The sequence below is a fragment of the Helianthus annuus genome, chromosome 6, assembly GCF_002127325.2.
Source record: "Helianthus annuus cultivar XRQ/B chromosome 6, HanXRQr2.0-SUNRISE, whole genome shotgun sequence".
NCBI classification, from domain to species: domain Eukaryota; kingdom Viridiplantae; phylum Streptophyta; class Magnoliopsida; order Asterales; family Asteraceae; genus Helianthus; species Helianthus annuus.
The window spans coordinates 17,022,359-17,094,447 of NC_035438.2; the positions used below are offsets into that span (position 1 = coordinate 17,022,359).

The window sequence follows — 72,089 nt, forward strand, 5'->3', positions numbered from 1 at the left end:
AAGTGGATAGAGGCTGAAGCTTTTGCCCAAGTCAGAGAGAAAGAAGTTATATCCTTTATTAAGAGAAACATTATAACTAGATTTGGCATTCCTTCAGAAATTGTATGTGATAATGGTTCCCAATTTATTGGAAGCAGGACTACTAACTTTTGTGACAGTTGGAGGATTAAGATGATAACATCAACACCAGTTCACCCACAAGCCAATGGTCAAGCAGAATCATCCAACAAGATCATCATCAACAATCTGAAGAAGAAACTTGGATCCAAGAAGGGGAAATGGGCAGAGGAATTCCCTTATGTGCTTTGGGCTGATAGGACAACCCCCAAGAATGCTACTGGTCAAACACCCTTCTCTTTGGTGTTTGGGGCAGAATCAGTGATCCCAACAGAAATGGTGGTTCCAACTGCTAGAACAAGTACCCGTGATCCTGAGAAGAATGATGCAAACCTGGCTCAAGACTTGGATACTATTGAAGAAATCAGGGATCTGGCTAGGATAAGGATGGCTAGCTACCAACAAAAAATGGCTGGTGCTTACAACAAAAATGTCAGGATAAGGAAATTCCAAGTTGGGGATATGGTATTGAGAAAAGCATTCCAAAATACCACCAATCCTGCTGATGGGAAATTGGCACCAAAATGGGAAGGCCCTTATTTGATCGAAGCCGAAGCAGGAAAGGGGGCATATAGATTTCTTACCATGGAGGGTAATCTGTTACCAAGAGCCTGGAATGCTGTCCACTTGAAAAAATATTTCATGTAAACAGGATCCTTCTGGCATGAGTGATCCTTACATTGGAGGTATCCTTCAAGGATCCCTAAAGCATCAATGATCCTTACTCTGGTAATGTCCTAAGCTCGAACTCTTATTTACATATCTTCTTATTTAAGGATAAGGATCATGTATCCTTCATCCTTCTCTCACGAGATTTTGAGTTCTGATAAGTTCAGGTATCCTTAGCATAATGTCGACAACCTTCAGAAGCAACTCAGATCCTTGGGCTTGTCCCCAGTTATCCTTGGGCTTGTCCCCAGTTTTCGCCTGTAGCGCACGATGATCCTGGTATAGTTCACGTCTTTGGGACCAGTACTCGTTTTAGGGGCTGATAACCTCATCGTACTGGCTATATCCAGGATCCTACGTATAATGGTAGACGTACCATACATCCGTTCCTAAGGTTTCTAACGTTTTCACGTTAGCTAAGGTTTTGGCATTTTCATGTCACTAAGTTTGGATAGTCGCCAGTAAGGGCCATACTCCAGTTTGCATACGATCCTTGGGCTTGTCCCCAGTTATTCTTCGGGCTTGTCCCCAGTGATCCTTTGGGCATGTCCCCAGTTACTAACTTATCTTTTATATTGGCTTAGTCCCAAGTTATGTTCTATTTTTCAGGTTTTCGAAGTTAAACAATTAAGGATCCTTAATCCTTATTATCCATTAGAGTTTCATTTATGGTTATCCTGATTAGAAGTTAGGATCCTAACTTGGATCCTCAGGTATGATCCTTAATTATTTTTCAATTTCATTCATTACTTATTTGAATAACCCTTATGTTAGGGCCGGATTTTTACTATGAGTGATCCTTATACGTGATCCTAACCAGTGATCCTTGTTTCTTTGGCAGGCAGTGATCCTCAGCCGGACTTCAGGATCAGGATCATGGGACGTTATGGTGATCCTTATACTAACGGTCACCTTCGTTTACTACAATATTATTTTGCAGGAACATCTAGCAGGATATGCTCTAGGCATCATGATCAAGGAACGCGTTTTCACAATTATGGCAAGAGCTAAATTGAAGATAGACGTTGTACCGGATATGGAAACTTGGCTTGATCTAAGGGCAGCAATTTAGGCTAGATTATCTTTATTTCTAAAGGGGTAATGAGCTGATTAATAGTTTACCTACCTTAAATAGGTCACCTACACATGTATAAATACCACTCTTCTCCATTCGGAAGAACACACACGGCATACGACACAACTCTCAAACACTTAGACACTCAGTGATCCTTGTACTCAGCTCATTATCATCCAAAGTTGTAATCATATTTTTGTTATATTGAAGTTGGTGATCGGTAGTTGCCATCACCCGAGGTTTTTTATGCCGGAGATCATTCATTGATCAAGGGCTTTTTCCTCGTATAAATCATTGTGTCTTTGCATCTTTATCACAGAAGTGATCCTTTACTTTCATAATTAACCAAGCATCATACCCCGTTTTCATAAAGTTTGGTTACACTATCCTTGTGTGATTTTTGACCAAAACAGTTTGGCGCCCACCGTGGGGCAATTGGTGCTTCATTCATAAGAAAATCTTTTGTTCGAAATCATCTCAGAGAGTAACATGGCTTCATCATTGAAGAACACGTCCACAGCGATGTCTGCGGTCACTTCATCACAGATCACCTTGCCTCCTCCACCGGCAGGATCTCAGAGAAATACTGAGAAAAGATCAACTCCCACTTCCTCTAAACCTCTATCTTCTTCTGCTATGAATTCTTCTATTCCCAGTACTAGTGATGTATTTGCTTTAATTTTGCAGATGAAGGATCGTATGCAGCGGCAAGATGAAACTAACGAAAGGATCCTCAGGGAAATTGGAGATCTCAAAAGACAAAAGAAAGCGGCAGAGGATCATTCTCCACTGATGCCCAAATCCTTGAGCTTTGATACTCCAATGATCACTTCCCAGCCATCAGGGATCCCGGACGTGCAAATTACAGGGGAGTCAAGAGGATCACATCTCAACTCGGCAGCAATGACTCAGACATCAGGCTCACATTTTCAGCCCGTAGGATCCTATCCTCAATACATGGGATCCTTCAGGAATTCGGGAGCCTATCCGGAGACACAGCAGTTTCCAGGATCCTACTTTGTTCCAGGATCATTCCAGGGCCAAGGATCCTACTTTGTTCCAGGATCATCCCAGATACCAGGATCCCTACAGATGCCAGGATCCCTAAAAAGTTTGCAAACAGGAAGTCTAGATGTCCATCAAGGGGACTTCATTCCAATGCAGACCATTGCTTCCACTGGTCCCTCCGTTGTTCCAGAATCCCAGCAATATGGATTCCCTAACTTGAACCCAATGGGAGGTAACACTTTAAATAATTATCCTACCACTAACCTTGGATTCGTGCAGGATACAGGTACCAATCATGCTATGGCCAGGGAATTACAGAAACTAAAGGACATGATCTCAAGTGTTCCAGGGGTAGTCAAGCCTATCCCAGAGATTGCAGATGGAAGCCACAAGGTATCCCGTTTTGCACCACCAATTTGTGATGCAGAGGTACCCAAAAGGTTCCATATCCCTACCATGAAGCTGTATGATGGCACAACGGATCCAGAGGAGCATATAGCACAATACAGGGAGAGGATGGAAATCAACCCTATCCCAGAAAAGTTGAAGGAAGCATGCCTATGTAAAGGATTTGGATCTACTCTTACTGGATCAGCTCTTAAGTGGCTGCTAAGTCTTCCCCCTTACTCTATTACTTCATTTGCCAATTTAGTTAATTTATTCAATAACCAATTCTCTTGTAGTAGAAAATTTGAAAAATTAACTAGTGATTTGTACAGGATAACTCAAAATCATAACGAATCATTAAGGGATTATATAACTAAATTTAGTAAAGAATCCTTGGACATTCCCAACTTGGATATGGCTACGGCTGTTGAAGCCTTCAAAATGGGACTGCTTAAGGATTCATTATTCTATGATGATCTTGTTATGACACCATGCAGGAATTTAGATGAAGTAAGAACTCGAGCACTCAGGTTTATCCGGCTAGAGGACGACAAGAGGATCCAGGAAAGACAAGTAGGATCCTCAAAACAAGATAAGCAAGGATCCTCCTTCAAAAGCAACAAGTTCAAATCCTACCATAGAAACGAGAACAAGAATGTGCATGCTGTTGACCAAGAAGAGGATGATGAAGAATATCCTCCAATCTCAGAATATTGTTTTTCCGTTGATAATCATGAACTAATACTTGCAATGCAGAATCTAGGTGAAAAGGCTAGGTGGCCCAGGAAGAATGATAAACCATCCGGGACTAAAGACAAGTCCAAATGGTGTGCATACCATGAGGATTTCGGGCATCTAACTGAAGATTGCATAGCCTTAAGAAAAGAAATTGGATACCTGCTAAGCAAGGGGCATCTACAAGAATTGTTGGGGAGAAAAAAGCAAAGGACCCAGGATCCTGAAAGGATCCCTGAAAAGGCTCCAGCACCTCCGGCAAATGCACAAGTGATTAACTTTATATCCGGAGGATCAGACATTTGTGGTACATCCTTTTCAGCGGCCAAAAGACATGCAAAAGAATCAAAAATGGATAATGGAGAAAGGCCTATTAGAACCTCAAGTGTCTCAGAAGGGAAGATGATAACATTTGATGAGGATGATCGCATTAACATTCAGGATCCTCACCATGATAGTCTAGTTATCACTCTCTTTATCTCTAACCATTTTGTCCGCAGGATCCTTATTGACGGAGGGAGCTCAGTGAACATTATCCAGCTTGATGTCTTGAAGAAGATGGGAATCCCAGAATCAGACATCACACCAAGATCCTCCGTGCTTGTAGGATTCAGTGGGGAAACGAAGAAAACTCTGGGGGACATCAAACTCCCAATCTACGTGGAAGGATTACATAATTATCAAAAATTTTGTGTTATTGACTGTTTATCTTGTTGCAACGTTATCCTTGGCAGGCCTTGGATACATGATATGAAAGCAGTCCCATCTACCTACCATCAATGTGTGAAGCTCCCTAGCCCATGGGGAATAATCAAGATCGATAGTGACCAGCAAGAGGCTAAGGATTGCTATACCTCATCCATGAAGCCAACCTCGAAGCCAAGGGAGCAATAGCAATTACAGTATCCTCCAAGGAATGTCTTGGAGGCAAGGGAACAAGATGTAGATGAAATCCTCTTGGATCCTAGTGATCCTGAATCAAAAATCTATATTGGATCAGGGATCCTTGGCAAGATGAAAGAAGACATGATATCCTTCCTCAAAAGAAGAAAATCTACCTTTGCTTGGAAACATGAAGATATGACAGGTATATCTAAGGATATTATTACTCACAAGCTTGGCATTGACAGGTCTATCAAACCAATCCATCAAAAAAGGAGGAAGTTTGCACCAGAAAGGAATGCCATTATCCAAGAAGAAGTAGAGAGACTACTTCGAGCAGGTATGATCAGAGAGGTAAAGTATCCAAAATGGTTAGCCAATGTGGTCGTTGTCCAAAAGAAAAACGGAAAGTGGAGGGTATGTGTCGATTTCACTGATTTGAATAAGGCATGTCCCAAGGATCCTTTCCCATTACCCCACATTGACTCCATGGTGGATGCAACGGCGGGGCATGAACTGTTAACCTTTATGGATGCATCATCTGGATTCCAACAAATCCAGATGGAACCATCTGACCAAGAGGATACAGCCTTTATGACCCCAACCGGTTTATATTGTTATATTGCCATGCCTTTTGGACTAAGAAATGCAGGTGCAACATATCAAAGGCTGGTAAATATGATGTTCAAAGATCAAATTGGAAAAACTATGGAGGTGTACATAGATGATATGGTGGTCAAGTCGAAGAAAGCTGAGGATCACCTAAGGGACTTGGAAGAAGCATTCGATATCCTTGATAGTTACAACATGAAACTTAATCCTTCAAAATGCCATTTTGGTGTTAAGGCAGGAAAGTTCTTAGGATACATGGTAACCCAGAGGGGCATTGAAGCAAGCCCGGAACAAATCAAAGCATTAATAAGTATCAAATCTCCTGCCAATGCCAAGGATGTTCAAAGACTGACAGGCAGGATAGCAGCTTTGAACAGGTTCATATCGAAATCCTCAGAAAAGTGCAAAGAATTCTACGATATCCTAAGGAAGAATAAGAAGTTCGAATGGACTGAGAAGCATGAGAATGCTTTACAAGCCCTAAAAGAGTATATGTCCTCAGCACCAGCATTAGCAAAACCGGAAAAAGGAGATGTGTTATCCTTATATCTGGCGGTATCCTCAACCGCTGTAAGTGCTGTCCTTGTTAAGGATCACGAAGGTACACAATATCCTATCTACTATGTAAGTAAAAGTCTACTTGATGCCGAATCCAGGTACTCACACCTCGAAAAACTTATCCTTGCATTAATCATGGCATCGACTAAGTTAAGGCATTATTTTGAAACCCATACTATTGTTGTTAAAACTAATTTTCCAATTAAGAATGTCCTCAGGAAACCGGACATGTCAGGGAGAATGGCTAAGTGGGCAGTAAAGCTTAGTGCCCATGATATAAGATACGAACCAAGAACAGCCATTAAATCTCAAGCACTAGCTGACTTTGTGGCTGATTTCAGTAGTGATCTACAAAAGGAAGCAGAATCGGAGGTCCAGCAGCTGGATGAGACCAAGGATCCTTGGATCCTGCACACTGACGGATCCTCAAATATCAAAGGCACAGGGCTAGGGATCCTACTAAAATCGCCACAGGGGGACATAATACCCCACTCCATAGCCTGTGAGTTCCAAGCAACTAACAATGAGGCTGAGTATGAAGCCCTAATTGCTGGCTTACAAATCGCTAAGGATATGGGGGTAAAGTATCTTAACATATATGTAGATTCATTATTGATCACTAATCACTTTAACGGATCCTATGCTGTTAAAGGTGAAAAACTAACCAAATATTTAGAGATAGTCAAAGAATTGGCACTCTCTTTTGTCTCTTTTAGCTTGACACAGGTACCAAGGGAGGAGAACACAGGGGCTGATGCATTGGCCAACCTAGGATCATCCTTGAAGATCCCAGAAGATATAAGTATCCCTATCATCCATATCCTGGCTCCTGCTATTGAAAATCAGGTGGCCATGGAAATAGTAGAGGATACTGCAATGATCCCTAGTGGAGAAGCCCAATCTTATTCAGGATCATGGATCTCACCAATCTTGAGATACTTGCAACATGGGGAGATTCCGACGCGAGAAAATCCTAGAGCTTTCAGGATCAAGGTATCTTAATTTACAATCTTAAATAATATGCTATATAAACGATCCCTTGCAGGACCATATTTAAGATGTATTGAGGATCCTGAAATTGAAGAAGTGTTGAGAGACTTCCATGAAGGAGATTGTGGAAACCACACTGGGGGCAGGGCATTATTCTCAAGGATCCTTAGAACAGGATACTACTGGCCAACCATGAAAAGGGATGCAATAGAGTATGCTAAGAAATGTGATCCTTGCCAAAGGCATAGCAATATCCTTCACCAACCAGCTGAATTACTACACCCCATTCCATCCTCTTGGCCATTCATGAGATGGGGAATGGATATAGTTGGCAAGCTCCCTAAAGCACCTGGTGGAAAAGTATTTATGCTTGCCATGACTGACTACTTCTCTAAATGGATAGAAGCTGAAGCCTTTGCTCAAGTCAGAGAAAAAGAAGTTATATCCTTTATCAAAAGAAATATTATAACTAGATTTGGCATTCCCTCTGAAATTGTATGTGATAATGGTTCCCAATTCATTGGAAGCAGAACCACTAACTTTTGTAACAGTTGGGGAATCAAGATGATAACATCAACACCAGTTCATCCACAAGCCAATGGTCAAGCAGAATCATCCAACAAGATCATCATCAACAATCTGAAGAAGAAGCTAGGATCCAAGAAAGGAAAATGGGCAGAGGAGTTACCTTATGTGCTATGGGCTGATAGGACAACTCCCAAGAATGCCACTGGCCAAACACCTTTCTCTTTAGTATTTGGGGCAGAAGCAGTGATCCCAACAGAGATGGTGATCCCAACTGCTAGAACAATTGCTCGTGATCCTGAAGAAAATGCTGCAATCCTAGCTCAGGATTTGGATACTATTGAAGAAATCAGGGATCTAGCTAGAATAAGGATGGCAAGCTACCAACAAAGAATGGCTGGTATCTACAACAAAAATGTCAGGATAAGGAAGTTCCAAGTCGGAGATATGGTGTTGAGAAAAGCATTTCAAAATACTATCAATCCTGCTGACGGGAAGCTAGCACCAAAATGGGAAGGTCCCTACTTGATTGAAGCTGAAGCAGGAAAGGGGGCATACAGGTTGCTAACCATGGAAGGAAACTTGTTACCAAGAGCCTGGAATGCTGTTCACTTAAAGAAATATTTCATGTGAACATGATCCTCCCTGCATGTGATCCTTACATTGAAGTATCCTTGAAGGATCCTGGAGATATCGGTGATCCTTACTCTGGTAATATGCTTATCCTAAAACTATTGCATTTTCTTACTTTTTGCCTAAGGATAAGGATCATGTATCCTTCATCCTCTACTCACAAACCATTTGAGTTATGATAGTTCAGGTATCTTCAGCAAATCGTCAAAGATCTCCAAAAGCACCACAGATCCTTGGGTACAACCCCAGTTATCCTTGGGATTATCCCCAGTTTCCGCCAGCAGCGCACGATGATCCTGGTATAGTTCACGTCTTTGGGACCAGTACCCACTTTCGGGGCTGACAACCTCATTGTACTGGCTATATTTAGGATCCTACGTATAATGGTGGACGCACCATACATCCGTTCCTAAGGTTTCTAACGTTTTCACGTTAGCTAAGGTTTTGACATTTTCATGTCACTAAGTTTGGATAGTTGCCAGAAAGGGCCATACTCCAGTTTACATACGATCCTTTGGGCTTGTCCCCAGTTATCCTTTGGGCTTGTCCCCAGTGATCCTCTGGGATCATCCCCAGTTATCCTATGGGCTTGTCCCCAGTGATCCTCTGGGATCATTCTCAGTTATACTTTGGGCATGTCCCCAGTTACTAATTTATCTTTTACATTGGCTTAGTCCCAAGTTATATCTCACTTTTCAGGTTTTGGAAGTCTAAACATATAAGGGTCCTTAATCCTTATTCACTATCAAAGTCTTATCTATGATTGTCTTGATTGTAGGATAGGATCCTAACGTGGATCCTCAGGTATGATCCTTGACTATTTTTGATTATACTCTTTATCCTAACCAACCCTTATACTTTGACAACCGAACCCATGATCCTTGAACTAAAACACTTTGAGAATTTTCAATATGAGGATATTTGATCCAAGATCATATCCTAAGTTTATTAAACACTTTGTCAACTCTTGTTATTTTAACAAATATAGCAATTAAGAAATAAGAGGATTATTGAAGGATAACAACACAAGATAAGCCAGGAAGATTAAAAGTTATATTATTAAACAAAAGGATCATTAACCCTTTCAAAAAGTTGTCAAAATTGCCAACCCACATTTCTACCAGCAAAACGTGGCCCGTCCACATGGGTTGGCAAAGGGTGTCCATTGTCTATGCGGTCTTAGCATTTTTGCAGGAAAGTAAAAGCGGCAGGATCACAAAGGCTTCATCCCCCAAACAGAGGATCCCTCCACCTTTTGCAATCCTACCCATTGTTCAAAGGATCCAGGATCCTTAACCCTAAGAAACTATTGTTCAGAAATTACAAACCATAATTGTTTCAAACATCAACAACCACAAAAAACCACTACCAATCCTAAAAAATTGGGCTCCGGCTATGTCTAGAAGTTTCCATCATTGCCCAATCTTGCAGCTCAAACCTTCGCTGCATCATCACCACCAGCTCCACTCGCCTCCCCCTGATCCTTACCGGCATCTCCACCTTCAAGCATAGGGATATCCTCAACATCATCGTCATCCTCCAACTCTGCTAGCCTTGTCTTCCAGCCTTCAATATCCCATGTGCTCTTATCAAAGGAAGGATCCTGAGCCTCCGTGGCCATCTGCAGTTGTATCTTGTACATGGCTATCGCGGCAGAGACTTTAGCATCCTGAATAATGTCACGCTTCTCATAATCGAACTTGATCAATGCTTTGACAGCCTCATCCTTAACGGCCCGGATCTTCTTCTCAAGATCAGTGATCTTGAGATCCTTCAGCACACCCATTTGATGAAGGTCGGCAATCTGGCGATCCTGATCTTCAACGTGGCTAACATAAGATTCTATTTCGGTAAGTTTCTGCAAAAACAACAGGATGTAACGTCAGACACGGGTGATCCTCAAAAACCATCAGGATAACCAACAGGGGCAGTGATCCTGACCTCGTTGACAGAATCAAGAAGTTGCTGACGAAGGAGGGGGAATCCTTGAAGATCCTCAGAAACTTTCCTCTTCTTTCCCTTACCCCTAATGGGTAATTTAGGGGCTGAAGCAGAAGGACTAGCAACCGAAGTCTTCTTCTTCGAAGACGTGACCTTGGCAAGATCATCAATCCCAAACAAGGAGGCAGATTTGGCAGACTTGGCAGATTTTCCAGCACCTACACAATTCCAAAAACAAGATAAGTTCCCTTGTTAAATTAAATACTTTTACATAAAACTTACTTTCTGTGAGGATACTTACTTGACATGGTGGCAGATGCAGAGGATATCTCTTGAGAATCTTGAATAGTGACTTGGAAGCTTCTAACTTCAGGATCAAGCTTTTTAAAAGCTAGGACTCTCTCTTTTGCAGCGGGGCTTAACTTTAGATGAGTAATGGATATAGCTGCACAAGAAATAAAAAGAGATATTAGTGATCTTCATCAAATGAGACAGGACTGATAATGATCCTTCGAGGATCCTCTACCCTACCATGAGTAACCCACTCCTTGGGCAGATCATTCCCATTAGGGAGGGAATCCCTTCTCACGAAGAAGAAACGGCGCTTCCAATTTGTGTCATTTTTGGTAACTTTCAAAACAGGATGATCCTCCCCGGCCTTCCGTTTCAACAAATATCGATGAGAGCCAAACGTGGTAAGATCATAAAGTGCGGCCAGCTCTGCCATCCCTAAATCAATCCCCTTCTGCTCAATGATCCTCTCGAAGGTATACAAGACCCTCCAGATCATCGGCATGGCTTGGATATAAGATATGCCGGTCAGAGAAAAGAAAGATTCGGTGAAGGCCGGAAAAGGATACGAATATCCTATGATAAATGGAGTTGCAGGAAAGATCACCCAGGTATCTGAAGTAAAATCACTCAAGGCAGTGGGTGTGAAGGATTTGAAAACGGCATCCGCCGGAAAGCAATGTCGAATCCTATCTACATGAGCATCGGTAAAGCAACATCTCTCCGTAGGAGAATCCTTAATGATCCCTTGGCTTTTCAGGGGACTATCCTTCTTGGAATCCTTGTGTGGAGAATTCCGGAGCAACATGTTTGTGACGGAACAGAAACAGAGACGGAGTAGAAAAAACAGAGCAAAGAGAAGGAGGAAGGGAAAGAGAGAAGCAGAGGATACCTGATCAGTCTTCGGTAGCGGTTATAAAGGGAAGATATCTCGAATTTAAATGCAAAATGATCCTAACCCTATCTCCTATTTATAATGATGATTTGCAGGGATTGTCACCCCTATGACGTGATGATCACAACGGCTAGTCCATGTGTAACGGCTAGTTATTCGGAATCGCCCGTTAGAGATAAGATCGAAACAAAATATAACTCGTCTATTTACAATTAACTCCTTATATTTTGGGGGCAATTGTTAGGGCCGGATTTTTACTATGAGTGATCCTTATACGTGATCCTAACCAGTGATCCTTGTTTCTTTGGCAGGCAGTGATCCTCAGCCGGACTTCAGGATCAGGATCATGGGACGTTATGGTGATCCTTATACTAACGGTCACCTTCGTTTACTACAATATTATTTTGCAGGAACATCTAGCAGGATATGCTCTAGGCATCATGATCAAGGAACGCGTTTTCACAATTATGGCAAGAGCTAAATTGAAGATAGACGTTGTACCGGATATGGAAACTTGGCTTGATCTAAGGGCAGTGATAAGTGGTAAAATACACATATTTGTCCCATGTATATTGTATAATTTTTGTATATGTTTTATTTGTTTTTATTTAGTTTTAGTATTATATTATATTCTTTTGTGTTTTGCCAGGTCCTGGTGCAAATGGAGCGAAAATGATTAATAATTAAATAACCAGCCAGTTGGGCTGAGCGGGGTGCCAGAGACCGAATTAAAAGTGCCGCTATTTTCTGTGAGTGAGTCGGGGCCGCTATCTCTATTTTATAAGTTAGAGGGCTATTACAAAATATATATACTTGGATCGAGAAAAAGGATCAGGCCCACATTAATATATTAATATATAGTGTTATAATTTGAGTCCGTTGGTGTTGGATCGTATGACGTTTGGGCTGCTGAATACCCATTAGGCGAGAGTTGGCATTTCATTATTTATTTTGTGAAGTGGGCCGATGGAAAAGGCTGTTGGGCTAGATGATTTTAACGGAAAGAAAGTCAACAGCAACATTGGGGGAAGAATTAATACAACTCTTTTTGGTGGCCAATTAAGAATACGGAGGGAAGCCCTTATTGGTTAGAAAGGGTGGCAAGCACCTTTGATTGGTTTAGGAGGAGGCAACATTGATTGGTTTTTAGTGGGCGGCATTTGTGAGTGGTTTAGTGGGCCAAGCCCATTTGTGAACAAAAGGAGGCGGCACATTAACTGTTGACGGCAACAAGGAGATACGATTTTAGACGAAAAAAGGAGGGCCGCATACAGAACATCATCTTGGGAGGCACGAGATCAGACGGCTGCGACAAGCAGGAGCATCTGTGGACGAACGTGAAGCTTCTTTTGCAAGGAACAAAGCTTTTGAATCATTGGAATTGGAGTGGAAGCTTAGAGAGCAAGGGATATTACGGTTTTTGCTTACCGGGTTCTTTTGTTTCCTATTTTTCTTATTTTAATTCGATGAATTCAGATTTTAAACTTTGTGTTTTTGTTTTTGAGACCATGTTTCTTGGCTAGATTTTCTTAACTACCTAGGTTATGACAATAGCATAAATAAAGTTTGGATTTTTATTTGATTATTGATGTGGTTGTGGATCTTTCTTGTATTGTAAACGCTATGGTAGTTTGTCTTGGTGCGTATGTGTGCTTGTGATTATTTTATTATTGTCTATTGTTTCATTCGATTCTTGGTGACGGTCTTTATCACGGAATAGAGTCGGATTAGGGTTCTTGATTTAGGTGAGTGTCTATATCACATAATAGGTCATTAATCCTTTAGGGTCAAAACGCGTAAGTAACCTTAGAAACAATATTCGGTAATTAATTAAAATCAAGTGTGCTGCTAGACTCGTCGCGGAAAGGCTCGAGGATATTAATAGGTCTCGGTGTAGTTATAAGGAATTAACAACCCATTGTCTATTAAGCCAAGATTAAACCCATAGTTGCTTTAGACGTTCGCGCGGCAAAGTAGAGCGTCTTACATAGGCACTTTCAAGAAACTAGAGGACGGAAAAGAAATCTAGAAAACCGGTGAGCGTAACAGCCTAGGTAGTGCCATAAGAATCGCCTTGAGAGTGTTTGAGGGGCTTAGTGGTGTCTTAATAGGTTTAGTATCCAAAGATCCCGGTTCCACACCACAAAATCATCGAATAGAGATCCATTCTGAGTTTAGCTTGCGTCTAGCCTAGGTAGTCTTCATCGCCTTTGGTCAAAGTCTTCGTCCACATTCGTGTTTAGTCTTTTCTTTGATTTTTCTAGTTTAATATTTTATTATATTTTTTTAGGATATTTAGAAACCCCCCCAATCAATAAACAAATTAGTTGAGTCGTGTCAGTTTAAGTCTAGATCGAGTCATTAGCGTAATTTAGTAGAGTCTCTTGGGTTCGATACTCGGACTTCCTTAGGCTATACTGCATCGATCGGTACACTTGCCGGTCGTGTGGTTTAGGGTTTAGAGAGTCTTAGTTTTATAAATTTAAAACTTAGAGAGTCTAGATTAGGGTAATTTTAGTTGTTTTTAATTAACCCACTTTCAGCACATCAAGTTTTTGGCGCCGTTGCCGGGGACTCTTTGGCAATTGCGTTGATTACTTTGTTTGGACTTAATTGACACATACGTGCTACTTGCTTTTGTATATTGAGTCGTAGGAGTCTAGTTGTCCGTGTCTTTTATTTTTCTTGAGTCTTGTAAATATGTGTGAAATTTGTGGAGGACCTCATTTTACTGTTAAGTGCCCACAATATGAGGGGTCCTCTGCACGATGTGACGCCAACCCTTTTATGTGTCAAAATTGTGGTATACCTCACATATCTATATTTTGTCCATATTCCCCGAGATACTCCACACGTTACACTAACCCTGTTGTGCAACCGCAGCCATATTTTTCACAGGGGAATTATTTGCAAGGTTATGATAATCGGCCATATTACAATGATCTGTATCAGCAGCCGCAACATAACCTGGTTGAGACGAGCGATAGAGGTTTTGAGGGTAGTATGAGTAGGATAGAAGAAATGTTCGCTCAGACAATGACACAAATGGAGCAGTTCATAGCGCAAAATCAAGCTACCCTGGAAAGCATGGCTGAATATACGGAGAGAAATAAAAAGATAGTAGAGGAGTTAGTTCGAGAGCGGGGTGAGCTAGAGGAAGTAGAAGAAGAGTCAGATGAGGAGATCATTCCAGTCACGGAGACGATAATGGACGACGAAGTCCCACCTCCGGTTCACAAGGGTATTATATATGACTTCGGGAGTGACTCTGATGATGAAATAGACGAAGAAGAATGGACGGCGTATCAAAGGTCGTTAGTGAGGAGAGAAGTGGAGGAAGAAGAAGTGGAATTGGGGGATTCCACTAGTTGGATGTTTGTTGCAGAGGAAGAAAGTGAAGAGGTTGAAATTAAGTCTTCTGGGGAGGATGAGGTTTTAGAGTCGGAATTGATCGAACCTATCCCTTACGAAGAGACTAAGTGTGGGGATCATCCTGCAAGAGTGGTGGAAGAGGAAGAGCACCACAGCTGGCCCGTGGTAGGGGTAACTGAGAAATCAGAAAAACCACGGGAGAAGGCAAGAAAAGGGAAGAATCGAGATTGGTTGTGGGTCGAAAGCTGGTACAAGATGGAGAAGAAGGAGCCATTGAAGTTCAAACATGACCGGTCTTCTCATTACATGCCACGCATCCGGTTTCTTCCAGGTAAGTTTAAGTTTTGGTGGTCTGACCCGTTTCAAAATTTTAAAATATTTTATAATTCCACCATTAAATTTTTAACTATTTTTGAGGACCGGATGGAATTGAACGGGTTAGATAGGGTCCAAGTCAAAGAAAAGCCTCCTGATTAAATTCAAGTGTGGGGAGGTTTTGTAGTGTTTGTATTTTGAGTCGTAGTTTTTTTTATTGAGTCTTAGTTAGTAGTCTTTGAGTCGTTTTTTTTTAGAGTCGGTACTGCTTTGGTTTTTGCTTGTTTTTGTTTATGCAGGTTTGAATATGTACCACCCGTACTCAATCTCCATTCGGGTGATTTTGGAGCTGTTTATTCAAATTTCAGGCATTTATCGAGTATACCAGTTAGAGTAAAAGCCGATCGCGAATAAAATGATATACGATCGAGCTGGATTGGACGAGAGTTTTGGAGCATACGCGAGAATTTAACCAGCTAAGTCCTTTTCATTTATGCCTTTGTGTCTTTTATTTCTTATTTATTTTTAGTTTTTTGAGTCGGTTTCCATCTTACATTGAGGGCAATGTAAAATTTAAGTGTGGGGATGGGAACTGTCGTTTAGTGTCGGTTAGTTAGTGTCTTGAGTCATAAAAAACCGAAAAAATACAAAAAAATTGAAAAATCCAAAAAAAAAAAAAAAAATTGAAAACTCAAAAAATGTCTTTTGAAATAAGAAGTTTGCAAAATAAAAACGGAAAATGATAGAAAAGTCGGGTTTTTGTTCGGGTTCAAATAATAATAATATGAGATTAAATAATTGAGCTTGTGTCTAGTTTGGGATATGCGGGTAGGCCTGAGTCGGTTCTGGGTTCCTTTGATCTTAATATACCTAATTGTTGGTCTACTAGTGGGTTCTCATCTAGGGAAAGTGGGGAAATTGAAACCGCCAAAAATAACATAAGGGGCACCGTTATAAGTTAAAACCGTTAGAGTTTGTGATCATAAAAAAATAAAAAAAATAGAATAAAAAGTGAGCTAGAAACTAAATGAAAGTAGCCACTTCTATGTAGTCTGGGTTGGGGATAGCGACTCTACAGCCGGATTGCCTCTAGGGTGTGTGAAATCGACTGTGCAAAGCGAAAAAAAAAAGAAAAAAATAATAAAAAGTACCGAAACTAAGTAATCTGTGGTTGGGGATAGCGACTCTACAGCCGGATTGCCTCTTGGTTTGGGAAAGCACCGTCTAGACTCACGAGAAAAAAAAAAAGAGAAAAAGAAAAAAAAATTGTTTGATTATAAACTCTCTTGGTTTTGATATAAAACGGTTGGGAATTGGTCTAGTGATCGTTCCTTTTGTCCTATAAGTTTGAGGTGGGATTAGATGGGCCTGTGATTTCTAGTGTGAGACCCTATGTGGATTGACCCATATTTGAACTTAAATTGCATGATAAGGGCTTGGAACCGGGTTTGGGTTTAAGAGGATCAAAATACTTGCAATCGCAACTAACACATGTCTCAATTTTAAAATAAATTAACAAAAGCTTTTGGCCCGAATGACTATCTTGACTATGATTCCGATGCATAATTCTTTTTCGGGGACGAAAAAAGGTTAAGTGTGGGGATATTTGATAAGTGGTAAAATACACATATTTGTCCCATGTATATTGTATAATTTTTGTATATGTTTTATTTGTTTTTATTTAGTTTTAGTATTATATTATATTCTTTTGTGTTTTGCCAGGTCCTGGTGCAAATGGAGCGAAAATGATTAATAATTAAATAACCAGCCAGTTGGGCTGAGCGGGGTGCCAGAGACCGAATTAAAAGTGCCGCTATTTTCTGTGAGTGAGTCGGGGCCGCTATCTCTATTTTATAAGTTAGAGGGCTATTACAAAATATATATACTTGGATCGAGAAAAAGGATCAGGCCCACATTAATATATTAATATATAGTGTTATAATTTGAGTCCGTTGGTGTTGGATCGTATGACGTTTGGGCTGCTGAATACCCATTAGGCGAGAGTTGGCATTTCATTATTTATTTTGTGAAGTGGGCCGATGGAAAAGGCTGTTGGGCTAGATGATTTTAACGGAAAGAAAGTCAACAGCAACATTGGGGGAAGAATTAATACAACTCTTTTTGGTGGCCAATTAAGAATACGGAGGGAAGCCCTTATTGGTTAGAAAGGGTGGCAAGCACCTTTGATTGGTTTAGGAGGAGGCAACATTGATTGGTTTTTAGTGGGCGGCATTTGTGAGTGGTTTAGTGGGCCAAGCCCATTTGTGAACAAAAGGAGGCGGCACATTAACTGTTGACGGCAACAAGGAGATACGATTTTAGACGAAAAAAGGAGGGCCGCATACAGAACATCATCTTGGGAGGCACGAGATCAGACGGCTGCGACAAGCAGGAGCATCTGTGGACGAACGTGAAGCTTCTTTTGCAAGGAACAAAGCTTTTGAATCATTGGAATTGGAGTGGAAGCTTAGAGAGCAAGGGATATTACGGTTTTTGCTTACCGGGTTCTTTTGTTTCCTATTTTTCTTATTTTAATTCGATGAATTCAGATTTTAAACTTTGTGTTTTTGTTTTTGAGACCATGTTTCTTGGCTAGATTTTCTTAACTACCTAGGTTATGACAATAGCATAAATAAAGTTTGGATTTTTATTTGATTATTGATGTGGTTGTGGATCTTTCTTGTATTGTAAACGCTATGGTAGTTTGTCTTGGTGCGTATGTGTGCTTGTGATTATTTTATTATTGTCTATTGTTTCATTCGATTCTTGGTGACGGTCTTTATCACGGAATAGAGTCGGATTAGGGTTCTTGATTTAGGTGAGTGTCTATATCACATAATAGGTCATTAATCCTTTAGGGTCAAAACGCGTAAGTAACCTTAGAAACAATATTCGGTAATTAATTAAAATCAAGTGTGCTGCTAGACTCGTCGCGGAAAGGCTCGAGGATATTAATAGGTCTCGGTGTAGTTATAAGGAATTAACAACCCATTGTCTATTAAGCCAAGATTAAACCCATAGTTGCTTTAGACGTTCGCGCGGCAAAGTAGAGCGTCTTACATAGGCACTTTCAAGAAACTAGAGGACGGAAAAGAAATCTAGAAAACCGGTGAGCGTAACAGCCTAGGTAGTGCCATAAGAATCGCCTTGAGAGTGTTTGAGGGGCTTAGTGGTGTCTTAATAGGTTTAGTATCCAAAGATCCCGGTTCCACACCACAAAATCATCGAATAGAGATCCATTCTGAGTTTAGCTTGCGTCTAGCCTAGGTAGTCTTCATCGCCTTTGGTCAAAGTCTTCGTCCACATTCGTGTTTAGTCTTTTCTTTGATTTTTCTAGTTTAATATTTTATTATATTTTTTTAGGATATTTAGAAACCCCCCCAATCAATAAACAAATTAGTTGAGTCGTGTCAGTTTAAGTCTAGATCGAGTCATTAGCGTAATTTAGTAGAGTCTCTTGGGTTCGATACTCGGACTTCCTTAGGCTATACTGCATCGATCGGTACACTTGCCGGTCGTGTGGTTTAGGGTTTAGAGAGTCTTAGTTTTATAAATTTAAAACTTAGAGAGTCTAGATTAGGGTAATTTTAGTTGTTTTTAATTAACCCACTTTCAGCACATCAGGCAGCAATTTAGGCTAGATTATCTTTATTTCTAAAGGGGTAATGAGCTGATTAATAGTTTACCTACCTTAAATAGGTCACCTACACATGTATAAATACCACTCTTCTCCATTCGGAAGAACACACACGGCATACGACACAACTCTCAAACACTTAGACACTCAGTGATCCTTGTACTCAGCTCATTATCATCCAAAGTTGTAATCATATTTTTGTTATATTGAAGTTGGTGATCGGTAGTTGCCATCACCCGAGGTTTTTTATGCCGGAGATCATTCATTGATCAAGGGCTTTTTCCTCGTATAAATCATTGTGTCTTTGCATCTTTATCACAGAAGTGATCCTTTACTTTCATAATTAACCAAGCATCATACCCCGTTTTCATAAAGTTTGGTTACACTATCCTTGTGTGATTTTTGACCAAAACACCTTAGACTTTGACAACTGAACCTATGGTCCTTAAAATAAACTACTTTGAAAATTTTCGATTATAGGATATTTGATCCAGGATCATATCCTAAATTTCTTAAACATAATTTGCTTAACTTTTCTTACTCAAACAAATATGTATCAAAACAATTGAAAATTAAAAGGATAACAATACGAGATAAGCCAAAAAAGATTAGAGTTATTTTTTTAACAAAGGTTTAAAACCCTTCAAAGTTGTCAAAATTGCCAACCCACGTTTCTACCAGCAAAACGTGGCCCGTCCACATGGGTTGGCAAAGGGTGTCCATTGTTTCTGCGGTCATAGCATGCAGGAAAATAAAAGGCGGCAGGATCACAATGGCTTCATCCCCCAAACAGAGGATCCCTCCACCATTTGTAATCCTACCTATTGTCTGAAGGATCCTGGATCCTTAAGCCTAAAACTATTGTTCAAATTACAGACCATAATTGTTTAAAAAAAAAACATCAACAACCACTCAACAAAAAAATTGGGCTCCGGCTATGTCTAGAAGTTTCCTTCATTGCCCAATCCTGCAGCTCAATCCTTCACTGCACCATCACCACCAGCTCCACTTGCCTCTCCAGCATGATCCTTGCCAGCCTCTCCACCCTCAAGCATCGGGATCTCCTCAGCCTCTTCATCATCATCAAGCTCTGCCAGCCTCGCCTTCCAACCCTCTACATCCCATGTGCTTTTGTCGAAGGCAGGATCCTGAGCCTCCATAGCCATCTGCAGCTGGATCTTATACATGGTTATTGCAGCAGAGACCTTGGCTTCCTGGGTGATCTCATGCTTCTCATAATCAAAATTGATCAGCATTTTGGAAGCATCATCCTTGGTGGCCCGGAGCTCCTTCTCAAGATCAACAATCTTAAGATCCTTCAGCACACCCATTTGCTGGAGGTCAGCGATTTGGCGGTCTTGATCCTCGACGTGGCCAACATAAGTCTCTATCTCAGCAAATTTCTGCAAGGAAAACAAGGCATAACATCAGAAACAAGTGACCCTCAAAACTGTCAGGATAACAAACAGGGGCAGTGATCCTTACCTCATTGAAGTAATCCAGGAACTGTTGGCGGAGCAGGGGCAGACCTTGTAAATCCTCAGAGGCCTTTCTCTTCTTTCCTTTACCCCTGATAGGTGCTTTAGGGGCTGAAGCAGTTGGGCTAGCAGCAGGAGTCTTCTTCCTTGAGGATTTGACATTTGTAAGATCATCAATGCCAAACTTTGAAGCAGACTTAGAGGATTTCCCAGCACCTACACAACCAAAATAAGATAAGTATTCTAATTAAACTTGAAAATCCTACATACTTTTCAAATGAGGATACTTACTTGACATTGTGACAAAGGCAGAGGATACTTCTTGAGAATCCTGGATGGCAACCTGAAAAGTTCTTGTCTCCGGATCAAGCTTCCTAAAGGCCAAGAGTCTCTCTTTTGCAGCAGGAGTCAGCCTAAGATGAGCAACGGATATAGCTGCACAATAAACAAGAAAATGTTAGTGATCCTTATCTTAAGGAACAAGTTCTATGGTGATCCTTCCATGATCCTCTATCCTACCATGGGTAGCCCACTCCTTGGGCAAATCCTTCCCATTAGGGATGGAATCTCTCCTAACAAAAAAGAATCGTTGCTTCCAGTTCGTGTCATTTTTGGTCACTTTGAAAACAGGGTGATCCTCTCCAGCTTTTCGCTTGAACAAATATCGGTGGGATCCAAAAGTTGTAAGATCATACATCTCACCCAACTCCGCCATACCTAGGTCAATCCCCTCTTGCTCAATGATCCTTTCAAGGGTGTATAACACCCTCCAGATCATCGGCATAGCCTGGATATAGCAGATGCCGGTAAGGGAGAAAAAAGATTGGGTGAATTGAGGAAAAGGATACGAATATCCTATCAAGAAAGGAGTGACCGGGAAAGCTACCCAAGTCTCAGAAATAAAATCACTCAAAGCGGTAGGACTAAAAGACTTGAAAAGGGTTTTCGCCGGGAAACAACGACGGATTTTATCGACTTGAGGATCGGTGAAGCAACATCTCTCGGAGGGGGAATCTTTGATGATCCCTTGACCCTTTAAGGGGCTGTTCTTCTTAGGATCCTTGCAAGGGGAGTTCCGGAGCAACATCTTTTACAGAAGAATAGAAGAAGAAGAAAAACAGAGCAAGAGAGAAGAAGATGAAAAGGAGAATACCTGGTTGATCTTCTGAATACGGTTATAAAGGGAGTTGCTTTGAATTTAAATGCATTCGATCCTATCCCTATTTCTATTTATAATCATGATTGTGCAGGGCTGTCACCTCCATGACGTCAGATCGCAATGGATAGTTCCACCTTAACGGCTATATATCCGTTGAGTTAGTTATAGATAAGATTCAGCAAAATATAACTCGTTTATATTACATAAATACTCCTTATATTTTGGGGGCAATTGTTAGGGCTGGATTTTTATGACCTATGATCCTTACATGTGATCCTAACATGTGATCCTAACAAGTGATCCTTGTTTCTTTGGCAGATAGTGATCCTTAGAGGAGCTCCAGGATCAGGATCACGGATCATTCCAAGGATCCTCTTACTAACGACTGTTCTCTTTGGACTTAATATTATCTTGCAGGAATTACGAGTTGGATCCGGTCTTAGCAACGTAAACAAGGAATCTGTCACGCTAATCTCGCACATGCATAATCAAAGATGGACGTTATGACAAATATGGAAACTCAGCACAATTCAAGGGCGATTATTTAGGCTAAATTTACTTCTATTTCTAAAGGGGTAACGAGCTAGTAGTTAGGTGATTTGCCTAAAATAGAACCACACACACTTGTATAAATGGTACTCTTGAACATTCGCAAGAGGACACACATTTCTCACACGCTTTAGCATACGATACTATAGTGATCCTTGTACCTAGCTCGTTACCATCCGAAGTTGTAACCATTATTTGTTATATTGAAGTTTGGTGATCGGTAGTTTCCATCACCCGAGGTTTTTTATGCCGGAGATCATTCATTGATCAAGGGCTTTTTCCTCGTATAAATCCTTGTGTCACTTGTACATTTTACATTTGAGTGATCCTTCACTTTGTTCATCATACCAAGCATCATTCCCCGTTTACATAAAGTTTGGTTGCATTATCTTTAAGTGATTTTTTGACCAAAACAGTTTGGCGCCCACCGTGGGGCAATTGGTGCTTCATTCATAAGAAAGTTTTTCTGTTGGTGATCACTCCGGAAGTGTTGCATGGCTTCATCGTTGAAGAATACTTCCACAGCGATGTCTGCAGTCAATTCATCTAATGGCATTCCACCTTTGCCTCCACCACCAGCTGGATCTCAGAAAAAGGCTGAGAAGAGACCAACTCCTATCTCCTCTAAACCATCATCTTCTGCTCTAACTTCTTCTGTTCCCAGTACTAGTGATATATTTACTTTGATTTTGCAGATGAGGGATCGTATGCAGCAGCAGGATCAAACTAATGACAGGATCCTCAAGGAAATCGGAGATCTCAAAAGGCAAAAGAACACGGCAGAGGATCATTCCCCACTAATGCCCAAATCTTTGAATTTTGATACTCCGATGATTACTTCTCAGCCATCAGAGGCCCCAGACATTCAACATATGGGTGGATTAAGAGGAATGCATTTCGGACCAGCAGTAGTGACTCAGGCATCAGGATCATATTTCCAACCGGCAGAATCCTATACTCAGCATATGGGATCCTTCATGAACTCAGGATCCTCCTTCGTTCCAGGATCATCCCAGGTTCAAGGATCCTCCTTCGTTCCAGGATTATCCCAGGTTCAAGGATCCTCCTTAGTTCCAGGATCATCCCATGTTCAGGGATCCCTCCAGATACCAGGATCCTTGAAGAATTTGCAAACAGGAAGTCCAGATGTCCATCAAGGAGATTTTATTCCGATGCAGACCATTGCTTCCACTGGTCCATCCATCATCCACAATCCCAGCAATATGGATTCACATCCAATGTTCCTAACTTGAACCCGATAGGAGGTAACACTTTTAATAATTCTCTTACCACTAACCATGGATTCATACAGGATACAGGTATCAATCATGCTATGGCCAGAGAACTACAAAAACTGAAGGATATGATATCAAGTGTTCCAGGGGTAGTCAAACCTATCCCGGAGATTGCAGATGGAAGCCATAAGGTATCTCGTTTTGCACCACCAATTTGTGATGCTGAGATACGCAAAAGATTCCATATCCCTACTATGAAGCTGTATGATGGTACAACGGATCCTGAGGAACACATAGCACAATACAGGGAGAGGATGGAGATCAATCCTATTCCAGAAAGGTTAAAGGAAGCATGCCTGTGCAAGGGATTTGGATCCACTCTTACTGGATCAGCTCTTAAATGGCTGCTAAGTCTTCCCCCTTACTCTATTACTTCGTTTGCTAATTTAGTTAACTTATTCAATAATCAATTTTCTTGTAGCAGAAAATTTGAACGATTGACTAGTGATTTATATAGGATAACTCAGGGTCATAATGAATCATTAAGGGATTATATAACCAAATTTAGTAAAGAATCCTTGGACATTCCTAACTTGGATGTGGCCACAGCTGTTGAGGCCTTCAAGATGGGATTGATTAAGGATTCATTGTTCTATGATGATCTTGTTATGACACCATGCAGGAACCTAGACGAAGTAAGAACTCGGGCACTCAGGTTCATCCGGTTAGAGGATGACAAGAGGATCCAGGAGAGACAAGTAGGATCCTCAAAACAAGAAAAGCAAGGATCCTCTTTCAAAAGCAACAAATTCAAATCCTACAATAGAACTGACAACCAGAACGTGCATGCTGTTGACCAAGAAGAGGATGATGAGGATTATCCTCCGATTTCTGAATATTGCTTTTCCGTTGATAATCATGAACTGATCCTTGCAATGCAGAATCTAGGGGAAAAAGCCAGATGGCCCAGAAAAAATGACAAACCAGCCGGAACTAAAGACAAATCAAAGTGGTGTGCATACCACGAGGATTTTGGGCATTTAACCGAAGAATGCATCGCACTAAGAAAGGAAATTGGATATCTGCTAAGCAAGGGGCACCTAAAAGAGTTGTTGGGAAGAAAAAAGCAAAGGACTCAGGATCCTGAAAGGATCCCTGAGAAAGCTCCAGCTCCTCCGGCAAATGCACAAGTGATCAACTTTATTTCTGGAGGATCAGACATCTGTGGTACATCCTTCTCAGCAGCTAAAAGGCATGCAAAGGAAGATAAAATGGATAACAGAGAAAGACCTATTCGAACATCAAGTGTCTCGGAAGGAAAAATCATAACCTTTGATGAGGATGATAGAATTAACATCCAGGATCCTCATCATGATAGTTTAGTTATTACTCTCTTTATTTCTAACCACTTTGTCCGCATGATCCTTATTGACGGAGGAAGCTCAGTAAACATTATCCAGCTTGATGTTCTGAAGAAAATGGGTAGTCCTGAATCAGATATCACACCAAGATCTTCCGTGCTTGTAGGATTTAGTGGCGAAACTAAGAAAACCCTGGGGGACATCAAACTCCCAATCTATGTGGAAGGATTACATAATTATCAGAAATTTTGTGTTATTGACTGTTTGTCTTGTTGTAATGTTATCCTTGGCAGGCCCTGGATACACGATATGAAGGCAGTCCCATCCACCTACCATCAATGTGTGAAGCTCCCTAGCCCTTGGGGAATAATCAAGATCGATAGTGATCAGCAGGAGGCTAAGGATTGTTACACCTCATCAGCAGAGGATCACTCCCCTTTGATGCCGTGGTCGCTGAATTTCGACACTCCGGTCATAACTTCCCAGAACTTTGCAGCTCCACATGTCCAATATCAGGGTGGATCAACAGGAATACGTTCTGGATCATCGGCAATGTCTCAGATTCAAGGATCCTCGCAGGTTCAAGGATCCTCTCAGGTTCAAGGATCCTCGCAGGTTCAAGGATCCTCGCAGGTTCAAGGATCCTCTCAGGTTCAAGGATCCTCGCAGGTTCAAGGATCCTCTCAGGCTCAAGGATCCTCTCAGGCTCAAGGATCCTCGCAGGCTCAAGGTTCCTCCTTCCAGAGTTTAGGTGACAAGGTTAGGTGGCCAAGGAAGAATGACAAACCGTCTGCCACCGAAGACGAATCGAAATGGTGTGCTTACCATGGGTATTCTGGTCATCTCATAGATGAGTACATAGCATTTAGGAAGGAGATAGGTTATCTTTAGAGCAAAGGATACTTGAAGGAATTGCTTGGAAGGAAAAGGTCAAGGATCAAGTATCCTGAGAAAATTCCTGAAAAAGCTCCTCCTCCACCATCCGATGCTTGAATCATCCATTTCATCTCCGGAGGTTCTCAGCCAGCTAAGAGACGTGCAAAGGAAACAAAGATGGAGAATGGGGGCAAACCTGTTCGGACATCCATCCTTACCCAGAAGAAAGTGATATCATATGATGAGGATAACTGTGCGGACATTCAGGATCCTCATCACGACGGTGTAGTTATTACATTATTTATATCTAACCATTTTGTTCGCAGGATTCTCATTGATGGGAAAAGCTCAGTGAGCATAATCCAGTTGGATGTCCTCGATAGAATGGACATCCTTGAATCCGATATTGTCCAAAGATCATCTATCCTTGGAGAGACAAAGATTACATTGGGGGACACCAAACTTCCTATCTACATAGAGGGAGTAAATTATGTTAAAAAAAATTCTATGTTATTGATTGCTTATCTTGCTGTAACGTTATCTTTGGCAGGCCATGGATACACGATATGAAGGCAATCCCTCTCAACATATCATCAATGTGTCAAGGTCCCAACTCTATGAGATATGGTGAAGATAGAAAGTGATCAGCAGGAGGCAAAAAACTATTACACTTCTTCAAAGAAGCCAGCCTCCAAGGAGCAAGACATCATGGAGGCAAGAGAGCAAGACGTCAAGGATATTATGTTGAACTCAGAGGATCCTGAATCCAAAATTTTTATAGGATCTGGATCCTAGACAGTATTTTGCAGGATTTAGTATCCTTCTTGGAAAGAAGAAAATCTACCTTCGCTTGGAAACATGAAGATATGACAGGTATATCTAAGGATATTATCACTCATAAACTTGGAATTGACAGGACATTCAAACCAATCCACCAAAAAAGGAGAAAGTTTGCACTTGAAAGGAATGCCATTATCCAAGAAGAGGTAGACAAATTGCTCAAAGACAAGTTTGAGTGGACTGATAGGCATGAAGCTGCACTTAACGTTCTTAAGGATCATCTATCCTCAGCACCAGCCCTGATGAAACCAGAAAATGGAGAATCGTTATCCTTATACTTAGCTATTTCAGCTAAAGTAGTGAGTGTGATCCTAGTTAAGGATCATGAAGGCTCTCAACTTCCGGTATACTATGTAAGTAAAATTCTACTTGATGCTGAGGCCATGTATTCTCATTTGAAGAAATTAATTCTTGATTTAATTATGGCTTCTGCTAAACGTGGACATTATTTTGAGACTCACACCATTATTGTGAAAACTAACATTTCTATCAAGAATGTTCTCAGGAAAACTGAAATAGCAGGTAGAATGGCAAAATGGATAGTCGAGCTTAATGCATATGACATTAAGTATGAACCTAGGACCGTCATCAAGTCCGAAGCTTTAGCTGACTTTGTGGCTGATTTCAGTAGTGATCTACAAAGGGAAGCTGAATTAGAAGTTCAACAACTTGAGAAGTCCAGGGATCCTTGGACACTCTTCATTGATGGAGCTTCAAATGTTAAAGGAACTGGACAAAGCACACTACTAAAATCGCCACAGGGGGACATTATACCCCAATCTATTGCATGTGAATTCCAAACCACTAATCATGAGGCAGAGTATGAGACCTTGATAGCAGGTTTGCAATTAGCTAATAATATGAGGATCAGGTATCTTCAAGTATATGTAGATTCTCTATCAATTACTAATCATTATAATAGTTCTTACACTGTCAAATGTGAAAAGCTAATCAAGTACTTAGAAATAGTCAGGAAACTGGGAGATTCTTTTGCTTTTTCAGTCTACCACAGTGTTAGGGCTGGATTTTTATTATAGGTGATCCTTACACGTGATCCTAACCAATGATCCTTGTTTCTTTGGCAGACAGTGATCCTCAGCAGGACTTCAGGATCGGGATCATGGGACATTATAGGATCCTCATACTAACGATCATCTTCGCTTAATGCAATGTTATTTTTGCAGGAATATCTAGCAGGATACGCTCTAAGCATCATGATCAAGGGACGCGTCTTCACAATTATGGCAAGAGCTTAATCGGAGATAGACGTTGCACAGGATATGGAAACATGGCTTGATTTATGGGCGGCAATTTAGGCTAGATTGTCTTTTATTTCTAAAGGGGTAATGAGCTGATAATTAGTCCTTTTACCTAAAATAGGTCACCTACACTTGTATAAATACCACTCTCCATCATTTGGAAGAGGAGACACGACATACAACGCAACTCTCACACACTTAGACACTCGAAACAATAGTGATCCTTGTACTCAGCTCATTATCATCCGAAGTTGTAACTATATTTTTCTTATATTGAAGTTGGTGATCGGTAGTTGCCATCACCCGAGGTTTTTTATGCCGGAGATCATACATTGATCAAGGGCTTTTTCCTCGTATAAATCATTGTGTCTTTGCATCTTTATCACAGAAGTGATCCTTTACTTTCATAATTAACCAAGCATCATACCCCGTTTACATAAAGTTTGGTTACATTATCCTTGTGTGATTTTTGACCAAAACAGTTTGGCGCCCACCGTGGGGCAATTGGTGCTTCATTCATAAGAAAATCTTTTGTTCGAAATCACTTCGAAGAGTTACATGGCTTCATCATTGAAAAACATGTCCACGACAATGTCTGCAGTCACCTCGTCCCAGAGCATTCTGCCTCCACCACCGGCAGGATCCCAGAAGAATGCTGAGAAGAGACAAACTCCTACCACTTCTAAAACTCCATCTCCTGCTGCTATGAATTCTTATATTCCCAGTACTAGTGATGTATTTACTTTGATTTTGCAGATGAAGGATCGTATGCAGCGGCAGGATGAAACTAATGAAAGGATCCTCAGGGAAATTGGAGATCTCAAAAGACAGAAGAAAACGGCAGAGGATCATTCTCCATTAATGCCCAAATCCTTGAGCTTTGATACTCCAATGATTACTTCTCAGCCATCAGGAATTCCAGACGTGCAAATCATGGGAGAATCAAGAGGATTGCACCACGGATCGACAGCAATGACTCAGGCATTAGGCTCACACTTCCAGCCGGCAGGATCCTACCCCCAGCATTTGGGATCCTTCATGAATCTGGGAGCCTATCCGGGAGCACAGCAGTTTCAAGGATCCTACTTTGTTCCAGGATCATTCCAGGGCCAAGGATCCTCCTTTGTTCCAGGATCATCCCAGGTTCAAGGATCCTCCTTCGTTCCAGGATCATCCCAGACACCAGGATCCTTCCAGATGCCAGGATCCCTAAAAAGTTTGCAAACAGGAAGTCTAGATGTCCATCAAGGGGACTTCATTCCAATGCAGACCATTGCTTCCACTGGTCCCTCCGTTGTTCCAGAATCCCAGCAATATGGGTTCCCTAACTTGAACCCAATGGGAGGTAACACTTTAAATAATTATCCTACCCCTAACCATGGATTCATGCAGGATACAGGTACCAATCATGCTATGGCCAGGGAGTTGCAGAAGCTAAAAGATATGATCTCAAGTGTTCCAGGGGTAGTCAAGCCTATCCCAGAGATTGCAGATGGAAGCCATAAGGTATCTCGCTTTGCACCACCAATTTGTGATGCAGAGGTACCCAAAAGGTTCCATATCCCTACTATGAAGCTGTATGATGGTACAACGGATCCTGAGGAGCACATAGCACAATACAGGGAGAGGATGGAGATCAATCCAATCCCGGAAAAGTTAAAGGAAGCATGCCTATGTAAAGGATTTGGATCCACTCTTACTGGATCAGCTCTTAAATGGCTGCTAAGTCTTCCCCCTTACTCTATTACTTCATTTGCTAATTTAGTTAATTTATTCAATAACCAATTCTCTTGTAGCAGAAAATTTGAAAAATTAACTAGTGATTTGTACAGGATAACTCAAAATCATAATGAATCATTAAGGGATTATATAACTAAATTTAGTAAAGAATCCTTGGACATTCCCAACTTGGATATGGCTACGGCTGTTGAAGCCTTCAAAATGGGACTGCTTAAGGATTCATTATTCTATGATGATCTTGTTATGACACCATGCAGGAATCTAGATGAAGTAAGAACTCGAGCACTCAGGTTCATCCGGCTAGAGGATGACAAGAGGATCCAAGAGAGACAAGTAGGATCCTCAAAACAGGAGAAGCAAGGATCCTCCTTCAAGAACAACAAATTCAAATCCTACCATAGAAATGAGAACAAGAATGTGCATGCTGTTGACCAAGAAGAGGACGATGAAGATTATCCTCCAATCTCAGAATATTGTTTTTCCGTTGATAATCATGAACTGATCCTTGCAATGCAGAATCTAGGTGAAAAAGCTAGATGGCCCAGGAAGAATGATAAACCATCCGGGACTAAAGACAAGTCAAAATGGTGTGCATACCATGAGGATTTCGGGCATCTAACTGAAGATTGCATAGCCTTAAGAAAAGAAATTGGATACCTGCTAAGCAAGGGGCATCTAAAAGAATTGTTGGGAAGAAAAAAGCAAAGGACTCAGGATCCTGAAAGGATCCCTGAAAAGGCTCCAGCACCTCCGGCAAATGCACAAGTGATCAACTTTATTTCCGGAGGATCAGACATCTGTGGTACATCCTTCTCGGCGGCCAAAAGGCATGCAAAGGAGTCAAAAATGGATAATGGAGAAAGACCTATTAGGACATCAAGTGTCTCAGAGGGGAAGAGGATATCGTTTGATGAGGAGGATCGCATTAACATTCAGGATCCTCATCATGATAGTTTGGTTATTACTCTCTTTATCTCTAACCATTTTGTCCGCAGGATCCTTATCGATGGAGGAAGCTCAGTGAACATTATCCAGCTTGATGTTCTGAAGAAAATGGGTATTCCAGAATCAGACATCACACCAAGATCCTCCGTGCTTGTAGGATTCAGTGGAGAAACGAAGAAAACTCTGGGGGACATCAAACTCCCAATCTACGTGGAAGGATTACATAATTATCAAAAATTTTGTGTTATTGACTGTTTATCTTGTTGCAATGTAATCCTTGGCAGGCCCTGGATACATGATATGAAAGCAGTCCCATCCACCTATCATCAATGTGTGAAACTCCCTAGCCCATGGGGAATAATCAAGATCGACAGTGATCAGCAGGAGGCTAAGGATTGTTATACATCATCCATGAAGCCAACCTCGAAGCCAAGGGAGCAATAGCAATTACAGTATCCTCCGAGGAATGTCTTGGAGGCAAGGGAACAAGATGTGGATGAAATCCTCTTGGATCCTAGTGATCCTGAATCAAAAATCTATATCGGATCAGGGATCCTTGGCAGGATGAAAGAAGACTTAATATCCTTCCTCAAAAGAAGAAAATCTACCTTTGCTTGGAAACATGAAGATATGACAGGTATATCTAAGGATATTATTACTCACAGACTTGGCATTGACAGGTCTATCAAACCAATCCATCAAAAAAGGAGGAAGTTTGCACCAGAAAGGAATGCCATTATCCAAGAAGAAGTAGAGAGACTACTTCGAGCAGGTATGATCAGAGAGGTAAAGTATCCAAAATGGTTAGCCAATGTGGTCGTTGTCCAAAAGAAAAACGGAAAGTGGAGGGTATGTGTCGATTTCACTGATATGAATAAGGCATGTCCCAAGGATCCTTTCCCATTACCCCACATTGACTCCATGGTGGATGCAACAGCGGGGCATGAACTGTTGACCTTTATGGATGCATCATCTGGATTCCAACAAATTCAGATGGAACCATCTGACCAAGAGGATACAGCCTTTATGACCCCAACAGGTTTGTATTGTTATATTGCCATGCCTTTTGGATTAAGAAATGCAGGTGCAACATATCAAAGGCTGGTGAATATGATGTTCAAAGATCAAATTGGACAAACTATGGAAGTATACATAGATGATATGGTAGTCAAATCAAAGAAAGCTGAGGATCACCTAAGGGATTTGGAGGAAGCATTTGATATCCTTGATAATTATAACATGAAGCTTAATCCTTCAAAATGCCACTTTGGTGTTAAGGCAGGTAAATTCCTAGGATATATGGTAACTCAGAGAGGCATTGAAGCAAGTCCGGAGCAAATTAAAGCACTAGTAAACATCAAGTCCCCTGCCAATGCTAAGGATGTGCAAAGGCTAACAGGCAGGATAGCAGCTCTGAACAGGTTCATATCAAAATCCTCAGAAAAATGTAAAGAATTTTACGATATCCTAAGGAAGAACAAGAAGTTTGAATGGACTGAGAAACATGAGAATGCTTTACAAGCCCTTAAAGAATATATGTCCTCAGCACCAGCATTATCAAAGCCCGAAAAAGGAGATGTGTTATCCTTATATTTGGCGGTATCCTCAACCGCTGTAAGTGCTGTCCTTGTTAAGGGTCACGAAGGTACACAATATCCTATCTACTATGTAAGTAAGAGTTTACTTGATGCCGAATCCAGGTACTCACACCTCGAAAAACTTATTCTTGCATTAATCATGGCATCAACTAAGCTAAGGCATTATTTTGAAACCCATACTATTGTTGTTAGAACTAACTTTCCAATTAAGAATGTCCTCAGGAAACCAGAGATGTCAGGAAGAATGGCTAAGTGGGCAGTAAAGCTTAGTGCCCATGATATAAGATATGAGCCAAGAACAACCATTAAATCCCAAGCACTAGCTGACTTTGTGGCTGATTTCAGTAGTGATCTACAAAAAGAAGTAGAATTGGAGGTCCAACAGCTGGATGAGACCAAGGATCCTTGGATACTACACACTGATGGATCCTCAAATGTCAAGGGCACAGGGCTCGGGATACTACTAAAATCGCCACAGGGGGACATAATACCCCACTCCATAGCCTGTGAGTTCCAAGCAACTAACAATGAGGCCGAATATGAAGCCTTAATTGCTGGCTTACAAATTGCTAAGGATATGGGGGTAAAATATCTTAAAGTATATGTAGACTCATTATTGATCACCAATCACTTTAATGGATCCTATGCTGTTAAAGGTGAAAAACTAACCAAATATTTAGAGATAGTCAAAGAATTGGCACTCTCTTTTGTTTCTTTCAGCTTAACACAGGTACCAAGGGAGGATAACACGGAAGTTGATGCATTGGCCAACTTAGGATCATCCTTAAAGATTCCAGAAGATATAAGTATCCCTATCATCCATATCCTGGCTCCTGCCATTGAAAATCAGGTGGCCATGGAAATAGAAGAGGATACTGCAGTGGTCCCTAGTGAAGAAACTCAATCTTATTCAGGATCATGGATCTCACCAATTATGAGATACTTGCAATACGGAGAGATTCCGATGGGAGAAAATCCTAAAGCTTTCAGGATTAAGGTATCTCAATTCACAATCTTAAATAATGCATTGTATAAACGATCTCTTGCAGGACCATATTTAAGATGTATCGAGGATCCTGAAATTGAAGAAGTGTTGAGAGACTTCCATGAAGGAGATTGTGGAAACCACACTGGGGGCAGGGCATTATTCTCAAGGATCCTTAGAACAGGATACTACTGGTCAACCATGAAAAGGGATGCTGTAGAATATGCTAGGAAATGTGATCCTTGTCAAAGACACAGCAATATCCTTCATCAACCAGCTGAATTGCTACACCCCATTCCATCCTCTTGGCCATTCATGAGATGGGGAATGGACATAGTTGGCAAGCTCCCTAAAGCACCTGGTGGAAAAGTATTTATGCTTGCCATGACTGACTACTTCTCTAAGTGGATAGAGGCTGAAGCCTTTGCTCAAGTCAGAGAAAAAGAAGTTATATCCTTTATCAAAAGAAACATTATAACTAGATTTGGCATTCCCTCTGAAATTGTATGTGATAATGGTTCCCAATTCATTGGAAGCAGAACCACTAGCTTTTGTGACAGTTGGGGAATTAAGATGATAACTTCAACACCAGTTCATCCACAAGCCAATGGTCAAGCAGAATCATCCAACAAGATCATCATCAACAATCTGAAAAAGAAGCTAGGATCCAAGAAGGGGAAATGGGCAGAGGAGTTACCTTATGTGCTATGGGCTGATAGGACAACTCCCAAGAATGCCACTGGTCAAACACCTTTCTCTTTAGTATTTGGGGCAGAAGCAGTGATCCCAACCGAGATGGTGGTCCCAACTGCTAGAACAAGTGCTCGTGATCCTAAAGAGAATGTTGCAATCCTAGCTCAGGATTTGGATACTATTGAGGAAATCAGGGATCTGGCTAGGATAAGGATGGCAAGCTACCAACAAAGAATGGCTGGTGCTTATAACAAGAATGTCAGGATAAGGAAGTTCCAAGTCGGAGATATGGTGTTGAGAAAAGCATTTCAAAATACTATCAATCCTGCTGACGGGAAGTTAGCACCAAAATGGGAAGGTCCCTACTTGATTGAAGCTGAAGCAGGAAAGGGGGCATACAGGTTGCTAACCATGGAAGGAAATTTGTTACCAAGAGCCTGGAATGCTGTTCACTTGAAGAAATATTTCATGTGAACATGATCCTTCAAGCATGTGATCCTTACATTGAAGTATCCTTGGAGGATCCCGGCGATATCAGTGATCCTTACTCTGGTAATATGCTTATCCTAAAACTATTACATTCTCTTACTTTTTACCTAAGGATAAGGATCTTGTATCCTTCATCCTCTACTCACAAACCATTCGAGTTATGATAGTTCAGGTATCTTCAGCATATCGTCAAAGATCTTCAAAAGCACCGCAGATCCTTGGGTCCAACCCCAGTTATCCTTGGGATTATCCCCAGTTTCCGCCAGCAGCGCACGATGATCCTGATATAGTTCACGTCTTTGGGACCAGTACCCACTTCCGGGGCTGACAACCTCATCGTACTGGCTATATTTAGGATCCTACGTATAATGGTAGACGTACCATACATCCGTTCCTAAGGTTTCTAACGTTTTCACGTTAGCTAAGGTTTTGACATTTTCATGTCACAAAGTTTGGATAGTCGCCAGTAAGGGCCATACTCCAGTTTACATACGATCCTTTGGGCTCGTCCCCAGTTATCCTTTGGGCTTGTCCCCAGTTATCCTTTGGGCTTGTCCCCAGTGATCCTCCGGGATCATTCTCAGTTATCCTTTGGGCATGTCCCCAGTTACTAATTTATTTTTTACATTGGCTTAGTCCCAAGTTATGTTTCATTTTTTAGGATTGTCAAAGTTAAAACACATAAGGATCCTTAATCCTTATTATCCATCAAAATCTTATCTACGATTACCTTGATTGAAGGTTAGGATCCTAACTTGGATCCTCAGGTATGATCCTTGTCTATTTTTATTATACTCGTTATCCTAACCAACCCTTACACTTTGACAACCGAACCTATGATCCTTGAACTAAAGTACTTTGAAAATTTTCAATGTCAGGATATTTGATCTAGGATCATATCCTAAATTTATTAAACATATTTTCAACTCTTGTTACTTTAACAAATATACTACAAAAACAATTGAGAAATAAGAAGATAATTAAAGGATAACAACACGAGATAAGCCAGAAAGTTTAAGATTTTATTTATTAACGAAAGGATTAACCCTTCAAAAGTTGTCAAAATTGCCAACCCACATTTCTACCAGCAAAACGTGGCCCGTCCACATGGGTTGGCAAAGGGTGCCCATTGTCTATGCGGTCTTAGCATTGTGCAGGAAATTAAAAGCGGCAGGATCACAAAGGCTTCATCCCCCAAACAGAGGATCCCTCCACCTTTTGCAATCCTACCTATTGTTCAAAGGATCCAGGATCCTTAACCCTAAAAACTATTGTTCAAAGATTACAGACCATAAATTGTTCACAAACCATCAACAACCACAAAAAACCACTACCAATCCTAAAAAATTGGGCTCCGGCCTAGTCTCGAAATATCCATCATCGCCCAATCCAGCAGCTCACACCTTTGCTGCTCCATCACCACCAGCTTCTCCACCCTGATCCTTCTCAGCATCACCACCTTCCAGCATGGGGATCTCCTCTGCTTCGTCCTCATCCTCCAGCTCTGCCAATCTTGCCTTCCAACCCTCCACGTCCCATGAGCTCTTGTCAAAGGCAGGATCCTGAGCCTCCGCAGCCATTTGTAGTTGAATCTTGTACATAGCAGTTGCGGCAGAGACCTTGGCATCCTGGATGATCTCCTGCTTCTCGCCATCCATATCAATTAGCCTTTGAGCAGCCTCATCCTTTGTAGCCCGGAGTTCCTTCTCAAGATCGGCTATCTTGAGATCCTTTAACACGCCCATTTGTTGGAGGTCGGCGATTTGGCTCTCCTGATCCTCGACATGGCCAAGGTAGGTCTCAATCTCGGCAAGTTTCTGCAAAAGAGAAAAAAGGTAAGTTCAGGATCAGGTGATCCTCAAAAAAGCAGGATATACAGGCAGGATATACAAGCAGGACATTAGAGAAGGATAACCAACAGGGGCAATGATCCTTACCTCATTGACATAGTCAAGGAACTGTTGGCGGATCAGGGGAAATCCTTGGAGATCCTCAGAAGTCTTCCTCTTCTTCCCCTTACCTCTAACAGGTGCTTTAGGAGCCGAAGCAGAGGGACTGGCAACAGAAGCCTTCTTTCGTGAAGACTTGACGTTGGCAAGTTCATTTATCCCAAACTTGGAGGCAGACTTGGCAGATTTGGCAGACTTCCCAACACCTACACAAACAAAACAAGATAAGTCCCCTTACTAATTAAACAATCTTACATATAACCTACTTTTTTATAAGGATACTTACTTGACATAGTGGCAGATGCAGAGGATACTTCTTGTGAATCTTGGACGATGACTTGGAAACTTCTGACCTCAGGATTAAGCTTTTTAAAAGCTAAAACTCTTTCTCTTGCAGCAGGGGTTAACTTGAGATGAGCAATGGAGATAACTGCACAATAAACAAAAAACAAGACATTAGTGACCCTCATCATAAGAAACAAGTTTGATGGTGATCCTTCCAGGATCCTCTATCCTACCATGGGTGGCCCACTCCTTGGGCAGATTATTCCCATCAGGAAGGGAATCCCTTCTCACAAAGAAGAAACGACGCTTCCAGTTTGTGTCATTTTTGGTAACTTTCAAAACAGGGTGATCCTCCCCAGCTTTCCGTTTTAGCAGATATCGACAAGAACCGAACGTGGTAAGATCATAAAGTGCGGCCAACTCTGCCATCCCCAAATCAATTCCCTTCTGCTCGATGATCCTCTCGAAGGTATACAGGACCCTCCAGATCATCGGCATAGCTTGGATATAAGATATGCCGGTTAAAGAAAAGAAGGATTGGGTGAAGGCTGGAAAAGGATACGAATACCCTATGGTGAACGGAGTAGCAGGAAAGGCCACCCAGACGTCTGAAACAAAGTCGCTCAAAGCAGTAGGTGTGAAGGATTTGAAAACAGCATTCGCCGGAAAGCAATGACGAATCCTGTCTACATGAGCATCAGTAAAGCAACATCGCTCCGTAGGGGAATCCTTGATAATCCCCTGGCCTTTTAGGGGACTATCCTTCTTGGAATCCTTGTGTGGAGAATTCCGGAGCAACATGTTTGTGACGGAACAGAAACAGAGACGGAGCAAAAAACAGAGCAAAGAGAATATAGAAAGGAAAGAGAGAAGAGGAGAATACCTGATCAATCTTCGGTGGAGAATATAAAGGGAGTATATCCTGAATTTAAATACAAACTGATCCTCACCCTATCTCCTATTTATAATCATGATCTGCAGGGATTGTCACATCTATGACGTAATGATCGCAACGGCTAGTCCATGTGTAACGGCTAGTTATTCGGAGTCGCCCGTTGGAGATAAGATCGAAACAAAATATAACTCGTCAATTTACAATAAACTCCTTATATTTTGGGGGCAATTGTTAGGGCTGGATTTTTATTATAGGTGATCCTTACACGTGATCCTAACCAATGATCCTTGTTTCTTTGGCAGACAGTGATCCTCAGCAGGACTTCAGGATCGGGATCATGGGACATTATAGGATCCTCATACTAACGATCATCTTCGCTTAATGCAATGTTATTTTTGCAGGAATATCTAGCAGGATACGCTCTAAGCATGATGATCAAGGGACGCGTCTTCACAATTATGGCAAGAGCTTAATCGGAGATAGACGTTGCACAGGATATGGAAACATGGCTTGATTTATGGGCGGCAATTTAGGCTAGATTGTCTTTTATTTCTAAAGGGGTAATGAGCTGATAATTAGTCCTTTTACCTAAAATAGGTCACCTACACTTGTATAAATACCACTCTCCATCATTTGGAAGAGGAGACACGACATACAACGCAACTCTCACACACTTAGACACTCGAAACAATAGTGATCCTTGTACTCAGCTCATTATCATCCGAAGTTGTAACTATATTTTTCTTATATTGAAGTTGGTGATCGGTAGTTGCCATCACCCGAGGTTTTTTATGCCGGAGATCATACATTGATCAAGGGCTTTTTCCTCGTATAAATCATTGTGTCTTTGCATCTTTATCACAGAAGTGATCCTTTACTTTCATAATTAACCAAGCATCATACCCCGTTTACATAAAGTTTGGTTACATTATCCTTGTGTGATTTTTGACCAAAACACACAGGTACCCAGGGAAGAAAATAACTAACCTTGGATCATTCCTAAAGATGCTAGAAGATGTGAAAAATACTCATTACCCATGTTTTAACTCCTGCAATTGAGGATCACATAGCCATGGAGATAGTGAAGGATTCTGCAATCATTCCTGGTGATCCTGCACAGTCGAATTCAGGATCCTGGATTCCTCCAATCCTAAGATATATACAACATGGAGAGATCTCTACAAGACAAAATCCTAAAGCTTTCAAAGTCAAGGAGACTGTGGAAACCACACTGGGGGCAAAGCACTATTCTCAAGGATCCTTAAAACAGGATACTATTGGCCTACCATGAAGACGTATGCTGTGGAATACACAAAGAAGTGTGATGCTTGTCAAAGACACAGTAATATTCTACATCAACCAACATAACATCTGCATCCTAAGAAGAAGCTTTCGCTCAAAGACAAAAAAAAGGAAATCGCCAGTTATCAACAAAGAATGGTTGGAGGTACAACAAGAATGTCAGGATTAGAAGGTTTCAAGTTGGTCATTTTGTGCTAAGAAAAGCATTCCAGAACACTACAAATCCTTCTGATGGCGAGCTAGCACCAAAGTGGGAAGACTCCTATCTAATTGAAGCTGAATCAGGAAAGGGGGCATATCATTTGATAACAATGGATGGTGATCTCCTACCAAGAGCTTGGAATGCTGTTCATTTCAAAAAATACTTTAAGTAAGAAGGATCAGGGATCCTCAGCGATACCGGTATTCTGATCCAGGATCCTCAAAGGATATATGATTCTACATTTGGTAACACATTACTTTCATTTTCATTTTCATTCATTTTATACTTATTACTTATCATAAGTTAAAGATGTTAATCAGTTAACATCTATTTTCACAAAGTTTAAGCTTTTGCAGACTTGTTATCATTTTACAGAAGATCAAAGTGGTTGGCCAACCCTCCAAAGTTTTGGGCTTGTCCCCAGTTTGGGCTTGTCCCCAGTTTCGCCTGTAGCGCACGATGATCCTGGTATAGTTCACGTCTTTGGGACCAGTACCCACTTTCGGGGCTGACAACCTCATCGTACTGGCTATACCTAGGATCCTACGTATAATGGTAGACGTACCATACATCCGTTCCTAAGGTTTCTAACGTTTTCACGTTAGCTAAGGTTTTGGCATTTTCATGTCACTAAGATTGGATAGTCGCCAGTAAGGGCAATACTCCAGTTTACATACGATCCTTGGGCTTGTCCCCAGTCATCCTTTGGGCTTGTCCCCAGTTATCCTTCGGGCTTGTCCCCAGTGATCCTATGGGCTCGTCCCCAGTTATCCTTTGGGCTTGTCCCCAGTTACTAACTTATCTTTTATATTGGCTTAGTCCCAAGTTATATTCCATTTTTTCAGGTTTTCGAAGTTAAACAATTAAGGATCCTTAATCCTTATTATTCATTAAAATTTTTACTTATGGTTATCCTGATTAAAGGTTAGAATCCTAACTTGGATCCTCAGGTATGATCCTTAACTATTTTTAATTTCATTATTCATTTGAATAACCCTTAGACCTTGACAACTGAACCTATGATCCTTAAAATAAACTACCTTGAAAATTTTCGATTATAGGATATTTGATCCAGGATCATATCCTAAACTTCTTAAACATAATTTGCTTAACTTTTCTTGCTCAAATAAATACATTTCTAAACAAGCGGAAAATAAGAGGATAAGCAAAGGATAACAACACGAGATAAGCCAAAAAGATTAGAGTTATTTTATTAACAAAGGATTTTAAACCCTTCAAAGTTGTCAAAATTGCCAACCCACGTTTCTACCAGCAAAACGTGGCCCATCCACATGGGTTGGCAAAGGGTGTCCATTGTTTGTGCGGTCATAGCATGCAGGTAAATAAAAGCGGCAGGATCACAAAGGCTTCATCCCCCAAACAGAGGATCCCTCCACCGTTTGCAATCCTACCTATTGTCTGAAGGATCCTGGATCCTTAATCCTAAAACTATTGTTCAAGTAACAGACCATCAAATTGTTCGAAACAAACTACCATCAAACAAAAAAAATTGGGCTCCGGCTATGTCTAGAAGTTTCCTTCATCGCCCAATTCTGCAGCTCAAACCTTCGCTGCACCATCACCACCAGCTCCACTTGCTTCCCCCTGATCCTTGCCAGCATCACCACCTTCAAGCATTGGGATCTCCTCAGCTTCATCATCATCCTCCAACTCTGCCAGCCTTGCCTTCCAGCCCTCCACGTCCCATGTGCTTTTGTCGAAGGCAGGATCCTGAGCCTCCGCAGCCATCTGCAACTGGATCTTGTACATGGTTATCGCAGCAGAGACCTTGGCATCCTGGGTGATATCATGCTTCTCATAATCGAAGTTGATCACCATTTTGGCAGCTTCATCCTTGGTAGCCCGAAGCCCCTTTTCAAGATCAGCAATCTTGAGATCCTTCAGCACACCCATCTATTGGAGGTCAGCGATTTGGCGGTCTTGATCCTCAACGTGGCCAATATAAGTTTCTATTTCAGCAAATTTCTGCAAAAAGGGAAAAGGGTAAGCCCATGACCAGGTGATCCTCAAACAAGCAGGATATTCAAGCAGGATATTCAAACAGGATATACAAGCAGGGGCAATGATCCTTACCTCATTGACGTAATCAAGAAACTGTTGGCGGAGCAGGGGAAATCCTTGGAGACCCTCAGCATCAGAGGTTTTCCTCTTCTTTCCTCCCTTTCCTCTCACATGTGCCTTGGGGACAGAGGTACTCGGGCTGGCAGGATTCTTCCTCCTTGAAGGTTTGACGTTGGACAAATCTTCAACGCCAAATTTTGAAGCAGACTTAGCAGATTTTCCAGCGCCTATACAACCAAAATAAGATAAGTATTCTAACTGAATTTGAAATCCTACACAGAATTACTTTTTAAATCAGGATACTTACTTGACATTGTGACAGAGGCAGAGGATACTTCTTGAGAATCCTGGGTGGCAGCCTGGAAAGTTCTTATCTCCGGATCAAGCTTCTTGAAGGCCAAGAGTCTCTCTTTTGCAGCAGGAGTCAACTTCAGATGTGAAACGGAGATAGCTGCACGACAAGAAAACAACAGAATATCAGTGATCCTTCTATCAAGGAATATGTTCTATGATGATCCTTCCAGGATCCTCTATCCTACCATGGGTAGCCCACTCCTTGGGCAAATCCTTCCCGTTAGGGATGGTATCTCTCCTAACAAAAAAGAATCGCCGCTTCCAATTAGTATCATTCTTGGTAACCTTGAAGATTGGATGCTCCTCCCCGGGTCTACGTTTGAACAGATAACGATGGGAACCAAAGGTGGTCAGATCGTATAGCTCACCCAACTCGGCCATACCTAAGTCAATCCCCTCTTGCTCGATGATCCTTTCAAGGGTAAACAAAACCCTCCAAATCATTGGCATGGCCTGGACGTAAGATATGCCGGTCAAGGAGAAGAATGCTTGAGTAAAGGCTGGAAAGGGATACGTATAACCTATGGAAAACGGGATCACAGGAAAGGCAACCCATGAATCGGAGGTGTGGTCACTCAGGGCAGAGGGATCATAAGCTTTGAACACCGTATTTGCAGGAAAACAACACCGAATCCTATCAATCTGAAGATCAGCAAAGATACAGCGTTCTTTAGCAGAGTTTGTGATGATCCCTTGGCTCTTAAAGGGGCTTTCTTTCTGTTGATCCTTGGCAGGAGAATTCCGGAGCAACATACTTGTTTTGGCCAAAAATCACACAAGGATAATGTAACCAAACTTTATGTAAACGGGGTATGATGCTTGGTTAATTATAAAAGTAAAGGATCACTTTCGTGATAGAGATACGAAGACACAATGATTTATACGAGGAAAAAGCCCTTGATCAATGTATGATCTCCGGCATAAAAAACCTCGGGTGATGGCAACTACCAATCACCAACTTCAATATAAGAAAAATATGATTACAACTTCGGACAATAATGAGCTGAGTACAAGGATCACTATTGTTTTGAGTGTCTAAGTGTGTGAGAGTTTCGATGTATGTCGTGTGTGTTCTTCCGAATGAGGAAGAGTGGTATTTATACAAGTGTAGGTGACCTATTTTAGGTAAGAAAACTAATATTCAGCTCATTACCCCTTTAGAAATAGAAGACAATCTAGCCTAAATTGCCGCCCATAAATCAAGCCAAGTTTCCATATCCTGTGCAACGTCTATCTCCGATTAAGCTCTTGCCATAATTGTGAAGACGCGTCCCTTGATCATGATGCTTAGAGCGTATCCTGCTAGATGTTCCTGCAAGATAACATTGTATTAAACGAAGGTAACCGTTAGCATGAGGATCCTGTAATGGTCCATGATCCTGATCCTGAAGTCTTCCTGAGGATTACTGTCTGCCAAAGAAACAAGGATCATTGGTTAGGATCACGTGTAAGGATCATGTCTAATAAAAATCCAGCCCTAACAATTGCCCCCAAAATATAAGGAGTTTATTGTAAATAAACAAGTTATATTTTGCTCTGATCTTATCTGCAACGAATGACTAGAATAACTAGCCGTTAATCTCGAACTAGCCGTTGCAACCCTTACGTCATAGATGTGACAATCCCTGCAAATCATGATTATAAATAGGAGATAGGGCTGGGATCACTCTGCATTTAAATTCGAGATAACTTCCCTTTATAATCTCTACCGAAGATCAATCAGGTATTCTCTTTTCTTTTTCATTCTTCCTTCTCTTGCTCTGTTTTTCTGCTCCCCTGTTTTTATTCTACTGTGAGAATGTTGCTCCGAAACTCTCCCCATAAGGATCACGAGAAGAACAGTCCTCTGAAAAGCCAAGGGATCATTAAGGACTCTCCTACGGAGAGATGTTGTTTCACCGATGCTCATGTAGATAGGATTCGTCATTGCTTTCCGGCGGATGCTGTTTTCAAATCCTTCACATCTACTGCTTTGAGTGACTTTGTTTCAGACACCTGGGTGATCTTTCCTGCAACTCCGTTTACCATAGGATATTCGTATCCTTTTCCGGCCTTCACCCAATCTTTCTTTTCTTTGACCGGCATATCTTATATCCAAGCTATGCCGATGATCTGGAGGGTCTTGTATACCTTCGAGAGGATCATCGAGCAGGAGGGGATTGATTTAGGGATGGCAGAGCTGGCCGCGCTTTATGATCTTACCACATTTGGTTCTCATCGATATTTGTTGAAACGGAAGGCCGGGGAGGATCACCCTGTTTTGAAAGTTACCAAAAATGACACAAACTGGAAGCGTCGCTTCTTCTTTGTGAGAAGGGATTCCCTCCCTGATGGGAATGATCTGCCCAAGGAGTGGGCCACCCATGGTAGGATAGAGGATCACTACAACAAAAATGGCTTTTTAGGACCTTTTTAGTGGGACGCTTGTAAAAGAGGGTCCTAAAAAACTATTTAATAGGACTAATGAACTTTTAGGGTCCTTTTATAATATACTCTACTAAACCGGTGTCCTAAAAAAACTATTTAATAGGATGGATGTTTTTTGGGGTCCTAGTATCATATAACTTAATAGGACACATAAAATATAGATCCTAATAAAGTAATTTATAAGACATTTAATTGTTAGTGTCCTATTATGTGGTACTGTATAAGGACGGTTGATCATCTGGGGTCCTATTATAACATAACTTAATAAGACACATTGTAGTTAAGTCATAAATGTTTAGTGTTATAGGACCCTTTCTAGTCGAAGTCATATTAGAACTTAACTTAATAGGACACTTGACACTTGGGTCTTATAACTTTAAACTTTAAAGGACGCTTAATCATTATGGTGTTATCACTACTAGAAATTTGGTCTAATGCAACTTTTTAGAAGCAACCCTTCTCAAATGAGTTGCATTTGACTCTAATGCAACATATTTGAACATAAAGGTTGTGTTTGAAGATCTAATGCAACCTTTTTCGTAAAAAGTTGCAAAAAATAATTGCATTTGCAACCCTTTTTATAAAAAGGTTACGAACTTTACTAAAAAATTGTAACTTTTTTAAGAGGTTGCAAATTTTATTGAAACTTGCACCTTTTGTTAGATAGGTTGCATTGAGAAAAATTAAATGTAACTTTAATTTGAAAAGGCTGCCTTTTCCTTTGTTTTTCTAGCTGTTGAGTTGGGTTCAGTCTTGGTTCCAGTTCATCTTATCTCCCACGTGAATAAATGTAAGTTTTATAAAATATATTCATGTATGTTGGTATAAAGTTTACAAGTTCCCAGGACCAATCGGACCGAGAAGAACGATGATCACGCTTATACGTAAAATCACCGCAAACATCACACCACTTCATTATGAATCGTAAAAAACAGAATCGAAAATTATAACTAACCGAACACAAGTAACAGGAACTTGAACTTGCTTAACAGGAATCTTGCATTCCACTGTACGGTTACAACTGAGAAAGTGAGAATTTCAGACCCTTAAATACTTGATGAAGGGATGCGTGTGAATGGTGGTGTCGATCAACAGAGGGATGTGTCTATCCCTGATAACCGTTTGTGCGGTTATTGAAAACACGCACCCTTTTCAGTCAAGCCCAACTAAACATATCTTCTGGACTTTAACTAGTGACCCATAATTAGGGCTGTCCAAACTGCTCGGCGCTCGAAGATCGTTCGACGATCGTTGGAAAAAGCTCGGAAATCTGCTCGTTCGATTCCTTACTCGGTTAAAACCGAGCCGAGCAGCTCGGTTCGGTTTAAAAACGAACCGAGCACGAGCATAGATATGATAAAAAATCTTAACAGCTCAGGTTTTGATAAAAAATCAGGTTTAGAACACACCCAAAAATCTAAATGCTAAATCACTCAAACCGAAAACAAATCAGCAGAATAAGTACTGCATTTGGAACAAGAATTAAATAAGCCACAATGCTAGGGGTGTACAAGTGGAAGACTTCAAAGCATCCTCTAAGTTTTGCCTTCTGTTTTTAAACCATACACTTTTATTTAGTAGATTTATTATTAATGTTATAGTAATTATCAGATAAATATCTAAAATCCTTTAAAAATAGAACAATATCCAAGTTAAAAACTTCTCCCTCCTACCTCAAAACACCATACCGAAGATTAATACAAATCAGTAAATCACAATAAACAATCTGTAAAATTATATGAATCAACTTTCTTAATAGATTTAACCTGTTGAATGTGTATGGTATCTTATTGAATATTACACTTAAAAGCCAGGAAAAGAAAAGCACTTGTAGAAGAATCGCCAAAAAGAGTCCCCTGTGGATAAAATAAGCAGCAAAAAAAGTTGTTATTCCTTGAACAGATTTTAGACTATGATTGAAATACATACAAGACCACTAAATAGAAATAAAAATGACAAAGAGCGGGACGAAGAATTGAGTAGGGTGGCAATTATACGTAAAGATGGAAACGACCATTCACTTTTACCTTTTGATTGGGGTGGTCGGAGGAGGGGTCCATTCGGATGGGAATCGATTAATCAAGGGAGAGCAGAAATTGGATGAGCGGGTAAAGTTTTAATAATTGGAGTTTTGGGCGAAAATTGAATTTTGAGGGCAATTTTGTGTTGTATTTACGATTGGAGGGAAGCAGGGAATTGGTGACCCGGGAAACGAAAAAAAAGTATTTTTTTTTTTAGTTTTTGAAATATAATAAATATTAAGACTAGTGGTTAAGAAAAATAATGCTCCCACCATGGGGCATTATCTGATACGTGGCAGTTCAGTTAGTATGGGGCGTTATTGCAAAAGTGGCGTAGTGGGAATACTGCCCAATAATCCCTTTTAGGCGTTTTTTTATAAAAAAAAAAAGCAAGCTAGTTTCTCATTGGCCAATCAAACCCAGTCAACCCATCACAATCTCTATTAGGCGTGGTTTTAAAAACGCCAAGCCAGACTGCCCTATAACGCCCTATGTAATGGGGAGGGGGCGTTTTTTTGGATTTTTTTCAAAAATAATGCCCCACTACGGGTGGTCTAAGATTCAAAGTGGTAAAAAAAGTTGTTAAGGACGTAAAGAGTAAACTGCCATTTTGGTCCCTGTGGTTTCGACACTTTTGTCATTTTAGTCTAAATATCAAACTTTTTAAATCTGGGTCTATGTGGTTTCATTTTTATTGCCATTTTAGTCCAAAATTCAAAAACTCTCTTTTTTAACTGTTGCAACATGCCTATTTTGTCTTTAAGTTCAGGGGTATTTTTGTCCATTTGATTTTATTATAATATATCAATAATTAATAAAATAAATTAATTATATTTAATTCTTTTATACCCTTATTTAACATCATCTTCCCCATTTAACCCTAACCCACAAAATGTAGGTCATCTTCCCCAACGAATCCTAGCCACTTGACCGTGAATAACCACCACCACCACTACAGCCGTCGGTTTCCAACATCACCACAACTTCCATCATCGTTCTCGATCACCATCTTCAACAACAGCAAGCCACCATCAACTTTAGCAACATCAATCATCATCATCTTCAATCATCAGAGAATATAAGAGAAAGAGAAGAAATGGGAAACCCATTCTTACCGGAAATTTGTCGAAATGAAAGTACCGGCGCTGACCACTAACTTACCATCATTGACCAGTATTGTCTGTAATTGACTATGATTGCCAATAGTTAACCAATATTAACATTGGTTAACCATCATTAACCAATTTTGACCATTGCTTACCATTTTTAACTAATATTGATCTAAATTGACCATCATTGAAACTATTTGTCCACCATTGACCCTAACTAATTGATCCTACTTAAGTCCTAATGTTTATCATTGGCCCTAAATAATCATCATTAACCAATAGTAACCTTAATTAATCCTAATAAGGCCATATAATGGCGGTTGTTGACCAATACATACATACATTGTGTGTATGTATGTATATATGTATGTATGTAACGCATGTATGTAAGCTCCTTATTGGCCATTATAAAGCAACACTAGCTCTAAATAACCATCATTTACCTTAATCGACTATTATTGACCCTAATTAACCAATATCGACCGTCATTGATCAACACTAACCCCCACTAATTATCATTAACCCGTAATCACCATAACTAACCATCATTAAACCCCAATGACTGGCATTGATCCTATTAGAATCTCGTTTACCAACTTTGAACCTAATTGACCATTTAATTATTATTTACCCTCATTAACCAATATTGACCATCACTAACCATTATTAACCCACATTGATCATCACTAACCCATAATCATTTTAAATGACCATAATTAACCTTGTTGACTATCATTGGCTAATATTGTTCCTATTAGATTCTTGTTTACCAACATTGAGACTTGAGACTAACCAACAATACATAATAATTTGACATCCTAACTGACTATCTGTTGCCCTCATTAATCAATGTCGACCATCCTTAACCAGTATTGACCATCAATGATAATGTTTGGTCAATGTTGGCATAGAAGGACATATTCGATATTACTTGTCTTAACGAGCGATGATGGGTTACCCGTATTATGCATCACTGACTATATAGGACCAACAATGACCCTAATCTACAAAGATTTACACCAATTGACCAATGGTCTAAGAAGAAAAACCATAAAGCTCACAAAGATTAACCATTGGTTGGGATGTAAACGAGCCACTCATGAGTTACTCGTGATTAACAGCTCCAAACTCCAAATATCACACCTTCCATAATTCTCAGTTGGGTTGGGGCTCCACATGTGCATACCATCATTGTCGATCAGCACAGTTGCAGGATAATGGAGTTTGGAGAAGATGCTGGATTAGGGTTTGGGTTTGGAGAAGATGATGGATTAGAGTTTGGGGAGAAGATGAAGATGACAAGTCTGCTTGCTTTTATAGGGTCAAGGTTAAAGGATTATTTAATTTAACTAATTTAATTAGTAGTGAGTTATAATAAAATTATATTGACCATTTTGCCCCTGAGGAAAAGGACAAAATAACATGATTAAATTAGATAAATATTAGCTGATTTCACTTTTCGATCAAAACGACAATAAAAGTGAACCCAAATAAACCCAGATTAAAAAGGTTTGAGATTTAGACTAAAGTGACAAAAGTGAACAAATTTTAGAGATCAAAATGGCAATTTACTCTTTTTTTAATCTTTTATGCGACAACATATAAAGTTTTATAAATAATTACCTGATTATACTTCATCTTTTAAAAGGCTAAAATTTCTCCATTCATTCTAATCGGTCATTACTTCTCTGTTATCTTCTTTTCTAAACCCTAGGACGTACTGGTACGGTACAGAGACGTCTGCTCGATTCCCCCTTCTTGATTCTTTTTTAAAATTTTTAACCCTAGGACGTACTGGTATAGAGACGTCTTGTCGATTCCGCCTTTACGATCTAATGGTCAGGCTCGGTTATCAGGTATGCTCAACGTTGAATACATTGTTCTCGAACTATATCCTTCAATCCTCCTATTTGATTTAGTTTACATTTTGCTACTGTGATGTTATTTAAAATGAATTTTGGACTATATGCTCATATTATTGTGTGCACAGAACGTGTTCGACTAAATGTATATGAGATGATTGAAACAGGATACGAGATCTGAATGGTTGTTCCATTTTAGGTGGCTGCAAGGTTGTGAGATTCACTTTGCAATTAATAAAAAAATAATATGTGTCAGTTAATGGTTATAGACTTTGATTTATATCTTGGTTAATGGTTATAGACTTGCTACTAGGAGTGCAAACGAGTCGAGTCGAGCCCGATTAACTTATGAGAGCTCGGCTCGATTCGAGCTTTCTTTTCAAAACTCGAGCTCGGCTCGTTTGTATTTTATCAAGCTCGAGCTCGGCTCGGGCTCGACTCGTTTATTATCTATTAATTAGTATATTAAATAAAAATAATATAAATAATAGACTTTTTAGGCTTGCGAGCTCGATAAGTAAGGCTCGGGCTCGGGCTCGTTTACTAAATAAACTTATTTTTAGGTTCGAGGTCGGCTTGTAAACAAGTTTAAATAAGCTCGGCTCGACTCTGCTCATTTACACTATGGCTCGATAAGGCTCGACGAGCCTAACGAGCTTCACATGTGAGGCTCGAGCTCGGGCTCGATAAATAAACGAGCTTTGTTTTGAGGCTCAAGCTCGGCTCGGGCTCGATAAGGCTCGGCTCGTTTCGAGCTTTTTCTCGAGTCGATCTCGAGTAGCTCGCGAGTCGTTCGGCTCGTTTGCAGCCCTACTTGCTACTATGAGAGTACTATTTTAACAATAATTTGGGCGGAAGGTGAAGAATTGGAGGGCAAGAGTTAAGGAACTATACCATGCTCCATCTTTGTCACCGAAGGAACAAATAAGTTCTAGGCCAAAACAAGTGCAAAAAAAAAAAAAAAAAAAGAAAAAGAAAACAATGGAAGAAACTTGTGAAGTATTGGAATAAAGAAAAGTCTAAGGTATGAAATAACCTACCACTTTAAATAACATTAGTTTATTTCTCATTCTGAAATTTCACTTGTCTACTGAAGCTGGTAAGTAAAAAAAACAAGGCGAATCGGGCAAAGAAGAAGATGGTTCAAGTAACGGGTAAAGAAAGTTATGCTCGAGTCCGTGAAGAGCTAAAGGTGATTATATGAGATAGTGCAATTGTTAATGTAGCATGTCGATATCCATTGTTAATACTTATTTTCTTTTTATTCAAACAGGCATCTAAGGGACAATATCCAAGTCGATTGGAAATGTTTCGTGCATGTTTCTCCAAAGATGGAACTATGTCTAATATAGGCACAGATGCAACAACTTAGTTCTAATCTTCCCGAGGGCTCGATCGATAAGCCTGGACCAGATGATGTTTTTTTCTAAAGTAATAGGTAATGATCGAAATGGTGATGTCGTTATGTATGGTCTGGGTGTTCGTGCTGTTGATGTTTGGGGTGTAATACCAAGTCGTTTGGCATGTTATAGAGAAAACATCCAATTGAAGTCTCAATGTGAAGAACTTACTAGTATTGTGGTCCAGTTACGAGCCCAAGTATTAGAGATGGAAGGGTCGAGGGGTGGTTCCAGTGTTCAACCTCTTGCATCACAACATTTCCTCAATGTAACAAATGGACATCAATGTTTACGGGTATTTTTCTATATAAATCTTTAGTGTTTCACCTATTACATGACCACAATAGTAATCTTCTTCATCTTTAATCCTATTAGTTTTTCATCATGAATAACATCAACAACTAGAAGTTCCACCATTAAAAACCATTTTTCCTTATTTTTTTTCTATAAGAATATTAGCCTGCTAGTGTAAAAATTAATTATTTTTTTTTTTTGTAAAATGATCTTTTGTACTATTGTGACTAGAGTTTAATAAATATTTGTTGAAAAACTAAAATATAGGTCGGAGATGAAGTTTTCCTCAAAAGCATTCTAAACTCTACCGAGAGTGTAGCAAGAGGAAGGGTCCAAAGCTTGGACCCAAATGATTTAGTTGGTGGTACAGAGATTGGACCAGAATGGTGTGAGGTAAACGTTCAAGTACCTATAAAAAAAGATGAAAACTTGGTAAGACCATATGGTTTATTTTCTACAATTCAAGATTGTATTAGTGCATCCATCGCATGGCCCTATCCATTCATCTCGGTATGTATTTGTTAAACTTGTGATACAAATAATTTTAATATCATGGAATTTATGTTTATACATGGATGGTTTACTTGTAGGTAGTCATGAGGATTGAGGAAGCATGATGACTCAAGATTTTATGCTTCTTATTTCTTTAATTGCTTTTAATTTCTTTGTTAAATGTTAAAGACTTTATATTAGATAATGTTATAACTTATTTATGTTATGGTTAGTGTTTTTGTTATGAACATGCTTATTTGAAATATAATGAAGTTTTATTTCTTTCATTAGTTGATGTTATATAATAACTATTAGGATGTTATATGTTGATGTTCTCTCTATAAAATTGATTTTATAATCCTATTTGGGATATTAGGACCATTTTCTTGATGTTAAAGTAGCTATAACATTACATCATAAGGGTCCTATAAATTTAATTTTTAAGGACGCTTGTATGTGTATTAAAAGATTAAAAGTAGGTAATCACATATTAGAACATTGTAAAATTGTCCTAATATGCTCTTTTTAGGACGTTATTTAAGTTGTCTATAGACATATTATGCGACCATAAAATTGGTTTCATAATCTTATTTGGTATATTAGGACCCTTTTCTTGGTACTAAATTAGCTAAAATGTTGCATCATAAGGGTCCCATCAATTAATTTCTAAGGACGCTTGTAAGTGTATCAAAAGATTAAAAGTATGTAAGCACATATTAGAACATCGTAAAAGTGTCCTAATATGTTTTTATTAGGACACTATTTTGGTTGCTCAAAGACATATTACACGACCATAAAATTGGTTTCATAATCTTATTTGAGATGTTAGGACGCTTTTTTAGTTCCGGGACTTATTACGACCCCTTTACATGAAACACTTTTACCGTTGGTCCTATTAAATGAAAGGTCCTATAAAATAGCATTTTAGGACGCTTTTGCGCGTACTAAAAACCCAGTTTTGTTGTAGTGGATCCTGGAAGGATCACCATCAGACTTGTCTCTTATGATGAGGATCACTAAGGTCTTGTTTTTTTTGTTTATTGTGCAGCTATCTCCATTGCTCATCTCAAGTTAACCCCTGCTGCAAGAGAAAGAGTTTTAGCTTTTAAAAGGCTTAATCCTGAGGTCAGAAGTTTCCAAGTCACCGTCCAAGATTCACAAGAAGTATCCTCCGCATCTGCCACTATGTCAAGTAAGTATCCTTATAAAAAAGTAGGTTATATGTAAGATTGTTTAATTAGTAAGGGAACTTATCTTATTTTTTTGATTGTGTAGGTGTTGGGAAGTCTGCCAAATCTGCCAAGTCTGCCTCCAAGTTTGGGATAGATGAACTTGCCAACGTCAAGTCTTCACGAAAGAAGGCTTCTGTTGCCAGTCCCTCTGCTTCGGCTCCTAAAGCACCTGTTAGAGGTAAGGGGAAGAAGAGGAAGACTTCTGAGGATCTCCAAGGATTTCCCCTGATCCGCCAACAGTTCCTTGACTATGTCAATGAGGTAAGGATCATTGCCCCTGTTGGTTATCCTTCTCTAATGTCCTGCTTGTATATCCTGCCTGTATATCCTGCTTTTTTGAGGATCACCTGATCCTGAACTTACCTTTTTTCTCTTTTGCAGAAACTTGCCGAGATTGAGACCTACCTTGGCCATGTCGAGGATCAGGAGAGCCAAATCGCCGACCTCCAACAAATGGGCGTGTTAAAGGATCTCAAGATAGCCGATCTTGAGAAGGAACTCCGGGCTACAAAGGATGAGGCTGCTCAAAGGCTAATTGATATGGATGGCGAGAAGCAGGAGATCATCCAGGATGCCAAGGTCTCTGCCGCAACTGCTATGTACAAGATTCAACTACAAATGGCTGCGGAGGCTCAGGATCCTGCCTTTGACAAGAGCTCATGGGACGTGGAGGGTTGGAAGGCAAGATTGGCAGAGCTGGAGGATGAGGACGAAGCAGAGGAGATCCCCATGCTGGAAGGTGGTGATGCTGAGAAGGATCAGGGTGGAGAAGCTGGTGGTGATGGAGCAGCAAAGGTGTGAGCTGCTGGATTGGGCGATGATGGATATTTCGAGACTAGGCCGGAGCCCAATTTTTTAGGTTTGGTAATAGTTTGTGGTAGTTGATGGTTTGAAACAATTATGGTCTGTAATCTTCGAACAATAGTTTTTAGGGTTAAGGATCCTGGATCCTTTAGACAATAGGTAGGATTGCAAAAGGTGGAGGGATCCTCTGTTTGGGGGATGAAGCCTTTGTGATCCTGCCGCTTCTGATTTCCTGCACAATGCTAAGACCGCAAAGACAATGGGCACCCTTTGCCAACCCATGTGGACGGGCCACGTTTTGCTGGTAGAAATGTGGGTTGGCAATTTTGACAACTTTTTTAAAAGGGTTAAAGATCCTTTTGTTAATAATATAACCTTAATCTTTCTGGCTTATCTCGTGTTGTTATCCTTTAATTATCTTCTTATTTCTCAATTGTTTTTGTAGTATATTAGTTAAAGTAACAAGAGTTGAAAATATGTTTAATAAATTTAGGATATGATCCTAGATCAAATATCCTATCATTGAAAATTTTCAAGGATCATAGGCTTAGTTGTCAAAGAGTAGGGGTTGTTCAGTATAATCAGAATAGTCAAGGATCATACCTGAGGATCCAAGTTAGGATCATAACCTTTAATCAAGATAACCTTAAGTGAAATTTTAACGGATAATAAGGATTAAGGATCCTTATTTGTTTAACTTCGAAAACCTGAAAAATGGAACATAACTTGGGACTAAGCCAATGTAAAAGATAAATTAGTAGCTGGGGACATGCCCAAAGGATAACTGGGGATGATCCCAAAGGATCACTGGGGATAAGCCCAAAGGATAACTGGGGACAAGCCCAAAGGATAACTGGGGACAAGCCCAAAGGATCGTACGTAAACTGGAGTATGGCCCTTACTGGCGACTATCCAAACTTAGTGACATGAAAATGTCAAAACCTTAGCTAACGTGAAAACGTTAGAAACCTTAGGAACGGATGTATGGTACGTCTATCATTATACGTAGGATCCTAAATATAGCCAGTACGATGAGGTTGTCAGCCCCGGAAGTGGGTACTGGTCCCATAGACGTGAACTATATCAGGATCATCGTGCGCTGCTGGCGGAAACTGGGGATAATCCCAAGGATAACTGGGGTTGGACCCAAGGATTTGCGGTGCTTTTGAAGATCTTTGACGATATGCTGAAGATACCTGAACTATCATAACTCAAAGGGTTTGTGAGTAGAGGATGAACGATACATGATCCTTATCCTTAGGTAAAAAGTAAAAAAAATGCAATAGTTTCTAGGATAAGCATATTACCAGAGTAAGGATCACTGATATCACCGGGATCCTTCAAGGATACTTCAATGTAAGGATCACATGCATGAAGGATCATGTTCACATGAAATATTTCTTTAAGTGAACAGCATTCCAGGCTCTTGGCAACAAGTTTCCTTCCATGGTTAGCAACCTGTATGCCCCCTTTCCTGCTTCAGCTTTAATCAAGTAGGGACCTTCCCATTTTGGTGCTAACTTCCCGTCAGCAGGATTGATAGTATTTTGAAATGCTTTTCTCAACACCATATCTCCGACTTGGAACTTCCTTATCCTGACATTCTTGTTATAAGCACCAGCCATTCTTTGTTGGTAGCTTGCCATCCTTATCCTAGCCAGATCCCTGATTTCCTCAATAGTATCCAAATCCTGAGCTAGGATTGCAGCATTTTCTTCAGGATCACGAGCACTTGTTCTAGCAGTTGGGATCACCATTTCTGTTGGGATCACTGCTTCTGCCCCAAATACTAAAGAGAAAGGTGTTTGACCCGTGGCATTCTTGGGAGTTGTCCTATCAGCCCATAGCATATAAGGTAACTCCTCTGCCCATTTCCCCTTCTTGGATCCTAGCTTCTTCTTCAGGTTGTTGACGATGATCTTGTTAGATGACTCTGCTTGACCATTGGCTTGTGGATGAACTGGTGTTGATGTTATCATCTTGATTCCCCAACTGTCACAAAAGTTAGTAGTTCTGCTTCCAATGAATTGGGAACCATTATCACATACAATTTCAGAGGGAATGCCAAATCTAGTTATAATGTTTCTTTTGATGAAGGATATGACTTCCTTTTCCCTGACTTGAGCGAAGGCTTCAGCTTCTATCCACTTGGAAAAATAGTCAGTCATGGCAAGCATAAATACTTTTCCACCAGGTGCTTTAGGAAGCTTGCCAACTATATCCATTCCCCATCTCATGAATGGCCAAGAGGATGGTATTGGGTGTAAAAATTCAGCTGGCTGATGGAGGATATTGCTATGTCTTTGGCAAGGATCACACTTCTTAGCATACTCTACAGCATCCCTTTTCATGGTTGGCCAGTAGTATCCTGTTCTAAGGATCCTTGAGAACAATGCTCTGCCCCCAGTGTGGTTTCCACAATCTCCTTCGTGGAAATCTTTCAACACTTCTTCAATTTCAGGATCCTCAATACATCTCAAATATGGTCCTGCAAGAGATCGCTTATATAATACATTATTCAAAATTGTGAATTGAGATACCTTAATCCTGAAAGCTCTAGGATTTTCTTCCATCGGAATCTCCCCGTGTTGCAAGTATCTCATGATTGGTGAGATCTATGATCTTGAATAAGGTTGAGCTTCTTCACTAGGGATCATCGCAGTATCCTCTTCTATTTCCATGGCCACCTGATTTTTGATAGCAGGAGCCAGGATATGGATGATAGGGATACTTATATCTTCTGGAATCTTCAAGGATGATCCTAGGTTGGCCAATGCATCAGCCTTTGTGTTCTCCTCCCTTGGTACCTGTGTCAAGCTGAAAGAAACAAAAGAGAGTGCCAATTCTTTGACTATCTCTAAATACTTGGTTAGTTTTTCACCTTTAACAGCATAGGATCCGTTAAAGTGATTAGTGATCAACAATGAGTCTACATATACTTTAAGATACTTCACCCCCATATCCTTAGCAATTTGTAAGCCAGCAATTAAGGCTTCGTATTCAGCCTCATTGTTGGTTGCTTGGAACTCACAGGCTATGGAGTGGGGTCTTATGTCCCCCTGTGGCGATTTTAGTAGGATCCCTAGCCCTGTGCCTTTGACATTTGAGGATCCGTCAGTGTGTAGTATCCAAGGATCCTTGGTCTCATCCAGCTGTTGGACTTCCAATTCTGCTTCTTTTTGTAGATCACTACTGAAATCAGCCACAAAGTCAGCTAGTGCTTGGGATTTAATGGCTGTTCTTGGCTCATATCTTATATCATGGGCACTAAGCTTTACTGCCCACTTAGCCATTCTTCCTGACATCTCTGGTCTCCTGAGGACATTCTGGATTCGGCATCAAGTAAACTCTTACTTACGTAGTAGATAGGATATTGTGTACCTTCATGATCCTTAACAAGGACGGCACTTACAGCGGTTGAGGATACCGCCAAATATAAGGATAACACATCTCCTTTTTCGGGCTTTGATAATGCTGGTGCTGAGGATATATCTTTTAAGGGCTTGTAAAGCATCTTCATGTTTCTCAGTCCATTCAAATTTCTTGTCCTTCCTTAGGATATCGTAAAATTCTTTACATTTTTCCGAGGATTTTGATATGAACCTATTCAGTGCTGCTATCCTGCCTGTTAGCCTTTGCACATCCTTAGCATTGGCAGGGGACTTGATGTTCTAATAGGCCTTTCTCCATTATCCATTTTTGACTCCTTTGCATGTCTTTTGGCCGCCGAGAAGGATGTACCACAGATGTCTGATCCTCCGGAAATAAAGTTGATCACTTGTGCATTTGCCGGAGGTGCTGGAGCCTTTTTAGGGATCCTTTCAGGATCCTGAGTCCTTTGCTTTTTTCTTCCCAGCAATTCTTTTAGATGCCCCTTGCTTAGCAGATATCCAATCTCTTTTCTTAAAGCTATGCATTCTTCAGTTAGATGCCCGAAATCCTCATGGTATGCACACCATTTTGACTTGTCTTTAGTCCCGGATGGTTTATCGTTCTTCTTGGGCCATCTAGCCTTTTCGCCTAGATTCTGCATTGCAAGTATCAGTTCATGATTATCAACGGAAAAACAGTATTCTGAGATTGGAGGATAATCTTCATCATCCTCTTCTTGGTCTACAGCATGCACATTCTGGTTATCGTTTCTTTGGTAGGATTTGAACTTATTGCTCTTGAAGGATGATCCATGCTTCTCCTGTTTTGAGGATCCTACTTGTCTCTCCTGGATCCTCTTGTCATCCTCTAGCCGGATGAACCTGAGTGCTCGAGTTCTTACTTCATCTAGATTCCTGCATGGTGTCATAACAAGATCATCATAGAATAATGAATCCTTAAGCAGTCCCATTTTGAAGGCTTCAACAGCCGTAGCCATATCCAAGTTGGGAATGTCCAAGGATTCTTTACTAAATTTAGTTATATAATCTCTTAATGATTCATTACGACTTTGAGTTACCCTATATAAATCACTGGTTAATCTTTCAAATTTTCTACTACAGGAGAATTGGTTATTGAATAAATTAACTAAATTAGCAAATGAAGTAATAGAGTAAGGGGGAAGACTTAGCAGCCACTTAAGAGCTGATCCAGTAAGAGTGGATCCAAATCCTTTACATAGGCATGCTTCCTTCAGCTTTTCTGGGATAGGATTGATCTCCATCCTCTCCCTGTATTGTGCTATGTGCTCCTCTGGATCCGTCGTACCATCATACAGCTTCATAGTAGGGATATGGAACCTTTTGGGTACCTCTGCATCACAAATTGGTGGTGCAAAGCGAGATACCGTGTGGCTTCCATCTGCAATCTCCGGGATAGGCTTGACTACCCATGGAACACTTGAGATCATATCTTTTAGTTTCTGTAATTCCCTGGCCATAGCATGATTGACACCTGTATCCTGCATGAATCCATGGTTAGTGGTAGGATAATTATTTAAAGTGTTACCTCCCATTGGGTTCAAGTTAGTGAATCCATATTGCTGGGATTCGGGGATAACGGAGGGACCAGTGGAAGCAATGGTCTGCATTGGAATGAAGTCCCCTTGATGGACATCTAGACTTCCTGTTTGCAAACTTTTTAGGGATCCTGGCATCTGGAAGGATCCTGGTATCTGGAAGGATCCTGGTATCTGGGATGATCCTGGAACGAAGGAGGATCCTTGAACCTGTGATGATCCTGGAACAAAGGAGGATCCTTGAACCTGGGATGATCCTGGAACAAAGTAGGATCCTTGAAACTGTTGTGTTCCCGGATAGGCTCCTGAATCCATGAAGGATCCCATATGCTGGGGATAGGATCCTGCCGGTTGAAAGTGTGAGCCTGATGCCTGAGTCATTGCTGTCGATCCGAGGTGCAATCCTCTTGATTCTCCCATAATTTGCACGTCTGGAATTCCTGATGGCTGAGAAGTAATCATTGGAGTGTCAAAGCTCAAGGATTTGGGCATCAGTGGGGAATGATCCTCTGCCGTTTTCTTTTGTCTTTTGAGATCTCCAATTTCCCTGAGGATCCTTTCATTAGTTTCATCCTGCCGCTGCATACGATCCTTCATCTGCAAAATCAAAGAAAATACATCACTAGTACTGGGAATATAAGAATTCATAGCAGAAGGAGATGGTGGTTTAGAGTTAGTAGGAGTTTGTTTCTTCTCAGCATTCTTCTGGGATCCTGCCGGTGGAGGAGGCAGAGTGTTCTGAGACGAGGTGACTGCAGACATCGCCGTGGACATGTTTTTCAATGATGAAGCTATGTAATTCTTTGAAATGATTTCGAACAGAAAGTTTTCTTATGAATGAAGCACCAATTGCCCCACGGTGGGCGCCAAACTGTTTTGGCCAAAAATCACACAAGGATAATGTAACCAAACTTTATGTAAACGGGGTATGATGCTTGGTTAATTATAAAAGTAAAGGATCACTTTCGTGATAGAGATACGAAGACACAATGATTTATACGAGGAAAAAGCCCTTGATCAATGTATGATCTCCGGCATAAAAAACCTCGGGTGATGGCAACTACCAATCACCAACTTCAATATAAGAAAAATATGATTACAACTTCGGACAATAATGAGCTGAGTACAAGGATCACTATTGTTTTGAGTGTCTAAGTGTGTGAGAGTTTCGATGTATGTCGTGTGTGTTCTTCCGAATGAGGAAGAGTGGTATTTATACAAGTGTAGGTGACCTATTTTAGGTAAGAAAACTAATATTCAGCTCATTACCCCTTTAGAAATAAAAGACAATCTAGCCTAAATTGCCGCCCATAAATCAAGCCAAGTTTCCATATCCTGTGCAACGTCTATCTCCGATTAAGCTCTTGCCATAATTGTGAAGACGCGTCCCTTGATCATGATGCTTAGAGCGTATCCTGCTAGATGTTCCTGCAAGATAACATTGTATTAAACGAAGGTAACCGTTAGCATGAGGATCCTGTAATGGTCCATGATCCTGATCCTGAAGTCTTCCTGAGGATTACTGTCTGCCAAAGAAACAAGGATCATTGGTTAGGATCACGTGTAAGGATCATGTCTAATAAAAATCCAGCCCTAACAATACTGAACGAGATATGAAAAACAGAACAAGAGAGAAGAAGATGAAAAGGAGAATACCTGGTTGATCTTCTGAATACGGTTATAAAGGGAGTTGCTTTGAATTTAAATACATTCGATCCTATCCCTATTTCTATTTATAATGATGATTTGTGCAGGGCTGTCACTTCCATGACGTCAGATCGCAACGGATAGTTCCATCTTAACGGCTATATATCCGTTGAGTTAGTTATAGATAAGATTCAGCAAAATATAACTCGTTTATATCACATAAAAACTCCTTATATTTTGGGGGCAATTGTTAGGGCTGGATTTTTATGACCTATGATCCTTACATGTTATCCTAACAAGTGATCCTTGTTTCCTTGACAGATAGTGATCCTCAGAGGAGCTTCAGGATCAGGATCACGGATCATCCTAAGGATCCTCATACTAACGATTGTTCTCTTTGGATTTAATGTTATCTTGCAGGAATTACAAGTGGGATCTGGTCTTTGCAACGTAAACAAGGAACCTGTCACGCTAATCTCGCACACGTATTACCAGAAATAGACGTTGTAGAGGATATGGAAACTCGGCATGATTTAAGGGCGATAATTTAGGCTAGATTTACTTTTATTTCTAAAGGGGTAATGAGCTGATTGTTAGTCTATTTACCTAAAATAGGTCACCTACACTTGTATATATAACACTCTTCCCCATTCGGAAGAACACACGACACAATTCTCACACGCTTAGACACACATTACGATAGTAATCCTTGTACTCAGCTCATTATCATCCAAAGTTGTAACCATATTTTGATATATTGAAGTTGGTGATCGGTAGTTGCCATCACCCGAGGTTTTTTATGCCGGAGATCATACATTGATCAAGGGCTTTTTCCTCGTATAAATCATTGTGTCTTTGCATATTTCTTACTGAAGTGATCCTTTACTTTTTCTACAAACCAAGCATCATACCCCATTTACATAAAGTTTGGTTGCATTATCCTTGTGTGATTTTTGACCAAAACAGCTGGTAAATTCTTAGGATATATGGTAACCCAGAGGGGCATTGAAGCAAGCCCGGAACAAATCAAAGCATTGGTGAATATCAAATCTCCTGCCAACGATAAGGATGTGCAAAGGCTAACAGGCAGGATAGCAGCTCTAAACAGATTCATATCCAAATCATCAGAAAAATGTAAAGAATTCTATGATATCCTAAGAAAGAACAAGAAATTCGAATGGACTGAAAAGCACGAGAATGCTTTACAAGCCCTAAAAGAATACATGTCCTCAGCCCCAGCATTGATGAAACCAGAAAAAGGAGATATGTTATCCTTATACCTTGCGGTATCCTCAAAAGCAGTAAGTGCAGTCCTTGTTAAGGATCATGAAGGTACACAACATCCTGTCTATTATGTAAGTAAGAGTTTACTTGATGCTGAATCCAGGTATTCACACCTTGAAAAACTTATCCTTGCACTGATTATGGCATCTACTAAACTAAGACATTATTTTGAAACCCATGTTATTGTTGTTAGAACTAATTTCCCAATTAAGAATGTCCTCAGGAAACCAGAGATGTCCGGAAGAATGGCTAAGTGGGCAGTAAAGCTTAGTGCCCATGATATAAGATATGAGCCCAGAACAGCCATAAAATCCCAAGCATTAGCAGACTTTGTGGCTGATTTCAGTAGTGATTTACAAAAGGAAGCCGAATTGGAAGTCCAGCAGCTGGATGAAACTAAGGATCCTTGGATACTACATACTGACGGATCCTCAAATGTTAAAGGCACGGGGCTTGGTATACTACTAAAATCGCCTCAGGGGGACATAATACCCCATTCCATAGCTTGTGAGTTCCAAGCCACTAATAATGAGGCTGAATATGAAGCCTTAATCGCTGGTTTGCAAATTGCTAAGCATATGGGGATCAGGTATCTTGAGGTATACGTGGATTCATTGTTAATCACTAATCACTTTAATGGATCCTATGCTGTTAAAGGTGAAAAACTAACCAAATATTTAGAGATAGTCAAAGAATTGGCACTCTCCTTTGTTTCTTTCAGTTTGACACAGGTACCAAGGGAGGAAAATACAGAAGCTGATGCATTGGCCAATCTAGGATCATCTTTGAAGATCCCAGAGGATATAAGTATCCCCATCATCCATATCATGGCTCCTGCTATTGAAAATCAGGTGGCCATGGAAATAGAAGAAGATACTGCAATGATCCCTAGTGAGGATACTCAATCCTGTTCAGGATCATGGATCTCACCAATCATGAGATACTTACAACACGGGGAGATTCCTATGGGAGAAAATCCTAGGGCTTTCAGAATTAAGGTATCTCAATTCACAATCTTAAATAATATGCTATATAAGCGATCTCTTGCAGGACCATACTTGAGATGTATCGAAGATCCTGAAGTTCAAGAAGTATTAAAAGACTTCCATGAAGGAGATTATGGAAACCACACCGGGGGCAGGGCATTGTTCTCAAGGATCTTAAGGACAGGATACTACTGGCCAACTATGAAAAGGGATGTTGTAGAGTATGCTAAGAAGTGTGATCCTTGTCAAAGACACAGCAATATCCTTCATCAGCTGGCTGAATTCCTACATCCTATACCATCCTCTTGGCCATTTATGAGATGGGGGATGGATATAGTTGGCAAGCTCCCTAAGGCACCTGGTGGAAAAGTATTCATGCTTGCTATGACTGACTACTTCTCCAAGTGGATAGAGGCTGAAGCTTTTGCCCAAGTCAGAGAGAAAGAAGTTATATCCTTTATTAAGAGAAACATTATAACTAGATTTGGCATTCCTTCAGAAATTGTATGTGATAATGGTTCCCAATTTATTGGAAGCAGGACTACTAACTTTTGTGACAGTTGGAGGATTAAGATGATAACATCAACACCAGTTCACCCACAAGCCAATGGTCAAGCAGAATCATCCAACAAGATCATCATCAATAATCTGAAGAAGAAACTTGGATCCAAGAAGGGGAAATGGGCAGAGGAATTGCCTTATGTGCTTTGGGCTGATAGGACAACCCCCAAGAATGCTACTGGTCAAACACCCTTCTCTTTGGTGTTTGGGGCAGAATCAGTGATCCCAACAGAAATGGTGGTTCCAACTGCTAGAACAAGTACCCGTGATCCTGAGAAGAATGATGCAAACCTGGCTCAAGACTTGGATATATTGAAGAAATCAGGGATCTGGCTAGGATAAGGATGGCTAGCTACCAACAAAAAATGGCTGGTGCTTACAACAAAAATGTCAGGATAAGGAAATTCCAAGTTGGGGATATGGTATTGAGAAAAGCATTCCAAAATACCACCAATCCTGCTGATGGGAAATTGGCACCAAAATGGGAAGGCCCTTATTTGATCGAAGCCGAAGCAGGAAAGGGGGCATATAGATTGCTTACCATGGAGGGTAATCTGTTACCAAGAGCCTGGAATGCTGTCCACTTGAAAAAATATTTCATGTAAACAGGATCCTTCTGGCATGAGTGATCCTTACATTGGAGGTATCCTTCAAGGATCCCTAAAGCATCAATGATCCTTACTCTGGTAATGTCCTAAGCTCGAACTCTTATTTACATATCTTCTTATTTAAGGATAAGGATCATGTATCCTTCATCCTTCTCTCACGAGATTTTGAGTTCTGATAAGTTCAGGTATCCTTAGCATAATGTCGACAACCTTCAGAAGCAACTCAGATCCTTGGGCTTGTCCCCAGTTATCCTTGGGCTTGTCCCCAGTTATCCTTGGGCTTGTCCCCAGTTTTCGCCTGTAGCGCACGATGATCCTGGTATAGTTCACGTCTTTGGGACCAGTACTCGCTTTAGGGGCTGATAACCTCATCGTACTGGCTATATCCAGGATCCTACGTATAATGGTAGACGTACCATACATCCGTTCCTAAGGTTTCTAACGTTTTCACGTTAGCTAAGGTTTTGGCATTTTCATGTCACTAAGTTTGGATAGTCGCCAGTAAGGGCCATACTCCAGTTTGCATACGATCCTTGGGCTTGTCCCCAGTTATCCTTCGGGCTTGTCCCCAGTTATCCTTCGGGCTTGTCCCCAGTGATCCTTTGGGCATGTCCCCAGTTACTAACTTATCTTTTATATTGGCTTAGTCCCAAGTTATGTTCTATTTTTCAGGTTTTCGAAGTTAAACAATTAAGGATCCTTAATCCTTATTATCCATTAGAGTTTCATTTATGGTTATCCTGATTAGAAGTTAGGATCCTAACTTGGATCCTCAGGTATGATCCTTAATTATTTTTCAATTTCATTCATTACTTATTTGAATAACCCTTAGACTTTGACAACTGAACCTATGGTCCTTAAAATAAACTACTTTGAAAATTTTCGATTATAGGATATTTGATCCAGGATCATATCCTAAATTTCTTAAACATAATTTGCTTAACTTTTCTTACTCAAACAAATATGTATCAAAACAATTGAAAATTAAAAGGATAACAATACGAGATAAGCCAAAAAAGATTAGAGTTATTTTATTAACAAAGGTTTAAAACCCTTCAAAGTTGTCAAAATTGCCAACCCACGTTTCTACCAGCAAAACGTGGCCCGTCCACATGGGTTGGCAAAGGGTGTCCATTGTTTGTGCGGTCATAGCATGCAGGAAAATAAAAGGCGGCAGGATCACAATGGCTTCATCCCCCAAACAGAGGATCCCTCCACCATTTGTAATCCTACCTATTGTCTGAAGGATCCTGGATCCTTAACCCTAAAACAATTGTTCAAATTACAGACCATAATTGTTTTAAAAAAACATCAACAACCACTCAACAAAAAAATTGGGCTCCGGCTATGTCTAGAAGTTTCCTTCATCGCCCAATCCTGCAGCTCAATCCTTCGCTGCACCATCACCACCAGCTCCACTTGCCTCTCCAGCATGATCCTTGCCAGCCTCTCCACCCTCAAGCATCGGGATCTCCTCAGCCTCTTCATCATCATCAAGCTCTGCCAGCCTCGCCTTCCAACCCTCTACATCCCATGTGCTTTTGTCGAAGGCAGGATCCTGAGCCTCCATAGCCATCTGCAGCTGGATCTTATACATGGTTATTGCAGCAGAGACCTTGGCTTCCTAGGTGATCTCATGCTTCTCATAATCAAAATTGATCAGCATTTTGGCACCATCATCCTTGGTGGCCCGGAGCTCCTTCTCAAGATCAGCAATCTTAAGATCCTTCAGCACACCCATTTGCTGGAGGTCAGCGATTTGGCGGTCTTGATCCTCGACGTGGCCAACATAAGTCTCTATCTCAGCAAATTTCTGCAAGGAAAACAAGGCATAACATCAGAAACAAGTGACCCTCAAAACTGTCAGGATAACAAACAGGGGCAGTGATCCTTACCTCATTGAAGTAATCCAGGAACTGTTGGCGGAGCAGGGGCAGACCTTGTAAATCCTCAGAGGCCTTTCTCTTCTTTCCTTTACCCCTGATAGGTGCTTTAGGGGCTGAAGCAGTTGGGCTAGCAGCAGGAGTCTTCTTCCTTGAGGATTTGACATTTGTAAGATCATCAATGCCAAACTTTGAAGCAGACTTAGAGGATTTCCCAGCACCTACACAACCAAAATAAGATAAGTATTCTAATTAAACTTGAAAATCCTACATACTTTTCAAATGAGGATACTTACTTGACATTGTGACAGAGGCAGAGGATACTTCTTGAGAATCCTGGATGGCAACCTGAAAAGTTCTTGTCTCCGGATCAAGCTTCCTAAAGGCCAAGAGTCTCTCTTTTGCAGCAGGAGTCAGCCTAAGATGAGCAACGGATATAGCTGCACAATAAACAAGAAAATGTTAGTGATCCTTATCTTAAGGAACAAGTTCTATGGTGATCCTTCCATGATCCTCTATCCTACCATGGGTAGCCCACTCCTTGGGAAAATCCTTCCCATTAGGGATGGAATCTCTCCTAACAAAAAAGAATCGTCGCTTCCAGTTCGTGTCATTTTTGGTCACTTTGAAAACAGGGTGATCCTCTCCAGCTTTTCGCTTGAACAAATATCGGTGGGATCCAAAAGTTGTAAGATCATACATCTCACCCAACTCCGCCATACCTAGGTCAATCCCCTCTTGCTCAATGATCCTTTCAAGGGTGTATAACACCCTCCAGATCATCGGCATAGCCTGGATATAGCAGATGCCGGTAAGGGAGAAAAAAGATTGGGTGAATTGAGGAAATGGATACGAATATCCTATCAAGAAAGGAGTGACCGGGAAAGCTACCCAAGTCTCAGAAATAAAATCACTCAAAGCGGTAGGACTAAAAGACTTGAAAAGGGTTTCCGCCGGGAAACAACGACGGATTTTATCGACTTGAGGATCGGTGAAGCAACATCTCTCGGAGGGGGAATCTTTGATGATCCCTTGACCCTTTAAGGGGCTGTTCTTCTTAGGATCCTTGCAAGGGGAGTTCCGGAGCAACATCTTTTACAGAAGAATAGAAGAAGAAGAAAAACAGAGCAAGAGAGAAGAAGATGAAATGGAGAATACCTGGTTGATCTTCTGAATACGGTTATAAAGGGAGTTGCTTTGAATTTAAATGCATTCGATCCTATCCCTATTTCTATTTATAATCATGATTGTGCAGGGCTGTCACCTCCATGACGTCAGATCGCAACGGATAGTTCCACCTTAACGGCTATATATCCGTTGAGTTAGTTATAGATAAGATTCAGCAAAATATAACTCGTTTATATTACATAAATACTCCTTATATTTTGGGGGCAATTGTTAGGGCTGGATTTTTATGACCTATGATCCTTACATGTGATCCTAACATGTGATCCTAACAAGTGATCCTTGTTTCTTTGGCAGATAGTGATCCTTAGAGGAGCTCCAGGATCAGGATCACGGATCATTCCAAGGATCCTCTTACTAACGACTGTTCTCTTTGGACTTAATATTATCTTGCAGGAATTACGAGTTGGATCCGGTCTTAGCAACGTAAACAAGGAATCTGTCACGCTAATCTCGCGCATGCATAATCAAAGATGGACGTTATGACAAATATGGAAACTCAGCACAATTCAAGGGCGATTATTTAGGCTAAATTTACTTCTATTTCTAAAGGGGTAACGAGCTAGTAGTTAGGTGATTTGCCTAAAATAGAACCACACACACTTGTATAAATGGTACTCTTGAACATTCGCAAGAGGACACACATTTCTCACACGCTTTAGCATACGATACTATAGTGATCCTTGTACCTAGCTCGTTACCATCCGAAGTTGTAACCATTATTTGTTATATTGAAGTTTGGTGATCGGTAGTTTCCATCACCCGAGGTTTTTTATGCCGGAGATCATTCATTGATCAAGGGCTTTTTCCTCGTATAAATCCTTGTGTCACTTGTACATTTTACATTTGAGTGATCCTTCACTTTGTTCATCATACCAAGCATCATTCCTCGTTTACATAAAGTTTGGTTGCATTATCTTTAAGTGATTTTTTGACCAAAACAGTTTGGCGCCCACCGTGGGGCAATTGGTGCTTCATTCATAAGAAAGTTTTTCTGTTGGTGATCACTCCGGAAGTGTTGCATGGCTTCATCGTTGAAGAATACTTCCACAGCGATGTCTGCAGTCAATTCATCTAATGGCATTCCACCTTTGCCTCCACCACCAGCTGGATCTCAGAAAAATGCTGAGAAGAGACCAACTCCTATCTCCTCTAAACCATCATCTTCTGCTCTAACTTCTTCTGTTCCTAGTACTAGTGATATATTTACTTTGATTTTGCAGATGAGGGATCGTATGCAGCAGCAGGATGAAACTAATGACAGGATCCTCAAGGAAATCGGAGATCTCAAAAGGCAAAAGAAAACGGCAGAGGATCATTCCCCACTAATGCCCAAATCTTTGAATTTTGATACTCCGATGATTACTTCTCAGCCATCAGAGGCCCCAGACATTCAACATATGGGTGGATTAAGAGGAATGCATTTCGGACCAGCAGTAGTGACTCAGGCATCAAGATCATATTTCCAACCGGCAGAATCCTATACTCAGCATATGGGATCCTTCATGAACTCAGGATCCTCCTTCGTTCCAGGATCATCCCAGGTTCAAGGATCCTCCTTCGTTCCAGGATTATCCCAGGTTCAAGGATCCTCCTTAGTTCCAGGATCATCCCATGTTCAGGGATCCCTCCAGATACCAGGATCCTTGAAGAATTTGCAAACAGGAAGTCCAGATGTCCATCAAGGAGATTTTATTCCGATGCAGACCATTGCTTCCACTGGTCCATCCATCATCCCAGAATCCCAGCAATATGGATTCACATCCAATGTTCCTAACTTGAACCCAATAGGAGGTAACACTTTTAATAATTCTCTTACCACTAACCATGGATTCATGCAGGATACAGGTATCAATCATGCTATGGCCAGAGAACTACAAAAACTGAAGGATATGATATCAAGTGTTCCAGGGGTAGTCAAACCTATCCCGGAGATTGCAGATGGAAGCCATAAGGTATCTCGTTTTGCACCACCAATTTGTGATGCTGAGATACCCAAAAGATTCCATATCCTTACTATGAAGCTGTATGATGGTACAACGGATCCTGAGGAACACATAGCACAATACAGGGAGAGCATGGAGATCAATCCTATTCCAGAAAGGTTAAAGGAAGCATGCCTGTGCAAGGGATTTGGATCCACTCTTACTGGATCAGCTCTTAAATGGTTGCTAAGTCTTCCCCCTTACTCTATTACTTCGTTTGCTAATTTAGTTAACTTATTCAATAATCAATTTTCTTGTAGCAGAAAATTTGAACGATTGACTAGTGATTTATATAGGATAACTCAGGGTCATAATGAATCATTAAGGGATTATATAACCAAATTTAGTAAAGAATCCTTGGACATTCCTAACTTGGATGTGGCCACAGCTGTTGAGGCCTTCAAGATGGGATTGCTTAAGGATTCATTGTTCTATGATGATCTTGTTATGACACCATGCAGGAACCTAGACGAAGTAAGAACTCGGGTACTCAGGTTCATCCGGTTAGAGGATGACAAGAGGATCCAGGAGAGACAAGTAGGATCCTCAAAACAAGAAAAGCAAGGATCCTCTTTCAAAAGCAACAAATTCAAATCCTACAATAGAACTGACAACCAGAACGTGCATGCTGTTGACCAAGAAGAGGATGATGAGGATTATCCTCCGATTTCTGAATATTGCTTTTCCGTTGATAATCATGAACTGATCCTTGCAATGCAGAATCTAGGGAAAAAAGCCAGATGGCCCAGAAAAAATGACAAACCAGCCGGAACTAAAGACAAATCAAAGTGGTGTGCATACCACGAGGATTTTGGGCATTTAACCGAAGAATGCATCGCACTAAGAAAGGAAATTGGATATCTGCTAAGCAAGGGGCACCTAAAAGAGTTGTTGGGAAGAAAAAAGCAAAGGACTCAGGATCCTGAAAGGATCCCTGAGAAAGCTCCAGCTCCTCCGGCAAATGCACAAGTGATCAACTTTATTTCTGGAGGATCAGACATCTGTGGTACATCCTTCTCAGCAGCTAAAAGGCATGCAAAGGAAGCTAAAATGGATAACGGAGAAAGACCTATTCGAACATCAAGTGTCTCGGAAGGAAAAATCATAACCTTTGATGAGGATGATAGAATTAACATCCAGGATCCTCATCATGATAGTTTAGTTATTACTCTCTTTATTTCTAACCACTTTGTCCGCAGGATCCTTATTGACGGAGGAAGCTCAGTAAATATTATCCAGCTTGATGTTCTGAAGAAAATGGGTATTCCTGAATCAGATATCACACCAAGATCTTCCGTGCTTGTAGGATTTAGTGGCGAAACTAAGAAAACCCTGGGGGACATCAAACTCCCAATCTATGTGGAAGGATTACATAATTATCAGAAATTTTGTGTTATTGACTGTTTGTCTTGTTGTAATGTTATCCTTGGCAGGCCCTGGATACACGATATGAAGGCAGTCCCATCCACCTACCATCAATGTGTGAAGCTCCCTAGCCCTTGGGGAATAATCAAGATCGATAGTGATCAGCAGGAGGCTAAGGATTGTTACACCTCATCAATGAAGCCAGCCTCGAAATCAAGGGAGCAATAGCAATTAAAGTATCCTCCAAGGGGTGTCTTGGAGGCTAGAGAGCAGGATGTGGACGAAATCCTCTTGGATCCTGATGATCCTGAATCTAAAATCTACATCGGATCAGGGATCCTTGATAAAATGAAAGAAGACATAGTATCCTTCCTCAAAAGAAGAAAATCTACCTTTGCATGGAAACATGAGGATATGACAGGTATATCTAAGGATATTATCACTCATAAACTTGGCATTGACAGGTCAATTAAACCAATCCATCAAAAAAGGAGGAAGTTTGCACCAGAAAGAAATGCCATTATCCAGGAAGAGGTAGAAAGATTACTACGAGCAGGTATGATTAGAGAAGTGAAGTATCCTAAATGGCTAGCCAATGTGGTTGTTGTTCAAAAGAAAAATGGGAAGTGGAGGGTATGTGTCGATTTCACTGATTTGAATAAGGCATGTCCCAAGGATCCTTTCCCATTACCCCACATTGACTCCATGGTGGATGCAACGTCGGGTAATGAACTGTTAACCTTTATGGATGCATCATCTGGATTCCAACAAATTCAGATGGAACCATCTGACCAAGAGGATACGGCCTTTATGACCCCAACTGGTTTATATTGTTATATTGCCATGCCTTTTGGATTAAGAAATGCAGGTGCAACATATCAAAGGCTGGTGAACATGATGTTCAAAGATCAAATTGGACAAACTATGGAAGTGTACATAGACGATATGGTGGTGAAATCCAAAAAAGCTGAGGATCACCTAAGGGACTTGGAGGAAGCATTTGATATCCTTGATAACTATAACATGAAGCTTAATCCTTCAAAATGTCACTTTGGTGTTAAAGCTGGTAAATTCTTAGGATATATGGTAACCCAGAGGGGCATTGAAGCAAGCCCGGAACAAATCAAAGCATTGGTGAATATCAAATCCCCTGCCAACGCTAAGGATGTGCAAAGGCTAACAGGCAGGATAGCAGCTCTAAACAGATTCATATCCAAATCATCAGAAAAATGTAAAGAATTCTATGATATCCTAAGAAAGAACAAGAAATTCGAATGGACTGAAAAGCACGAGAATGCTTTACAAGCCCTAAAAGAATACATGTCCTCAGCCCCAGCATTGATGAAACCAGAAAAAGGAGATATGTTATCCTTATACCTTGCGGTATCCTCAAAAGCAGTAAGTGCAGTCCTTGTTAAGGATCATGAAGGTACACAACATCCTGTCTATTATGTAAGTAAGAGTTTACTTGATGCTGAATCCAGGTATTCACACCTTGAAAAACTTATCCTTGCACTGATTATGGCATCTACTAAACTAAGACATTATTTTGAAACCCATGTTATTGTTGTTAGAACTAATTTCCCAATTAAGAATGTCCTCAGGAAACCAGAGATGTCCGGAAGAATGGCTAAGTGGGCAGTAAAGCTTAGTGCCCATGATATAAGATATGAGCCCAGAACAGCCATAAAATCCCAAGCATTAGCAGACTTTGTGGCTGATTTCAGTAGTGATTTACAAAAGGAAGCCGAATTGGAAGTCCAGCAGCTGGATGAAACTAAGGATCCTTGGATACTACATACTGACGGATCCTCAAATGTTAAAGGCACGGGGCTTGGTATACTACTAAAATCGCCACAGGGGGACATAATACCCCATTCCATAGCTTGTGAGTTCCAAGCCACTAATAATGAGGCTGAATATGAAGCCTTAATCGCTGGTTTGCAAATTGCTAAGCATATGGGGATCAGGTATCTTGAGGTATACGTGGATTCATTGTTAATCACTATCACTTTAATGGATCCTATGCTGTTAAAGGTGAAAAACTAACCAAATATTTAGAGATAGTCAAAGAATTGGCACTCTCCTTTGTTTCTTTCAGTTTGACACAGGTACCAAGGGAGGAAAATACAGAAGCTGATGCATTGGCCAATCTAGGATCATCTTTGAAGATCCCAGAGGATATAAGTATCCCCATCATCCATATCCTGGCTCCTGCTATTGAAAATCAGGTGGCCATGGAAATAGAAGAAGATACTGCAATGATCCCTAGTGAGGATACTCAATCCTGTTCAGGATCATGGATCTCACCAATCATGAGATACTTACAACACGGGGAGATTCCTATGGGAGAAAATCCTAGGGCTTTCAGAATTAAGGTATCTCAATTCACAATCTTAAATAATATGCTATATAAGCGATCTCTTGCAGGACCATACTTGAGATGTATCGAAGATCCTGAAGTTCAAGAAGTATTAAAAGACTTCCATGAAGGAGATTATGGAAACCACACCGGGGGCAGGGCATTGTTCTCAAGGATCTTAAGGACAGGATACTACTGGCCAACTATGAAAAGGGATGTTGTAGAGTATGCTAAGAAGTGTGATCCTTGTCAAAGACACAGCAATATCCTTCATCAGCCGGCTGAATTCCTACATCCTATACCATCCTCTTGGCCATTTATGAGATGGGGGATGGATATAGTTGGCAAGCTCCCTAAGGCACCTGGTGGAAAAGTATTCATGCTTGCTATGACTGACTACTTCTCCAAGTGGATAGAGGCTGAAGCTTTTGCCCAAGTCAGAGAGAAAGAAGTTATATCCTTTATTAAGAGAAACATTATAACTAGATTTGGCATTCCTTCAGAAATTGTATGTGATAATGGTTCCCAATTTATTGGAAGTAGGACTACTAACTTTTGTGACAGTTGGAGGATTAAGATGATAACATCAACACCAGTTCACCCACAAGCCAATGGTCAAGCAGAATCATCCAACAAGATCATCATCAACAATCTGAAGAAGAAACTTGGATCCAAGAAGGGGAAATGGGCAGAGGAATTGCCTTATGTGCTTTGGG

General features: G+C 40.6%; 1 long non-coding RNA gene across 2 annotated transcripts; it reads right to left on the bottom strand.

Annotated features, from left to right (window-relative positions):
- Positions 1-36,188: 36,188 nt before the first annotated feature.
- Positions 36,189-45,474, bottom strand: LOC110863796. Of its 2 annotated transcripts, XR_004860191.1 has the most exons (3): positions 45,373-45,474; positions 45,112-45,201; positions 36,189-36,228 (listed from the first exon to the last, which is right to left on the bottom strand). It is a non-coding gene; the product is annotated as an uncharacterized LOC110863796 (long non-coding RNA). The 2 variants fall into 2 exon arrangements; XR_002549372.2 differs by lacking the exon at positions 36,189-36,228 and having other exon boundaries at positions 44,996-45,201.
- Positions 45,475-72,089: the final 26,615 nt, after the last annotated feature.